At 62.9% G+C, this 64,691-nt stretch overlaps 3 protein-coding genes across 8 annotated transcripts in view; 1 reads left to right on the top strand and 2 right to left on the bottom strand.

The window, feature by feature from the left end:
* The first annotated feature begins 6,065 nt into the window (after positions 1 to 6,065).
* NIBAN2 (niban apoptosis regulator 2) lies at positions 6,066 to 31,573 on the top strand. Of its 3 annotated transcripts, XM_035341717.1 has the most exons (16): positions 6,068 to 6,259; positions 19,242 to 19,372; positions 22,453 to 22,581; positions 22,937 to 23,042; positions 23,615 to 23,782; positions 26,448 to 26,563; positions 26,649 to 26,753; positions 27,425 to 27,587; positions 28,004 to 28,191; positions 28,395 to 28,550; positions 28,800 to 28,916; positions 29,309 to 29,416; positions 29,527 to 29,638; positions 29,880 to 30,475; positions 30,533 to 30,568; positions 30,713 to 31,573. In XM_035341717.1, exons 1-16 carry the CDS (start codon positions 6,205 to 6,207, stop codon positions 30,854 to 30,856), a joined length of 2,430 nt encoding a protein of 809 aa, XP_035197608.1. In that variant the 5' UTR covers positions 6,068 to 6,204; the 3' UTR covers positions 30,857 to 31,573. The 3 variants fall into 3 exon arrangements, with proteins under 3 accessions (XP_035197606.1, XP_035197607.1, XP_035197608.1); XM_035341716.1 differs by having other exon boundaries at positions 6,067 to 6,259; positions 29,880 to 30,568; XM_035341715.1 differs by having other exon boundaries at positions 6,066 to 6,259; positions 29,880 to 31,573.
* A 1,085-nt stretch (positions 31,574 to 32,658) lies between these two features.
* SLC31A2 (solute carrier family 31 member 2) lies at positions 32,659 to 43,748 on the bottom strand. 4 transcript variants are annotated; one of them, XM_035341720.1, is made up of 4 exons: positions 43,675 to 43,748; positions 33,983 to 34,049; positions 33,374 to 33,548; positions 32,659 to 32,875 (listed from the first exon to the last, which is right to left on the bottom strand). In XM_035341720.1, the coding sequence occupies exons 1-4, from the start codon at positions 43,678 to 43,680 to the stop codon at positions 32,707 to 32,709; spliced, it is 417 nt and encodes a 138-aa protein (XP_035197611.1). In that variant the 5' UTR covers positions 43,681 to 43,748; the 3' UTR covers positions 32,659 to 32,706. The 4 variants fall into 4 exon arrangements, with proteins under 4 accessions (XP_035197611.1, XP_035197612.1, XP_035197609.1 ...); XM_035341721.1 differs by lacking the exon at positions 43,675 to 43,748 and adding an exon at positions 43,134 to 43,245; XM_035341718.1 differs by lacking the exon at positions 43,675 to 43,748 and adding an exon at positions 34,430 to 35,206 and having other exon boundaries at positions 33,983 to 34,051.
* A 1,139-nt stretch (positions 43,749 to 44,887) lies between these two features.
* Positions 44,888 to 64,691, bottom strand: part of LOC118175453 (collagen alpha-1(I) chain-like) — a 75,054-nt gene continuing 55,250 nt past the window's right edge. Inside the window, exons 17-69 of the mRNA XM_035341713.1 lie at positions 64,572 to 64,616; positions 64,381 to 64,434; positions 63,935 to 63,979; positions 63,783 to 63,836; positions 63,652 to 63,696; positions 63,321 to 63,374; positions 63,154 to 63,198; positions 62,923 to 62,976; positions 62,181 to 62,225; positions 61,589 to 61,642; positions 61,192 to 61,299; positions 60,006 to 60,059; positions 59,642 to 59,695; positions 59,215 to 59,259; positions 58,636 to 58,689; positions 57,840 to 57,884; positions 57,198 to 57,251; positions 56,433 to 56,486; positions 55,994 to 56,047; positions 55,659 to 55,712; positions 55,358 to 55,411; positions 55,124 to 55,168; positions 54,511 to 54,555; positions 54,212 to 54,319; positions 53,954 to 54,007; positions 53,685 to 53,738; positions 53,406 to 53,459; positions 53,105 to 53,212; positions 52,963 to 53,016; positions 52,655 to 52,762; positions 51,955 to 52,008; positions 51,776 to 51,829; positions 51,531 to 51,584; positions 51,096 to 51,149; positions 50,456 to 50,563; positions 50,246 to 50,299; positions 50,041 to 50,094; positions 49,762 to 49,815; positions 49,530 to 49,583; positions 49,368 to 49,421; positions 49,143 to 49,196; positions 48,607 to 48,660; positions 47,709 to 47,762; positions 47,573 to 47,626; positions 47,351 to 47,404; positions 47,250 to 47,267; positions 47,033 to 47,086; positions 46,835 to 46,897; positions 46,401 to 46,566; positions 45,918 to 46,024; positions 45,723 to 45,803; positions 45,304 to 45,492; positions 44,888 to 45,107 (exon numbers count right to left, since the gene is read on the bottom strand). Coding sequence (XP_035197604.1) covers positions 44,958 to 45,107; positions 45,304 to 45,492; positions 45,723 to 45,803; positions 45,918 to 46,024; positions 46,401 to 46,566; positions 46,835 to 46,897; positions 47,033 to 47,086; positions 47,250 to 47,267; positions 47,351 to 47,404; positions 47,573 to 47,626; positions 47,709 to 47,762; positions 48,607 to 48,660; positions 49,143 to 49,196; positions 49,368 to 49,421; positions 49,530 to 49,583; positions 49,762 to 49,815; positions 50,041 to 50,094; positions 50,246 to 50,299; positions 50,456 to 50,563; positions 51,096 to 51,149; positions 51,531 to 51,584; positions 51,776 to 51,829; positions 51,955 to 52,008; positions 52,655 to 52,762; positions 52,963 to 53,016; positions 53,105 to 53,212; positions 53,406 to 53,459; positions 53,685 to 53,738; positions 53,954 to 54,007; positions 54,212 to 54,319; positions 54,511 to 54,555; positions 55,124 to 55,168; positions 55,358 to 55,411; positions 55,659 to 55,712; positions 55,994 to 56,047; positions 56,433 to 56,486; positions 57,198 to 57,251; positions 57,840 to 57,884; positions 58,636 to 58,689; positions 59,215 to 59,259; positions 59,642 to 59,695; positions 60,006 to 60,059; positions 61,192 to 61,299; positions 61,589 to 61,642; positions 62,181 to 62,225; positions 62,923 to 62,976; positions 63,154 to 63,198; positions 63,321 to 63,374; positions 63,652 to 63,696; positions 63,783 to 63,836; positions 63,935 to 63,979; positions 64,381 to 64,434; positions 64,572 to 64,616 — 3,447 coding nt within the window. The 3' untranslated portion in view covers positions 44,888 to 44,957. The remainder of the gene's footprint in view (positions 45,108 to 45,303; positions 45,493 to 45,722; positions 45,804 to 45,917; positions 46,025 to 46,400; positions 46,567 to 46,834; positions 46,898 to 47,032; positions 47,087 to 47,249; positions 47,268 to 47,350; positions 47,405 to 47,572; positions 47,627 to 47,708; positions 47,763 to 48,606; positions 48,661 to 49,142; positions 49,197 to 49,367; positions 49,422 to 49,529; positions 49,584 to 49,761; positions 49,816 to 50,040; positions 50,095 to 50,245; positions 50,300 to 50,455; positions 50,564 to 51,095; positions 51,150 to 51,530; positions 51,585 to 51,775; positions 51,830 to 51,954; positions 52,009 to 52,654; positions 52,763 to 52,962; positions 53,017 to 53,104; positions 53,213 to 53,405; positions 53,460 to 53,684; positions 53,739 to 53,953; positions 54,008 to 54,211; positions 54,320 to 54,510; positions 54,556 to 55,123; positions 55,169 to 55,357; positions 55,412 to 55,658; positions 55,713 to 55,993; positions 56,048 to 56,432; positions 56,487 to 57,197; positions 57,252 to 57,839; positions 57,885 to 58,635; positions 58,690 to 59,214; positions 59,260 to 59,641; positions 59,696 to 60,005; positions 60,060 to 61,191; positions 61,300 to 61,588; positions 61,643 to 62,180; positions 62,226 to 62,922; positions 62,977 to 63,153; positions 63,199 to 63,320; positions 63,375 to 63,651; positions 63,697 to 63,782; positions 63,837 to 63,934; positions 63,980 to 64,380; positions 64,435 to 64,571; positions 64,617 to 64,691) is intronic.

Below are 64,691 nucleotides of genomic sequence, written 5' to 3'. Positions count from 1 at the left end.
CCCCCCCCCCCCGGGATGCAGGGGATGGGGACACTGGGGATGGGCACAGCCCCTGCTCCCAGTGGGGGGGAGGGGGGGGTGTAAATGGGGGGGCAATGCTGGGTGCTGCTGGGGGGGGGGGCATTTCCCCGGGGTGGGGGACGGGGGGAACCGGGGGGGCTGCGGAAGCCTTGTGCTGGCTCCCAGGGCCAGATTTGGGGGCTCCCCCCCTGCGTGGGCAGGGTGTAACGGGGTGTAAGGGGCAGGGGGTGGGGAGGGGGCACGGGGGGGTCCCGAGGGCCCCCCCCCACGGGTGCAGGTGCGTGGCCGGGTGTTTGCTGTGGGGTCCCACATCCAGCTTTGCCTCTATTTCCTCTTTATTTCCACTTTTTGATCGGGATGCCGTGGGATGGCCGCGCTGTGCCACGCCGGGCCCCCGGCACGTTTTGGTGCTTCGGAAGGAAAATGGGGGCTTGGGGAAATCCAAGGGGAGGGGGAGCTCGTCCCGGACCCCCCCCCAGACCAGTCACCCCGTGCGGACGTCTCCATCGATCCCCCGCTCCCAACGCCGCTCTCTTTGTTAAAAATAAGCCGGAGTTTGGTTTGTCAGAGCTCCTGGACTCGGTGCCAGCCACGAGCTATAAATACCAGGCTGCTATTTACGAGCGCGGTATTTATATTGCTTTCCCATCGCCCTGTCAATCTTCCCGGGCAGGCCGAGCATCATCAGGCTGAAGGCAAAATCACGGCACGTGTCCGAGCCGGCCCCATCCCTGCCCTTGGGGACACCCGGTGCCCCAGCAGCCGTCTGCTTTTCTTGCTTCCATCGCATCTGGCAGAAAAAAATGAAATAACCAAGCAGCGGCACTTGATCCGTTCAAAAAATCAGCAGGAGCCTCTGGATTTGGGGCTGGAGGCTGGACCACGGCACCCAAAACACCTCGGGGCAGCGAGTCCTGCCCTGCAGGAGCCATTTCAGCCCCGCCACCTCGGCTGAAACCCCAAAGCTTCCCCCACAAACGGCTGCTGCCTGCTCCGGAGGCCGTGAAAAGGGGAAGCTGTTTCCACCTCGCCGGCACTGGAGGCAGGCATCAATGGGTAAAGAGGAGCCGAAATGTTGGACGGCTTCCTACCGTACGGCTTCCCACCATACGGCTTCCCGTCCCACCTTACAGCCCGGGGAGCCACCTGCACCCAGCCAAACGACTTCCAGGGGCTGGAATGTGTCCCCAGGGAAGCTGGCTGCAGGGACAGAGAGGGCACAGTTTTGCCCATTGCTTCCCTCCCCAGCGGGGCCCCTTGGGGACAGAAGTGTGACCGCACGGTCACAGCTTCACCGCCCCTGGGTCTGCACCTCCTTTTCCAGCACGACTTTCTGGGAGCAGGCACCAGGGACGAGGTGGGGTTGGGTACCAGCGGGCAGGGTGCAGCTCTCAGCAATCCCACAGAGCCAGGAGAGCGCGTCTGGCTCTGGATCCTGCCCTCCCAGCCCTCCCCGGTGGGGGCAGAGGGGGCAGGTTATAGGGTGGGGGGGTTCCAGGGGCACTGCTGGGGACACCAAGTGGTGCCAGCCTCCAGGGCCTCGGTGCTCAGCCACCAGGCTGTCCCTGTGCACCCGCGTGTCCCCCAGCCCTCGGGACACCGAGCGAGGACAGCAGCGGGCAGGGTGCCCCGCTGTCCCCAGGGTGGCAGCGGGATGCTCTGGGTGCAAGCAGCACCCGGCCTTTGTGCCTGGGGCTTTGCTGCTGTCACCAGCTGGTCTCCATCGGGCTGGCAATATCGTGCATGTCTTCATCGGTGCCCAGGGCACGTCAGCCTCCAGCGTGGGCTCCCAGGGGAAGCCGACAGGGCCCCCATCCCCGCTGGGGTTCCTGCAGCAGCCTGCGGGCAGCTGGAGGGGCAGGGATGGTGCTTTCTGTGCCCCGTGCCCATGTCCCCATGCCCTGTGCCCATGTCCTGTGCCTGGTGTCCATGCCCCAATCCCCTCCCCATGCCCTGTCCCCACGTTCCTGGCGGTGCCCATTCCCATACTGCCCATGCCCCCTCCTCATCCCCATGCCCGTAGTTGCCCCCCTCCCTCCCCGGCTGCACCAGCCCTGCCCCAGCCTCCTGCCCGTGCTGGCCTGCCGGCCACCAGTTATCCCAGTGCCGACCAGCAGAGGGGACTGGTGATCCACAGCAGCCACCAGCCTCCAGCCCCGGCAGGGCTGCAGCAGCCCCGCGGGTCCCCCCAGCCCTGCAGGGGGCTCCCCCCGGGCTGCTCTCCCCCCCCCCCCGGGCTCCCCGCAGCAGGGTGGGCTGCCTGCCTGCCTGCTGCACCCCCTGGGGCATGTCTGGGGCTTTTTGTGGGGTCCAGGCTCGTGTCCAGCCAAAGCCATGCCTGGAGCTGGTCCTTGCCCCTCCAAAAAGGGGTCTCGGGGGGCTCCGTGGCCAAGCAGCAGCTGGAGGGGCCGGATCCTGCCCTGACCCAGCACGGTGTAATCGCGGCGTTATGTGGGAGCGCTGCTCGGCGCCATAAATCCCGCTGGAGTCGGAGGGACGGAGGGTGCCCAGCCCAGGGCACGCGGCCGGGCAGAGCTGCCCTCGGCCTTGTCACACGGAGGAGCTGCAGGGCCCCAATTAGGCAGCGGTTAATTGCACCAACGCCGCTTCCCGTGAAGGAGAGCAGCGAGCAGCCCGCGGAGCACGAGCTGGGGAGCAAAAGGAAGGGTAAGGCGATTGCTTCTTCTATCAGAGACAGGGAAATAAATCTTTACTGCGCTAACAGCCTTACCCTCCCGAGTGCAATGACTGCGAGGAATCTGCGAGGGCAGCGGGTGACCAGGAACAGCCTGCTCAGGGCGCTCTGCAGGGCCACAGACCGGGCTTCACACCACGAAAACCAAGAGGAGGACAGCAGGGGGCTGTCCCCAGCGGTACCGAGCCTGCGGTGAGCAGGTGAAGCTGAAAAACTCCGGGAGGGGCAGGTCTGGTTCGACCGCAGTCGGGAAAAAAACCTCACAAATCGTCGTTTGTATTTTTGAAATGCTCCCTCGCTGGCATACATCGAGGCCTTGGGATCGCCCAGGAGCACGTGCCGGGTCCCAGAGGTGGAGGATCAGCAGCGCTCTGCTGATCGCCGTGGATGTCGCACGTGCCTCGAGGGCTTTGCCAGCCCGGGGACTGTCCCCGGCAGCTGGCTGGCACCGGGAGCACATTTGTCCTCCCCGGCTGTATTGAGAGGGAAATCCTTCCTTTCGAAGCTAGTTCGTCCAACAGATAATTCAGGCAGCTCCAGACAGATAAGCATTATTTACATCCGCTCAGAGAGATGTAATTAGCTGCCGTGATTAGACTTTATCGTGGTGCCATTTTTAAAGATCCGTCTCTAACCGGAGGGAAGGGGGGGGCTGCACGGGGCAGCGCGGGGCCGGGCTTGCCGAACCGCTGTGAGCATCGCGTGTCGCTTGGCTCCCTCCGGCTGCTGGCACCCACCCGGAGCTCCCCGTGCACCCGGAGGGGGCCGGATTCAACCCCATGCTCTGGTGCTTACTGGGGTGTAATGGATGTCCGGGGGGGGTGGGAGGGGAGAGCAGTCAGGGCTGTGCTTTGCCTGGCCACCATGGGATGGGGCTCATTGCTTGGGTGCTCCCAGTGCCCCCAGTGCCCCCCTGCTGGGTGGCAGGAGGGGCAGGACACCTCTCCCCATCCCTTTCCTCAGCGGAGCCACAGGAGCAGAGGAAGCCCGGACCAGACGTGCGTGCCGGGACAATTTCCTCCGCAGACAGGAACGCGTCGAGAGGTGCTCCAAGTGATGGCACCGCGCAGCTTCGAGCCCGCAGATGCTTCCCGCGAGGACGAAGGGCTTCCAGTGTAAGCGCCCTCGCTCCCCGAGCCACCAGCCATCCCGGACCCCCAGGGTTTCGCAGCCGAGTGCCTGCCACCAGCCAGAGAGGGGCTGAGGCACCGCAGCCATGGCACAGCCACGACCCACGGGGCCAGGACGCCGGGCTGGTTTTCAGGAGGTTTGTCGAGACAGAAATGCCCTTTGTGTCTGCGCTGCGGCCTCCAGCCGCCGTTTGCACGCTATTTCTGCGTGCGACAAATATAGCCTTCCTGTCTGCAGATCAACAATATCAATGCTGGCTATTTTTTGCCTTTTAATTATTATTTTTCCGTTTAGGAAATACGTCAGCAAGCAGAGGAGACAGGTAGGGGCTCAGTGCGTAGTGCTCCGGTGCTTACAGGGTTTGATTTTTCTAAAGTAAATATTGTAAAACGTTTAGTTGGTCTATTCAGGACTCGGCGTGCACGGCTGAAATTATACTCCCCACATTTCTTCTTTATGGAGGAACGAGGCTTGGCTTCTGGTAGTGAAGTTACTGCCGTGGGTGGATGTTTAGGTGTTTACAGTTTGGGGGGATGCATTTCCCCCACCTGGGAACTACCCAGCCCTTCCCAGCTCCTGTAACTCCGATTTGCAAATGAATCCAGAGCCAGACTCCTCCGGGAGCAGCGCTAGGGAAAGCACGTGAAAGCCTCCAGTGGAAGGATTTTCTATTGGAAACGAGATTTCGCCGAAGCTCAATTTCCCAGGAGAATCCCTCAGCTTCAGCAACATTTTGGCTGGGGAAACGAGCCGAAAACGAGTGCGTTGGTGAGGGCGAAGTGCTTGTACAGGGCACTCCCAGAGAGCGAGCCTTTTGGGGCTGAAACGCCTTTCAAGGCCGAGGGTAAGAAACATGTGAAGGGGGAAAGGGCGGACGTCAAATAGCTCGGCTTTAGCTGTGGAGGCAGCGTGTCAGCACGGGGGGACGGAGCCCATGGCCCCCCGGGTGCCAGCAGCAGGCGGTGGGGACCGTCTGGGGCCGTGCTGGTGTCAGGGAGAGCCTTGGGCACCCTCCCGTCCTCCTCCCCAGCCTGCGGCCGGCCCCGAGGAGCTATTTCGGGCAGGGTAAACAGGATGGCTCAGACACACCGCCACCTCCTCTCCTCCCGCCCTCCTCCCTCCAGGAGAAGCCTCGCGGCCTAGCGATGCCGGCTGGCCATGGCCCACCTCGGCCTGCAGCCCCGCCGGCCTCCCCGCGGCGGGGAACGAACGGCCTGAGCTTTGCGGCCACGCCGCCTCGGCCTCCCCCGCCTCCTCCTCTTCCTCCCCCGTCACACCCCGGCCTGTCCTGGGGCCGGATCCTGCCCCAAGGAGCCCGCCGGGGCCGGGGCCGCTTCCGCCTGTTGCTCTCGGGAGGCAGCGCGGAGGAGCCGCGGCCCCAGCGGAGGAAGGAGGAGCTTTCCCAACGCTTCCTCCATCTGCTTCGCTCCCTCTGCTTCGCACACGGCCGCAGCCCAGCCCCAGAGCTCGCCCGCTCCCTGGGAACTCAGCGACCTCCATCCCCGGCGGTGTGCGTGCCGGGGAGGCTGTGCCGGGCCGGGAGGCTGGCTGCCGGTGCCGGTGGGCATCTGCTCGAGCCTCCCCTCCCGAACCACAGCGGCACTGCTGGTGCCGGCTCCCTCCTGTCTCCCCGCAGCACGCAGCCTCCCTGCCCCGTCCCCCGTGGCCGTGGAGCGCCGCCAGGCACCGCGTGCCTCCCCGTCCCTCCCGCCCGCCCGGCGAAGGAGGCCGGCGAGGCTGCGAAGCCCCTGGCCGCCCTCCGCCCCAGCGAGGCCCGGCCCGGCCCGGCACAGCCCGGCACGCCTCGGCGCTGGCGGCAGCTCAAGGCTGAGGTTTACGAGGAGCTGGGCGTGAGCGCGCAGGTAGCAAGGGAGGCGCGGGTGTTGCAATCGCCCTCTGAGGCAATGTCAGGAGCGGAGGCCGGTGCCAGGAGGGAGCCCGTTCGGCTGGCGCCAGGGGCCGCGGGAGCTGGCACGGCTCCTGCTGCGTGTGTGCGCTGGGGAGGCCACGCGGGGAGGAGAACCGGGCCGTGCGCCCCCAGCACCCTTCCCTGGGCTGATCTACATCAGCTCCGAGCGAGCAAATGAAGGCGGCTAATTAATGGTGTGCGCCCGAAGGGGGGGGGGAGGCTGGGGGCTGCGGGTGGGGCTGGGCGGCGGGGAGGGGAAGGGAAGGGAAAGGAGGGGAAGGGAAGGGAAGGGAGAGGAGGGGAGAGAAGGGGAGGGAGTGGCCGGGGGCGGCTCCGCAGCGCCGCGGCCGCCAGAGCCGGGGCTGCTGCCATGGGGCTCCGCAGCGCCTGAGCGCCCGCCGGGCCCCGCTCCGCACCGCGCCGCACGGCCCCGCACCGCCCCGGCGCCATGGGCGATGTGCTCTCCACTCACCTGGACGAGGGCCGCCGGCAGCACATCGCAGGTGAGCTCCCCCCAGAAGGTGACCCCCCCACCCCCCGACCTCCTCCCATCCTCAGTGCGGGGCTGAGATTCGCGGGGTGCCCCCCCCGCCATCCCACTCCATGTCCCGTCCCCCCCCAACCCCAACCAGGAACTTTTAACCAGCTTTATTTAAACTTTTTCACTTTGTTAATCCCTGCGCACCACGGAGCATTTCTCCCCCTCCACGTCCTGCCTGCCCCCCGGCTGGGCACAGCCTGCTTTTTGTTTCCTTGGGGGGTGGGGGGCAGGACCCCAAAGTGCCTGCCCGCACCCCAGTAGAAGGCTGGGCTGTGCGGGGTCTGAGCTGCCTCCGGGGACGGGGTCGGGGGCTGAGCCCAGGGGGGAGCAGCGATGCTGGCACGCCGGGCTGTCAGCACGGCCAACAAGGGTTTTGCTGGTGCTGGGCTCGCAGAGAAACTTTCCTCTCCCTGGCAGTGCTGGGGGGTCCCAGGAAGGGGGGGGAGGACAGGGAGAGCCCCGCTGGCAGGGACCGGGCGGGGTGACAATGTGGCCATTGAGAGCCCCGGCGGCCGTGCCGAGCGTGCGATGCCCGATGAGTGCCGCCCGGCGCGGGGCGGTGGCCTTTGTACAAGCGTGGGGCTGTCTGGGGCTGCCTGCGGGGACTCGTGTGACCCCCAGAAGTGGGGCCACCCACCCCTGACCCCCGGGGGTGCCGGGGGGTCGCTCTGCTCCAGCTGGGGCTGGCGTCTAGCACTTTGCAGCCTTAGCAGGACCTCCCAGCCCCTCGGTGCTCAGACAAGCAAAAAAAAACCTCTCCAACCCCCTCCCAAGCACCGGCACCGTGCACCCCACAAAGCCACCCCCAGCCGGGTGGCACAGAGGAGGGTGGCTTCATGCAGGACCCCGCGTGGCGGCACGGCTCGAGGCCCCGGGAGGCTTCAGGGCTGTCGCTCTGCCCCGCCGTGTCTCCGTATTTTTCTCCGTGCGCCTCTCTGGAGCGGGGGGACCCGAGGGCTCCCGGCGGAGCCCGTTCTGCCTGCCAGGCCCCGCGGCCGGCTCGCAGGAATGCTTACGTGGTATGCGGCTCAGCAGGACGCCAGCAGGTTTGCGAGCTTTGAAGCAGAGCTCGTAATGAGCTGTGGGTTTTCACGTTGCGAGGCTTGGCGCAGCCGGTCTGCGACGGGGGCTCGGGGCTTTGCGCTGCGCCGGGTCTCGCTCCGTGGCCCCGAAGCACGACCTGCGTTGCCAGAGCACATCCCCGCCGTCTCAACCCCAAAGAGCACGAGGAGGAGAAGCCAGGCTGGGTGCCCAGGCAGCAGGCTGACTGCTGGGCACGACCGGGGCGTTGGCGAGACGAGGGAGAGCGCCTGCGCCTGGGGGGGACCCAGCGCAGTGCGGGTGGGTTTCAGCCCACTCTGGGGAGGGTCTGGGGGCTGTAGGGGATTTTTCATGGATCCGTGCAATAGAGCTCGTGCTCGTACGTGTCCTACCCATGCCACAGCTCTGAAGTTTCAGGGTGAAAGGGGGGGAACCAGCACCTGCCCCGGGGCACCCCCAGGAGGGGCTGGGGTCCGCTGGTGTCACCGAGCACCCCTGTGCTTTAGGTCCAGGCTCCTGGCGGGGTGGGAAACCTCGGGAGCTGGGAGGGGCCGCAACCCGACAGGCAAGGCACGACTTGCTGTCAGGCATGCAAAGCAACTCGCCGGGGAAAACTCAGGGTTTTCCTGCTAGCTCGCCCTGCTCGCTGCTGCTGCTGCCGGCACCGGAGCCGGGAAGGGGGCTGCAGGCTCTGGGTTGGGGCAGCACGGGCGCGAGCCCTGCCTGCAGCAGGGACGGGGGCTCCCTGGACTCTTCCTTTGCTCTGCTCCTGCTGCAGCCCACCTGCGCCGGTGGGATCGTGCAGGCTGGGCGTGCAGCAAGCCCTGGAGCAGCGGGGAGGTGACAGCCTGCACCAGATCTGTCCTCCCCGCCGGGAGCAGAGGGCTGAGCATCCATGGGTGGGCTCAAGGCAGGAGGGAGGTGGCAGTCCCCTCTCCCTAGGGACCTGGGGTGTAAAAAGCCATGCTGAGAAGGTGGTGAGCCTGATGCCAATGTCTTGTGGAGGTCATGAGCTGGGTGAGTGCGACGTGCGTGTCGGCAGCTCAGGACAGGGCTTTCTGCCTCGGGATCAGGGGGTGCTGGTGGGGTTCCACTGATCTGCAGCTGGAGGAGCCATGCAGGGAGCCTGGGGATGCTGTCCTGGTGCCAGCAGGGCAAGCTGGGGCTGTGCTGACACCGGGGTGGATTTCGGGCAGCTCCTGCCTCTGTCTCCCTCAGGTCTCTGCAGCCCCACGCTGGGGAGCTGTGACGGTGGGGGAACCGGCAAGGGTTTCCTTCTGCTGCCTTCCCTTAGGACATAGTCCCGGCCTGAGTCACCCATGCTTGTTTGTCAACACCCTCTGGCTGCCTTCCTCCTCCTCTTCCTCCCCTCTGTGGGTGGGGACTTGTTCCCGTCCTGCTGCACGGGCTGGAGCCGGGACCGCGTCCCCTCTCCTTGCGCAAGGGCGCCCAGCGTGGGCACCGTCAGCACTGGGGACACGAAGGCGGTGGGGGGTGACAGAAAGAAAAAGGTTCACAGGTTGTAAAGCCCCCGAGGTCACCCAGCCCAACCTAGGCTCCCGCTGGGGCTCCTGGCAAGGAAGAGATGCCGCTGGTTGAGCCGCGGGGCTCTGCGTACTGGGCACCCTACGGATCTAACACGAGGTCCTTGTACCCAGCGGCACAGGATGGGTGCCCTGGGTGAAGCTCTCCTCTATACCCAAATAACTCATCCCCACCTTCTCCAGAGGGGTTCACATCGGAGAGAAAGGGGCTGAGCTGTGGCACCTCCCTGAGCTGGCGGGCAGGAGCTGGGTGCCTGCGTGGGGCTGGGGTCCCTGGTCCTGGCACCTCGCGGAGCCCCCGCGGAGGTGGGCGGCAGCACTGGGAGGGTCCTGGCGAGCTCACGCCTTGTTCTGGCAGCTCCGGGGAGTTGCCGGCTCATTAATTGCTAAATAAAGCAGCTGTTAATTTGGGGAGGGGCCAGATGGGACTTCCTGCAGACACCAGCCCACGCAGCTGGGGCAGAGGTGACACGGAGCCTCACCGGTGCTGCCGGACCTGCAGCTTTCCGCGAGGGCTGCCGGGCACCGGGAGCTGCCGATCCCCAGCCCCGAGGCGAGCAGCGTCCGTGCGTGCCAGGGACACGAGCAGGAGGAGCCTTCACTTCCTTAAGCACGACACTTGTCTCTTTGCACTGGTCTTGGACAACCTCCAGGGCTCCGGGTTTAGTCTCGGGGCTCAAGCCTTCGCCTCTCCCCAGGGTTGGAGCAACCGAAGCCAGCCGAGCTGGGTGAAGCCCTGGGGTGCCCCGGCTCTGGGTGCCGAGATGTGCTGCGGAGCCGGGGAGGTCGGGAGGTTTCTCGTAACGCGGTGCGTGTCTTCTTTCATCGCAGAATAAAAACCTCCCCTGGCATGTCGGGGCCGCGCGCCAGCAGGGAACGGCCGGTTCTGGCGTGCTGGGGCTCACCCGCAGCCGTCGTGTCGGGGCACGGGGCTGCTCGGAGCCAGCGTGTCGGGGCACGGGACAGCTCCGGCTGCGGGGGCCTCTGGGGCCGGCAGGTGGTGGGAGCCCTCCCGGCCTCGGGGACAGGAGGAGCTGAGCCTGGATTGCAGCCGAGAGCTCTCCTTGGGTCCTCGGATCGGGCCAAAATCCTCCCCCGGGTCCCAGCTCTGCAATCAGCCACCCCTGCTCCCATTGCAGTGTCCAAGCACAGCCAAGAGCTGGCGTTTCCCCGGCCGCTGCCTCCCTCCTGCCCCCAGATCCCTGCAGGGGTCCCAGCCGCAGCTCTGCCGCTGCCAGGCTGGCTCTGCAGAGGTGACACACGGTGACATGTCACCGAGACAGCCTGAGCCCCCTTCCCGTCCCCATCCCTCCTACAGGAGCCGCACGGGGGGCTCCTCGCTGCCCTCACCCCCTGGGTGAGGCTGGCGCCGCTGTGCCCCCGGCTCACCCCCAGCCTGGCTGTGCCCCACGGAGAGCCCGGTGCCGGGGGAGCCAAGGGGAGGAAAGGCCGGAGCAGGGCTGCTAATTGCGAGCAGATTTCCTGCGGAGCTGCTCAAGGACGGAGCGGGAGAGGAAGGAGCCAAACTCCACCTTTTCCCCCCTTTTCCAAGGGAGAGGGCAGTGGCGCTCAGCGCGGGTCCCTGCTGCGCTGGTGGGGCACCGTGCCCGTCCCCGTGCCCCAGCAGGACACTCAAAGCCCTCTGCTGGGGGTGCCCCAGCCCCTGAGCTGGGTGTCCCCGTGGAGGTGGCAGGGGACATGGGGCAGGACGTGCTGCCTGCGGCACGGGGACTCATCCTGGCTCCCCCTCCCTGCTGCCAGCGCTGCCCGGTGCCACGCGTGATGCCCATCGGGGGTGTCCCCAATTAAGGGACGTGCCCCAGAGCTGGGGTGACCTCGGTGTCACTGCGCGGGGTGGTGGCTGCCGGGCACCGCTCCGGGCAGGGGCAGCTTGGCCGCGGGAAGCACCCTGAGCCCTTCTGCTGCTGCCAGGGCTGGGCACCGCCTCCCTCGCTGCGGGACCAGGCGGGTGCCCCACTGCGGCCGTGCCCCGCGTGCAGGTGGAGGCGTGGAGGAGCCTGCGCGGGCAGGGAATAGGAAACTCTCCAGCCGCAGGGACAGAGCCCAGAACAGGCTGAGGGCTGTTTTGTTCAAATAACCTTTTTTTTTTTTTTTTTTTTTTTTTTTTCCTTCCCTTTGACGTACATAAAAGTCTTTGTTCGGTCTCCTCCCCCGGTGCTGGATTGGGTTTCCCGCTGGCACTGGGAGCGGGCCAGCTCCAGCTCCTCTCCCTGGGGCTGGGCAAGGGGGCAGGAGGGGGCCAGCTGCTCGTGTCCCCGGCTGGGCACTGCCACCTGCAGAAGGGACGCCAGGACGTTCCCAGACGAGAACCATCCACCTCCTGCCGTCCCCAGCGCACACCCGGAAGACGGGTGGGGACGCCCGCGTTTGGGCAGGTCCCTTTGCCCCGGGGACCCCAGGACCCTCCTGAGCCCACGGAGCTGTCGGGTGGCTCCCAGGTGCCGCCGGACCCTGCGTGGGTGCCCGGAGGGTGCTGCGAGCGGCGGGGTGTGCAGCTGGGGTGACTCAGCCCCGGCCGGGGTTGCGCCACGCTGGAGTGGCTCCGATCCCGAACGGCCGGTGCTGGTGGAGCAGCAGCGTGGAGAGGGGCGAGGTGGGGGCCTGCCCCAGCCCCTGGTGTCCCTGCCAGACACTGGTGGGATTGGGGACGCTGCAGGGACTGTGTGGGGACAGCCAGGCTGTCAGGGAGCGCGGATACCTCTGGCGGTGGGCTTTATCCTGGTCCTGGTGCCCAGCGGACAGCGGGATGTGGGGCCGGGACCTGTGCCCATGGCCTTGGGGCAGCAGGAGAGTGAAAAGGGGCGATGTGGGGGGGCTGCTGGGCACCCACCCACCTCCTTGCAGGCAGCGGGGGCTTGGATCCGTCAGGGTGGGAGCGAAGCTGTGGGGTGGGAGGGGGTCTCCTCTTGTCCCGGCACACGGGGGCTGCTCGGGGCAGGGCAGGCGCTTCACACGCCTTCGGTGCTGCAGCGCTGGGCTCAGCCCGGCCACCGCCGCCTTTCCCAAGACACGCAGGGGCCCTGGACAGGCCCGGGACGCTGTTTGTTATTCAAGTGCACATTCCTTACACGCAGCCCGAGCAGCCCAGTTCCTGGGCAGCAGCGGGAGGCAGGCAGCCGTGGGGCGGAAAAACACGGCTCCCTCCGAGAACACGGCTCCCACCAGGGCGCCGAGCCCTCCCCAGCGGGCTGGCTGCACCCTGACCTGCTGGGGAGGCTGCTCCAAGGGGCTCCCCGGCGTGGCTGGGGGGCACACATAGAGCAGGGGGCTTGGTTTGGCCCCTTCAGACCCCCGGTGCTTCGACCGTGCACAGGGCTGGGGGCACAGCAAGGAGGGGACGCGAAGCAGCCGGTGAAGGGGTGGTGCGAGCCCCTCTCTGCCCTAAATCCCACGGTGCCAGCCCGGCGTCCAGCAGGCTGCTCCTAGGCCCTCCTTAGCTCGCCGTTTCGGTCTCTCCCCCGTGGGTTTGCGGTGTGCTGGGGCTCGTCCCGCGGACACGCTCGGCCCAGGTTTGTTTGCTTTGAGCTGGGAGCGCCGCTGGGAAAGCACCCGGCTGGGCGCGGCGCTGCGAGGGACGGGGAGGGCGCAGCCTCCGCGGGGACAGCACCGGGCTGGGGGGACACCAAGGGACCGGGACTGCCGTGCCACGGCCCTGGAGACAGCGGGGAGAGCGGCAGCACCGCCAGCAGCCGGGACGGGGGCACCTGGAGGGGTGGGAAGGTGGCTCTGGGACAGCCGCGTCCCCACGGGCAGCGCGCTGTGCCCCGTTTTGGGGTGGCTGGGTTGGGACTTTGGCTCTTTGGGCACCACGGGCGCTGCTCCCCAGGGGGCTGAGCAGGAGCCAGCAGGGCCCTGAGCCCAGCTCCTTTCCTCTCCGAGGCTGTGCTGCCTCATCCCTTCCCGCTGCTCGGCCCCCGTCCTTCTCACCCTTCCCGAGAAGCGTGTGAGTCAGAGGGCGAGCAGGGCTGAGCTCAGCACCGGCGCTGCCAGCGAGGGAGCGCACGCGGGGGCCGGGTGCATCCCCGCGGCCCTGCCTCATCCTGTGCTGAGTCGCCTCGTGTGGTTTTTAGGGTACTCGTTACCCCCCAAAACACTCGGCGTGGTTTGAGAGCCCGTCCCAGCGGGGTTATCGGCGCGGGGCTCGTCCGAGCGCGGAGCCTTGCAGCCCGGTGATAGAGCGAACAAAGAGCTGGGGAGGGCAGCCCCCGCCCTCTGTTTGTTCCCCAGCTGGCTCCGGATAAACTTAATCTAAATCCTGATAATGCCCTCGAGCAGATAGAGGCTGGGGGGGGTGAGGGCTGGCCGGCTGCCCCAGGCCTGAGGGCACAGGGACGGAGGTGTCCCGTCACCTCTCACCCATCTGGGCTGGCGTCAGCCTCCCCTGGTCCAGGAGAAGGGAGATGCCAGCGCCCCGGCTCAGCCACCCCACTGTTCTGCCACGTGGGGAGCTGGTGCCTGAGCCCCCCCATTCCATCGAGCTGGGAACCCCCTCCCGCAGCGGGGATGCTGGTGCGGGGCTGAGTCAGGCCCCTGCGGAGCACTTTGTGTTCCCGGGGTGGAAGCAGGGAGCTGGATTCCCAAAACACAACGCAGCGGGATGGGGCTTAACCCTTCGGGGCTGGCTGCGCAGGGTCATTTAAGCAGACGAGACGCCCTCGCGTTGCTCCAGGGGGGCACCCCCGGCCCTGCTGCAGCCCCCAGCCCCACGGGACAGTCCTTGGGGTCAGCAGCGATGCTGCGGGGTGAGGGCACGCACATGGGGTCTGCTCATTGTCCCCTGCTCCTGGCGTGGCACCGAGGTCGGTGCCTCTGCCCCGGCTCAGCGCAGAGCCCCAGGCTCCTCTTGCGCCTTCCGTCCCTGGGGTGCCGTTGTCCTGAGGCCGCCCTGGCCGTGGCTGCGGTGCCCTTTCTTGCAGCCTTTGCTAACCGCTCGTTTCGGACACCATCCTGTCCCGTCCTGTGCCCAGCTGCGAGCCAGAGGGTGGTGCTGGTGGCACGGTGGGGGTGCTCGGTGCCCGGGGAGGGGGGCACCTCGTGCCCGTGGGCTGTGCACCCCCTGCCCTGCTCGGCAGCTGCAGGGGTTGCTCAGGGGATGCTGTTGGATGAGGTCTGGCTCAGCACCGTGTCCCCGGAGTGCTGTGCACCTCGTTCCTGTTGTGCCGTGCGCCCTGCCCTTGGTTGTGCTGCACACCCCATGCCCCCGGTGTGCGCCCCATACCCCTGCTGTGCACCCTTCTGGAGCCCCCTGAGCCCCAGACCTGCCCCCCCCTTGCCCTTCCAGCACCTCCCCGCGGTGTCCCCCGGTGGACCCCCAGCCGGGGGAGCCAGGGGGGCCCCCATTGTCCCGCAGGAAGGGTCGGGGCGGTGGGACAGGACGCGCGGGCAGGGCGGCGTGGGAAAGCCGTGGTGGGGACAGCCCCGGCCGCACCCGGGGGGCCGCTGGTGGGCGAGGGGGGGTCCGGCTGCTGCTTGGGCTTTGTTTGTGCGGCTGGAAGGCGGCTTCCGTCCATTCTTCGCCTCGGAGGTGTAAGTTGGCCGGGCTGGGGACGTCCCTGTCACCCGCTTGGGAGCCTGCGCTCCCCCGCCAGCACCCTTCCCCGCTCGTTAACCATTTACCGGCTAAATTAGCAATTAACTCCTGCCCCTGCAGCCTGGCTGCGCCATGGCCGGGCTGGCACGTGGTGATTGCGGGTCCCCCGCCACCGGGATGTCCCACAGGCCGCTGCCACCACCACGGGGGCTTCGCCGGGTTGGGGACACCACCAAGGGGACCGCAGGCGGTGGCACGGCCCCGCCGGGCTCTGTGCAGTGCTGGGGCTTTCCTCGGGCCGCTGCTGACTCAGGCCGTGTGTGGGGACGGAGCCAGGAGAGCTGTCGTCACCGTGCGGGGGACACGGCTCAGCTGGCCCGGGGCGCGGGCTCAATGAGCCTTTTTGTCTCTTTTTTTTTTTTTAATTTTTTTTTTTTTATATCATTTTTAACCCTGTGCCAGGTGGGGGGGGAATTCCTCCATGCCCCGTGCTCCCCGCTGCTGCTCCCGCTCCTCGTCGCAGCTGGGGGGGACGGGGGAGGCTGGGATCCCACGGGCACCCCCCCGGACCCCCCCAGATAACATCAGAGAGGGCGGCTGCGGTCCCTGCATGTGCCATGAGGGATGTGGGGCTCCGGGCTTGCAAAACGGGATGTGGGCTGCAGGGAGGTTTCGGGGCAGTGCTCCCGCCCGCGTTTGTCAGCCTGTGTGTGTGTGGGCAGGGGCACACCAGCAGCCGTGGCCACGTCACCTCGTCCCCCGTCACCTCGTCCCCTGCCGGCCAGGGCTGTCGGGGAGGAGCTGGGGGACCCCTTGGGGGCAGCCCCTTGTCCCCACCACCTGCAGCAGTGGCTGGGGACTGGATTTTTGGAGCCCCCCCTGCTCCCCTGCGCACCTCGGTGCGGCGAGGCGTTAAATCCCATCCCTCTTCCCGTTAGGATTTAACGCTTGGCTGCCCGCACAAGGTCCTGATGAGTCAGGGAGGGGGAAAAAAAACATCTCCAGTGAGGCTGAGCCGTGCCTTTGAAGGGTACGGGGGGGATGCTCCGGGGCTGACAACGGGATGGGGATGAGGGGTGGAAGCCTCTCCGGGCTGCTGGAGCTGGTGTCGCTGGTGGCTCCCCGTGCCAGCCGGCTGCAGGCTGTGGTCACCGATGCCAGCGGTGACCCAGCAGGATCCGACCTCCCGCTGCCAGACCTGCTGACTCGGTGGCTATTGAAGGCGTCACTCTCATTTTCACATGATTTCCAGGGGAAGGAGGCGTTGGGGCCCCGGACACCGCAGCCCTGCTCTCGCACAGCGGGCAGCGCTGTGTGCTGGGCACCGGCAGGAGCTGGTGAGGCTGGCGCAGGATCGGGCCCTTCCCTTTCCGTTGTGTGGTCTCCTTTTGGCTGGATGGAAAGGGGGCACCGGAGCTGGTGCTGGCCCCCAGGAGCTGGCAGCTTTCTTTGGGCCTGCCCTGCTGCAGGATCTGTCCGCACTCGCCTCCTCCCCGGCATCACAGCCAAAGGCTTGGGGACGTGGGGACGGAGATGTCCCCTGAGGGCCTGCAGGGGCTCTTTGGGTTCTCCAGAGGGCACCGGGCTGCTGCTTGTGGCTCCGTCGTGCTGCTGAAGCTTTGAGTGCCGGGCACCGGTGAGGGTGTCGGAGCCGGTGCCACTCTCCAGCGATGCCACCTCTGGGCTCGACCCAGGACCCACGGCTGATTTTTGTCCTTTTTTTTGCTCTGAAAGGTGCGGAGCTGGGCTGTGCCCAGTGACAGGACTGGTGGGGCGAGAGCTGACTTCTGCTTTGGGGTGTGCGTGCGTGGGGCTGCCGGCGGTGCTGGAGACGTGCCCGGCGCAGGCAGCTTCTGCTCTCCAGGTTCTCCCCGGGCCGCTCGCCGCCTTCCCGGCCGGGCTGGCACGGTGCTGGCACGGTGCTCAGCCTCCTGCCCAGGTGCCCAGGGGCTGGGGCTGGCCCCAGCTGCTGTGGCCAGGCCGTGAACCCTCTGACGGAGCGAGGCTGGAGCGGCACACACCTCTGGGAGTGCCGGTGGTGGCAGGAGCTGCCCGGGGGCTGCGGCCACCCCAGCCTCCTCCCGAGCCCAGTGCCCCTGCCCGGGGCTGGCGCCAGTCCCAGCGCACTGCCACGGCCGCACGACCGGTCCGAGGGCTGGGCAGGAGCCGCCTCTCCGGGCTGGTTTCACCGAGATGAGCCCAGGTAGGATGTGGGGAGCACATCCCTGTGCTCCTTGCTCCTCGAGGCGCTGCCAAGGGGCAGCAGTCTGCCTGCAGCAACCCCCCAGGAGCTGCTCCCCCCGGCACGGGCACCCTGCAGGGCCCCGGCACCCTGCCCAGCCTCGTGCCGCTGCCTTGTCCCGCTGCTGCCGCCCATCGCAGAGCCCTTTCGCGGACGCCAGCACGCTGCAGAGCTCCTTTATCTCGGCGTGCAAGGCGCCACGTGAATCTTAGTCATCAGGATGCCACTGCAGCGAAGGAGGGAAGGAGGGGAAACCCGCAGGCAGAGGAGCAGATGGAGCCTCTGCGGAGAGGTGCCAGTGAGTGGCTTGGCAGGAACCCGGGCTTGGGCACCCCTCGGGGACCGCAAGCCGCCCCCAGCCCCATGCCGAGCCCCTCGTGTGCGCCCTGCCTGCGGCTTTTTGGGCTGCCGGGCTGGGGGAGAGTCAGCGCTCTTGGCTACTTGACTGAGAACCTTTTGTTTCGGTATCTGCAAGTAATTGACTTTTGCTTTCCCATTTACTTAAGACATCCTAATTGGCCCCGTTGTTAATCAGAGAAGAATGAGTGACTAAGCCGTCTCGACTGCTGGGGGACCAGGGCTCTTTTTTTCCCATGGACTGAAAGGAAATGAAACCTCAAAATGTCCTTCTAAATCTCAGCTGTCAACAGCGCTGCCCAGAGCCCCAGCCAAAATAACACATTTTTGGAGGCGCGTGTTGCAACCCAAGTGCCTGGTGGACACAAGCGCGCGGAGTAACAGCGGGCTGGGCTGTGTCCAGGAGAAAATGCCAAAATCGGGGTGAGGAATTTCTCTGCTCGTACGAGCAGGCTCCTCGTTCTTATTCCTTACAAACTTCCTTAAACTAAAAGGATGCTTCAGCCCCAGCACCGTCGGTGGCGTCAGGGGAAGGAGCGCCCTGGGTGGCAGCCGAGCCCCAGACGTGCCGGCGTTCGCTGCCGTTGCGGTCCTGGCAGTGCCAGCACCTCCCGCGGGCTGCGCTGCTCCCCGTCCCCTCCTGTGCCGTGAGGATCTGCAGCGTGCCGGAGCCAGCTGCTGCTCCGTGCCGGCGCGGCTGGCGGCCGCTGCTGGATGAGGATCTTGGCTCCCGCCGCAGGCTCCGGGCTCTGCCAGGGTCTGTTTTGTCTGGGTTCGCGCACCCAGCGTCGTGCTGGCTCCCGCGCCGGGATGCAGGGGCTCCTGCTGCCATCACTTGAGCTCCGGAGCAGCTTCGGGCATTTCCCCATGGTACAACCGGGGCAAAGTTGAGTGAAATTCCAACCCGAGTCGCCGTGCGCCCAAGGGAGCTCTGGGGAAGTTGTTCTTTTGCTGGAAGTCTCTCCCCAAAGCGCTGGCGCTTTGCGGTGGGGTTTGCTGCGGAAGAGCCTCTGGAGGAGCCTGGAGATGGGCAGGGTGTTGTGGGGCAGGGTGCCCGTGCGGCAGGGTGCCCGTGGGGCAGGGTGCCCGTGGGGCAGGGCGTCATGCTGGCAGGAGGCTGCTGCTTCCACCGTGCCCCCCCGGAGCAGCGCGGGTGGCACGGGGCTGGCTTTCGGGTGCCGTGCCAGGGCCCCGGGTGACTCAGGCTGTGGGAGTCCCTCGGGCACCTCCAGATTCCTGCGCGCTGAGGTCAGGCAGGGCGGGGGCTGCGAGGGCAGGCGGCTTTGGGGGGGTGCAGGAGCCTGGGGGCACCCCCAGCTGTAGCTGCGTGCCTCAGGGCTTGCAAAGCCTGGCCCCTGCTGCTGGGGGTGGATTTGCAACGTCCTCTCCCATGCATGAAGTGGTGGTGGGGTGCAAAGGGGCACCTCGCGCTCACCTTGCTCGGCAGGGGGCTGTGGTGGGGGTCCCCACCTCTCGGGGGGGTAACACGGTTTGGGTTGTCTTGTCCCCTGCGGCACGCACGGCCCCGAGCATCTCCACCTGCAGAGCCTGCAGCTGCCCAGTGCCTCCGTGTGATGTCCCTTACGGGGGCACCGCAGGGTCCTGGGCGTTTTAGCAAGGTCCCGCCCTGAGCTTGGGGTCCAGGGGGGGGTTGCCCCCCATTCCCAGGCAGGCGATGTGGGGGCGCAGGCGCAGCCCTTCCTGCGGGGCTGCAGCGGGGCCGCACAATGCGCAGGAAGCGCCGCGGTGCCGGAACCAGCTTAATGTCAGGAATTTCCTGCCTGGGAGAGGAATCCGTGGCATTAACATTAAGGGCCAAAAAAAGACTGAGCTAACCCCGAGTGCGTCCCTGGGCTGGACGGGGAGGGCAGAAGGCAGCGGGCTTGGTGGTGGCCTCGTGCTGAACCCTGCTCCCGTGGGCACGAGGGCACCGCGGCGGCGCTTGCCGGGTGTGAAGGTGCGAACGTGCCCAAACGTGCCATGTGGGACGCGCAGGGACCCAGCAGAGCTGAGCCTGGGGTCACTTTGTGGGGCTGCCCCACTTGGGGGCAGAGGTGCTGCAGCCCCCATCAGGACCCGGTGCCGGGGACGGGTCCCCGGGGCACAGCCAGCGCGGGTCGGGGCGGCGGGAGGAGGATGGGGTGGGGAGCATGGGGTGCCCGATGCCGGCCCCAGCCTAACTCTTGCCTCCTCTGCTCTCTCCTTGCAGAGAAGACCGGGAAGGTGCTGGGGGAGTTTGCCCGCTGCTACAAGGAGCAGTACGGCGTAGCGCTCTTCAACAGCGTCCGCTATGAGATCGAAGGCAACGGGGGGCCGCAGGCACAGCTGCTGCACCGCAAGGTAAGAGCCCGGCCTCGCTCCCCGGGCAGGGACGAAGGCACAGCCTCATCTTCCTCCCCCTGCTTCGGGCAGCCCCATAGGGACGGGGGCACCACGGAGCTGGGAGAGGAACCAGGACAAGGCGATGGACGGGGTCTCCAGCCCACAGGGCTCTCCGGGGAGGTTTTCTTCTCAAATCCGTGCACTGAGCAAACCCAGTGACAGGGCGAGGCTGGCTTTGGGCTGCAGCCCGGCGTGGACGTGTTTGAGGCAGGCAGGCAGGCTGGAGGTGCTCCTGGCTGCCGAGGAGCTCCTGGGAACTGCTCGTGCCCAATAAATCCCCGAGCGAGGCTGCTGGGTGCAGGGCACGGCCGGCTGTGCTGGGCTGCCCTTCCCTTCCTGCTGGGGGCAGGCGATGCTGCGGTGCTGGGGAAGGGGAGGAGATGCTCCCTGAAATGCATCCATCGCCCTGTGCTGCTATGAGGAGCTGGTTTGGAGGCGTGGGGATGCCTGGAGAGCTTTGGGGTTTGCTTTTGCTGGGTTTCTTGAAACCACCGCTGGGGTTTTTGCTGCAGAGCCTGGGGCTGGGGCAGTGCTGTGGGGTCCCCGGCTTCCCTGCACGGTGCTGTCCTGGCCCCCGCGGCTCTCCCTCCCCTGGTGTTACCACGGCTGGCGAGGAGAAGACCTGGCTGCCGTCAGTGAGGCCACCGGGTGTTTCCCAGAGCCCCTTGAAAAAAAAAAAAAAAAAAAAAAAAAAAAGATTTGAAAAGGAGAAATTGGCTGAAATCTGCTGGGGGTTCCCAGATCCCTGCAGGCCCGGGATGCCCAGCACATACCGCGGGGCTGTGGTCACCCACGCGCCTCTCCCGGCTGGAAGCAGTGGTCCCAAGGCACCCAAAGCCCCTGGGAGCGGGTGGGTGTAGGCAGGTGGCATCGAGCATCCCGGCTCCTGCGCCCCTACAGCCGGGGGCAGCGGGTTCCCTGCTCCCCTGGCGGTGGGGGCTCAGCCCCCCCGTCCTGAGCAGGGCAAATTCGTGGCTGCGGGTTGAAAACAAGCGGGGCTGGGGCTGCAGATGTGGCCGGCCCTCTGCCTTGCTCAACGCCTCTTGGAGCAACCTGGGGGTTGCATCAAGGAGCTCGCGGCCGGTGGCTGTCCAACGCGTGCCGACCCACGGGAGCGCGCATCCACCGCCTGTTTTCGGGAGGGGAGCACCCCACCCCGGGCACGGGGACAAGTCCCCAGGGCCCTCCCCAGGGGCCGCCGGTCCCTGCAGCAGGACGTGACAGCTCCTGGGCTGTCCTGACCCGTGCGGGTGGTGCTGTGCGGGTGTTGCAACAGCGGGCACGGGGCGTGCCGGGCGCAGGGAAGGCGTGGAGGTGAGTGTTCCCGAGTGGGGACAGGGAGCCCGGCGCCCGCAGGGAGGAGCCGCTCGGGTTCATCGCGGTTCGGCTGCTGCTTTCCCAGGGTGGTGCCTCCCGAAGGCTGCTCGCCCTCTGCACCGAGCCCAGGAACGATCGAGACCCAGCAGCGAGTGGAGAGGTCGGGGACACGGTGTGGCCCCGCAGCACTGGGGTGTAAATAGGGTGGTCCTCCTGCAAGAAGCCCCGTGGCTGCTCCTCTGCCTGCAAAGCCCATAGCCAGAAGGGATTTATGGGGCTGGGAACACGGCTGGGGGTCCCACGAGTGTCCCCAGGGTGAGCTGGGTGGGAGCTGTGGGGTCCCTGTGGGAGCTGGAGGCACCCTAGGGCTCAGGGCCGGGTCTGGGGTCACCAAGGAGCAGGGAGCTGTGCCCTCCAGCTTGGCTCGGCGCTGCCCTAACTTGCTGAAAAGAATGTGGATGTCAGGATGCAGGGTGGTGTCCTCTGTGTCCTTGGATAGAAGTCTTCTAGCTGTTTTGAAAAAAATATTTATTTTTCTTACGTTTTTTGGCCACCTCAGTGCCTAGCAGCACCTCCCGCAGCCATACCAGGAGCTGGTGGCCCGGAGGGGGACATCTGGGCCACGGTGCCAAGCGCAGCTCGGTCCCCTGAAGCGCTGGCACGGAGCAGCAGTGACCAGAGCAGGGACCAAATATTTCTGCCGTCGGTGCCCCCAGCAGCCCGTGCCACCCCCGGCAGCCCAGGCCCCACGTTCACCTCCCGTCTGCTGGCAGGCCGTGGGGACGTGACCAGCCGCTGGGAAGCTGTCCCCGAGCATCCTCCTTCGCCCTCCCCCGGCACGCTCAGCGCCACCTCCCTGCCCCTCCTAGCAATTCGGCACATACCTGCGTGCCCCAAATACTTGCCGGGGGTGTGCAGGGCCGGCTCGGTGAGGCCGGATGGGCAGGATGGTGCTCAGGGCCCCAGGCTGCTGGTGGCCACCAGCTGGTTGATATGGGACAGTTGTTGTTTGCTGATGGGGGCTCCTGGAGCTGGCGTCCCCTCGGCTCTGCTGTCCCTTCGCTGTCCCCATCCCTGCCAGGTTTGGGGTAGGGCTGTCACCACCAGCTGCCGTCCCCCCCGCAGGGTTTGCTCCCTGCCCTCTCCTCCCCTGTCCCCGTATTCCTTCGGGAACTGCTCTGGGCAGGGGGAGGCAGCGTGTGCCCGCCCGATGTCTGGCACCGGGGTCCTGCTCCTGCTGGTCCCTCCCGGTGGCCACCACGCTGGGTGCTGGGTGGCCACCACGGAGAGGCAGCTGCGGAGCGCTCCCGCCGCCAGGAGAGCTCTTGGCTCTTGTTTATATTCCTGGGGTCATAAAAATTCCTGGGACGAATTCTTGGCCGGCTCAGCGCGCCTGTCTTCGGTGTCGGGGCAGCCTGTGTGCGCTGCCAGGCGCTGGGCAGGCTGCGGGGGGGTCCCCGGCAGGGGGATGTGGGGTGTCCCCCCCCGCCCCGTCCCCTGCCTCTCGTGGAGCCTGGGGATTTGCAGCATCACCTGCAGCTGGGCTGTACGTGTCCCCTCCTGCCTCAGGTGGGTGAAATCACAACAATTTAGGTTGGGGAGGACTTCTGGGGGCCCCTGTGCTGAGCGGGCACTCAGCCGGGCACTGGGATATGACAGGGGGGTGCTCCGGGGAGCCCCTGTCCCTGCCACCCGGGTCACCGCGGGTCTCCCCCTGGCAGGTCCCGCTGGAGGACCACGTCATCTACTCGGGCAACCTCTTTCAGTACATCGAGGAGAACAAGAAGTGGAGGAACCGCTTCTGCGTGGTGCCGCACAACTACGGCTTGGTGCTCTACGAGAACAAACTGGTGAGGACGCCCCGGCTTCGGCATCGCCTCCTGGTGGGGGGCAGCAAGCTCAGGGTGCTCAAAGCCTCTGATGTTCCCCCCTCTGCTCCCGTCCTGCCCTCCCCATGGACAATACTCGGGGCTGAATTCCTTGTGAGGGCTCAGACATCCCCGAAATCATCCGTGATCCTTCCCGGTGCCCCTTGGTGTTTCAAAGCCCTCCCGTGAACACGCAGATTTTCTTCCCCCTCCACCCCGATGGAGGAGGACGGGGACCCTCTCGCCCACCTCCCACGGGTTCAGCTCTGAATGGAGCCGTGGTGCCGTGGTGTTCCCCCCCGTGTCCTCCCCACGCTCACCAGCTCTTTCTGCTCAGGCTTACGAGCGGGAGCTGCCGCCCCGCGTGCTGATCAACAGCGCTGGCTACAAGGTCCTCACCTCCGTGGAGCAGTACCTGGAGCTGGTGAGCAGCAGCCTGCCTGGTGAGTGGGGGCTGCGGGGCGACGGGGGCTGCTCGGGGGCCCCAAGGTCCCTGCGCTGCTGAGAACCCCATGGGGATGCCTGGGGAGGGGGGGGGGTGGGGGTTGGGGGGGCTGCAGGGAGGGAGAACGGCCCCCCCGGTGGGGTGTGGGGTGAAGTGTCTGCTCTGTGCTGCTCCCCCTTGGGGAGGCAGAGGGATTGTGGCAGAGGCTCTGGAGGAGCCCAGGGGTCTCGCGTGCCCCTCCTGCACCTCCAGAAGCTCTGGGGAGTCCCACATCCCAACTGCCAGCCAAGGCACCCGTCTGCGCAGGCACTGCGGTGCAGAGCCCCGTCCCCCGGGGCTGTGCTTGGCCTTGGCGATTTGAGGAAGAGCCTTGACAGCTCCCCGGCAGGAAACGCGCTCTGGGTTTGCCGGTGTTTGCTTTCATAAGACCACGAAGCCCTGCAGACCCCCGCCCAGCAGCTGCCTCCGTCAGGATGCTCTGCCCCTCATAAATCCCTTGGGGTGCAGAGGGGCAAGGGACCGGGGGACAGCCGCCCCCTGCCCCTTCAGAGCATCCTTCCCCCCCCGCAGGCGTGACGCCCAAGTCGGGGAACGCCCCCATCGTGAAGTGCCCCACGGATTTCCCCCTGATCCTCTGGCACCCCTACGCCCGGCACTACTACTTCTGCGTGATGACGGGCAAGGAGCAGGAGAAGTGGGGGGCGGTTTTCCAGGACTGCGTGCGGCACTGCAACAACGGTGAGCGGGGGGCTGGCCGGGGGGCGCCCGCCTCCAGAGGGGGGGCTGGGGGCCCCGCAGCGCTCCCTTTTTGGCCCTAAGGGGGTGGCTTGGGGTGAAGAAGGGGAATTGGCTGGGAGCTGGGGGGTGTCTCAGCCCCACTGAGGGTGGGAGCGGGGGGCTCCGGCCACCCGGCACGTCCCCATGTCCCCAAGGAGCACAACGCCTGTGCCAGCGTTTGCGAGAGCCAGCTGGGGAGACGCCGGTGTGGGGAGCCCTAATGACTATTTTCCACCTCGGGACAGAAAATATTTGGCAATTAAAGTCATTAAAACTGCAGGCCACCGTCCTGCGCTCCTTCCTCCCACTCTCCGCCGGCACCAGCTTTCGGGCAGGGTCTGCGGACGGCCGGGGCAGGCAGGGCCGGGCGCCCACACCGCCGATACCCTGGCAGGGAAAGACGATTTTCCTGCTGAGCCGTGCCTGGGACGAGCCCAGGGCTGCGCGGTGCGAGCGGCGTCCTGGGGAAGGAGGTGCTGGCCCTGCAGCTTGCTCCGTGCCGCCAGCAAGGAGCCACCTGCCCGGCCGCTGACGCACCGTTCCCTCCCGGGAGGTGCTCACAGCCCCGATACTTCAGGGGCAGGGCGATGGGGTGGGTGCAGAGCCTGAATTTCAGGCGGGCTTTCAACCCCCCGTGGTAGCTGAAATCCGAGTGCTTTGCTCTTTCCCTTCCTTTCGGCGCTCCTTGCTCCAGAACACGTCCGTGCGCCCTCCGTGAGCCGGGGATGTCCGGGCTCGGGGGCTGATTTATTTATTTTCAGCTTTTATTTATTTTGAGCTTTCCCCTTTCCCCCTTCCCCGCGGCCACCCAGGCTCTGAGAGGGTGAAGGCAGAGCCGTGAGCCCCGGGGGAGCTGCCGGGGCCGTCCCTGCGGCTGTGCTGCTGAACCCTCTCCTCCTCCTGAGCTGGACACGAAACAAGGCACTGACACGGGCACGGGCCCAGGAAGGGATCTGCTCGGGTGGATTTCTTGATTCTTGCAGGCTGTTGTTCTTTGTGAGACATTTCTTCCCTCCCCAGCTCCAGATTTCTGCCCGCTGCTCTCGCAAGGTTTCGGATACTGTTTCAAATCCAATGAAAGATCTTTTGTTGCCGTTGAGCAACTTTTTCCCAAATTAGAGGCTCCGTGTCTGCCTCCGCTTGTGATTAGTGTGGGAAGTTGCACCTCCCTTTACAAGTCTCTGGGTTTTTGTAACACCAGCTCTTCCCTAAGGACGGGGACGAGCGATGTCACCCCTCGGGAGGGGGTGTCCAGAGCCGTGCCCCACAGCCTGAGCACCCTTGGGACCCCCCCCCCCCGGCTGGCCTGGCTGCAGCATCGTCCCCAGTGCCCAGCACCCGACACGTCACCGTGGGCGCCTTGCCAGGAGATGGCCCAGGCCAGGCGTTAGCATCCCATCCCATCCCATCCCATCCCATCCCATCCCATCCCGGACACCAGTGCGGTGCTGGATGAGCCCAGCCGCCCCTTGGCGCTCAGCAAGGGCCAGACTCCAGCTTTCACTGCGGGTCTGATTTTTCCCCATGTCTTGAGCTGTCCCTAAGGAAAAGCCGCTTAGGCTGGGAGTTAAAAGCGATCATCTTAAAAAAATCCCTGCGTGTTGGAAGACACCAACAGCCCGGGGCTGCCCTTGCTGGGACGAAGCCACCTGTGGCTGAGGCTCCCCGGGACCTCTGCCCCGTTGTGCTGGGCGCTCCGGGGCTGTGGCGGGTCCCTCCTGCCTGTCACCAAGCCCAGGTCACTCTCCTGGGGGGTCCTGCAAGGCGAGGGTGCAGGGCCAGCACCGAGGACCTCTGCTCTTGCTGCTCTCTCCTTTAGCATGGAGTTTAGCGGGGTGGGGGCTTTGTGGGGGCGTCCCGGGGCTGTTCCCTTTTCCTGCAGGCACCCCGTGCTGCGGCACAGCGCCAGCGCTCCTGGAGCTGGGCAGGGTGTGTGTGGGGCAGGTGGCTCCGGGCCGTCCTCCCATCCGCTCCCTGGGGTCTCTGGACGTGGCAGCAGGGGACAGGGGGGTGACATCCGTGCCCCCCTCGTGTGGCAGCCCCACGCCGGGGTGAATCAGGGCGCGGACATCCCGGGGGCAGCAGAACCAGCTGGAGCACGCCGCTGCTGCTGCTGCTGCGCCTCCCCGCCGGGCGCTGCCGTGACTCATCCCCGCCACCCAGCGCCTTCCTCTTCCTCCCCAGCTGCTCCGCATCCCACAGGACCCCCCTGCCTCCAGCACAGCCTGGGTAGCCTGGGGCCCCATCCTCCCAGGGGGTTTGTAGGGCCCCCAGCTCCCCGTGCACCACTTGCAGAACTCCCCCCCCCCCATCGTGCTGTGCCCCTGCTCCTGCCATGCTTCAGGGCTTGCTGAGCCCCCATGGTGCATAAAAGCCCCTGGTTTTGCCGAACCTTTTTCTCCTGGGTGTTTTCCTGCCCTTTTCCTTCCCAGTCTGTGTGAGCCCCCCCACCCCCTGGTGTGGCTGGGGCGCCGTCAGGGCATCCCCCAGCCCCACCGACAGCCCTGGGCTCTGTGCAATGGCCCTGGGGATGTGTGGGACCCCTGCAATGTCGGGCTGGGGGTGCTGCCAGCGGTCCCCCTGGTCCCCACGCCGCCCTGCTCACTCACCTGCTCCCCCCACCCAGGGATCTCCGAGGACTCCAAGGTGGAGGCCCCAGCCTTCACCGACGCCGTCCGCATGTACCGCCAGTCCAAGGAGCAGTACGGCACCTGGGACATGCTCTGCGGCAACCAAAGCCAGGTGAGGGCCGGCCCTCGGGCCGGGGGGGCTCTGTGGGGCCGGGGTAGGGGCCGGGCAGGGTCCCCAACGCCTCCTCCCTTCGCAGGTGCTGAGTAACCTGGTGATGGAGGAGCTGCTCCCGGAGCTGCGGAGCGCCATCGGCCCGCGGCTCAAGGGCAAGGCTCAGGAGCGCCAGCGGACCTGGATCCAGGTACGGGTGGTGGCCGTGGGGACACCGGGGCCAAACCTACACCCCCCTACAACCCCCTGCCCCCACACTGGGGCACTGCGTCAGTCCCTGTCCCACCGGGCTGGGCTCCTGGTGGTTTTCCTGCTGGCGGCACCCCCCCAGCACCCCTCCGTGCCATCGCACGCAGCCGTGCCCGTCCCTCCCTGCTTCCCAGAGCGAGGGAAGCAAACGGGAGGAAGCCCGGCCCCCGAGCAAAGCCCAGCCCAGCTATATTTAGCGAGCCATTTTTAGGGCAGCGCAGGCTAAATCCAGCCCAGGACCTTGCCAAAGGCTGAGCACATTTCAGAGCTGCCCGTCACAGCCTTGTGGCCAGCGGGGTTTCCACCCAGCACGTAACGTGCTGCCGAGGCAGCCTACGCAGGCACAAACACTGCTTTTTCTGTAGGTCTGGTCTCCACGGCACAGCCCTGGGTGAATGTGCACAACTGGGAAGGGCAAGGGAGGGAGGGGAAGGACAGCCCTGCCGCCTGCCAGCCCCGAAATCACAGTGCCTGGCTGCAAGGGGAGCTCCAGCAGCCACCTGGGGCTCGTGGGGTCGAGTCCCGCCCGGTGTCCCCCTGCTCAGGGACCTCCCGTGGCTGGGTACACGCCAGGGGCTTCATTTCACCCCGCTAACCCTTGTCCCTCTTCAGATCTCGGATGCCGTGTACAGGATGGTCTACGAGCAGACCAAGGCCCAGTACGACGCCATGGTGGCCAAGTGCGAAGTGGAGCGGCCCCAGATGGAGAGCACCATCCGCACCGACATGGACCAGATCATCACCTCCAAGGAGCACCTGTCCAGCAAGATCCGAGGTGAGCCCCGGGGCACAGGGGGGCTGTGCACGCGTAGGTGCACGCGTGGAGGTGTGGAGGTGCACACGTGGAGACGTGTACATGAGACCAGCTCCCAGTGGGGCGTTTTGCCAAGGCTTTGGGCGGGTGCCAAGTGTGCACACACACGGACCTGCACTCCTCAGGGAGCTGGGGGATGCAGGAGGTGGGGGGCAAGGTGGGCATCAAGCCCCAGGCAAGGCAATGAGGCAGAAACGGGTTCAACACAGACCCCGAGGGGCCACTTTCAAGAGCTCTTTGCCTTGTCCTGTGGGCCTGGGAGACTTTTCCTGGAGCGGTTTGGGGATAGGGGCATAGCTCCTGGGGGCTTAGGGACTGACTTGCAGAGCAGGGAGGGCAGAGGAAGCTCACCATGCTCACCCCTGCTCTCTGCCCAGCCTTCGTCCTCCCCAAGGCGGAGATCTGTGTCCGCAACCACGTGCAGCCCTACATCTCCTCCATCCTGGAGGCCCTGATGACCCCCACGAGCCAGGGCTTTGCCGAGGTGCGGGAGGTGTTCTTCAAGGAGGTGACGGACATGAACATGAACATCGTCAACGAGGGCGGCCTGGAGAAGCTGGTGGAGGTGAGCGCTGGTGGCGGGTCAGCGGGACGGGGCTCGGGGTGGCAGGGCCGGCCCTGGGGACAGACCCTGTGGGGACGGAGCTGGGGCACCCTGGGCTGGGATGATGCCCGGGGACGATGCCTGTGGGGTGGTGCGGGCTGCTGGGCACGGCGTGGGGTGGCGTGTGCCAGCCCCGGCCCTGCTGAGCGTGGCCGTGTCCCCAGTACATGGAGAAGCTCTCCCACCTGGCCTTCCACCCGGTGAAGATGCAGTCGTGTTACGAGAAGATGGACCAGCTGAAACTGGAGGGCCTCCAGCAGCGGTTCGACGTCTCCAGCACCTCTGTCTTCAAGCAGAGGGCCCAGATCCACATGAGACAGGTACAGTGGGGACCAGTGGGGGGACAAATCCCAAATCCTGTGTCCCCCACGCTGAGCAGCTGGGACACGGGGAGAAAGCCACCCCAGTCCTCAGGGTGGAGCCCATGGATACCAGGCAGGGTTGCTGGGAGCCTTGCCAGTGTATAGGCTCATCCTGGTGTCCCAGTGCCCCCAGAAGAGCTCCCCGCACACCCCCTGCTTGCCCCCCCGGGTTCCCCGCTGGCGCTGACCCCGTGGTTCTTGGCGCAGCAAATGGATGACGCCGTGTACACCTTCGAGACGCTGCTGCACCAGGAGCTGGGGAAGCTGCAGGGCAAGGACGACCTCTGCAAGTCCATCCAGCGCATCCTCGAGCGCGTGCTCAAGGTGAGGGCTGGGGGCTGCTCCTGCACCTCAGGGGCTTCGGGGGGGCCCTGGTGGCCTTCACCCGAGGGTGAGGAGCCTGGGGAAGCGGAGAGCGGTGATGTGTAACAGGAGTCTTCTGGGGAAATACTTCTTCCTATTGAGACTTTCACGCATTTTGCTGAGTTTTGGGGCGAGTGGGAAAGCCGGTGGAGGACCCAGAGCCAGGGCTCGGAGTGGCCCAAACACTTCTGCAGAAAGTGGGGGTGGAGCACAGGGTCAGGCACCCTGGGGACTGCTTGGGTGGGAGGGACAGAGGAACCCGTTCAGCCCCGTGGAAATGGGGCCAAAACGCAGGGGTTGTGCCCGCACCAGCTCATGGGCGCTGACCCCAGCTGCTCTCGCCTGCCCCGCAGAAATACGACTACGACAGCAGCACCGTGCGGAAAAAGTTCTTCAGGGAGGCCCTGCTGCAGATCACCATCCCCTTCCTGCTGAAGAAGCTGGCGCCGACCTGCAAGGGGGTAAGAGGAGGGGAGCAGCGCCCTGTGGAGGGGCTGCGGCATCCCTCACGTGTCCCTCGGGACCGGGACCTCCCCGTCCCGCGCCCTGCTGACTGGCCTCTACCCCGCAGGAGCTAGCCAAGTTCCAGGAGCTCATCTTCGAGGACTTTGCCAGCTTCATCCTGGTGGAGAACACATACGAGGAGGTGGTGCTGCAGTCGGTGATGAAAGACATCATGCAAGGTTAGGAGGGGAGCCCAGAGCGGCTCGGCTCTGCCCCGCGGGGGATCCTGCAGCCCGGGGTGGGGCGCTGGGTGCTGGGTGGGAGACCCCAGAGTGCGCGAGGCCAGTAGGGTGCTGGGTGTCCTGCAAGGAAGGGGTGACCCCACACAGGGTGCTGAGTGTCCCATGAGGAAGGGGTGGCCCCATGCAGGGTGCCGGGGGCTGGTGCCAGCCCATCTGACGCTTCTCTCGGTGCCTCCAGCTGTGAAGGAGGCGGCGGTGCAGCGGAAGCACAACCTGTACCGTGACAGCATGGTGATGCACAACAGCGATCCCAACCTGCACCTCCTGGGCGAGGGCATCCCCATCGACTGGGCTGAGGAGCACGGCGGGCAGCCCGAGGCCGAGCCGGCCGCCGACAAGCGCCGCAGGGCCAAGCAGGTGGTGTCGGTGATCCAGGACGACGAGGGGGCCCTGCCCTACGAGGCGGGTGCCGAGGCGCTGCTGCCCCCCAGCTCCCCAGAGCCGCAGGAGCTGGAGCCCACGGTGCCACCAGGGTCCCCAGGCGGGGTGGTGGAGATCAGGGAGATGCCGGCGGAGGAGAGCGTGGAGGAAGCTGCCGGCGGCCAGGCTGAGGAGCGGCTGACGAACGGTACCCACGCCACGCGGCAGAGAGGGGCCACCGAGGAGGTGGTGGCAGCGGGGTCTGCACCGGGAGACGGCCCCCCGCGGGGTCCGGCCAGCGATGGCGATGGGGTGCGCCGTGACGCACCGGTGTCACCCGCATCTGGGGCTGGGGAGCCATCGGGAGATAAGGTGCACCACCCCACAGCACCATCACCTGCACCTAGAGCTGAGGTCCCATCAAGAGATAAGGTGCACCACCCCCCAGCATCCCCTACATCTGGAGCTGCAATCCCATCAGGAGATAAGGAGCACCACCCCACAGCACCATCACCCGCACCTAGAGCCGAGGCCCCGTCAGGAGATGAAGCGTGCCACCCCACAGCACCACCACCTGCACCCAGAGCCGAGGCCCCGTCAGGAGATGAGGTGCAGCACCCCACAGCATCACCTGCGCCCGGAGCCGCGGTCCCGTCACCGCCCGCCGGGACGGATTGCCACCAGCCCAGTGACAAGGAGACGGGCGAGGAGGTGGCCCCCCCGGTGGCTTGCAGCCCCCCGCAGCCCGTGGGCACGACGGAGAGCGTTGTCGAGGGGGTGCAGACTGAGTTCTAGCCCCGTGCCTGCCGTGGACTGGTCCTGGGGCTGCCGGGGCTGGAGCGGCGCTGCGGGAGAGGGAGGGGATGGGAACACCGAGGGCACCCGACGGGGGGAGTCCTGCTGCTGCGCGGCTGGCCGCCACCCGGGGGGGATGGCTGGGGCCGGGCTCAGCACAGGGCACCCGCTGCACTCTGCTCTGTCCTTCTTCTGCCTTATTTCCTTCTTTTCTACTGGAGAGATGCTTTATCTGCCTCCCCTCCGGCCGAGCTCACGTGCCTGGGGTTGTCTGGGGGGGGTTGGAGCCCTGCTGCCTGTGGGATGTTCCCAGCTGCTGACCCCTGGCAGTGGGGACCGTCCCCTGCCCGCATCCGTGGGGTTTTCCTGGGAGCCTCCCCAGGGGGAGCATCCCCCAGGTGGCCTCGTGCCGCCACCAGCACCAAGGGGAGTGAGGGCTGCAGGGGCGGGTGGGCAAAAATGGGACGGTGAGGGCTGGGGGTGCCGCAGCTCTGCGCAGCGGTGAAGGGCGAGATGAGGCCAGGAGCACGGGGATGTGTGGGGCAGGAGGAGTATGGCGTGGGGGTGCTGGCACAACAGCTGCTGGCCCTTTGGGGGCGAGGTGTGGGGCTGCCTGCGGCCCCCAGGCTGCTCCGCACCCACCCCGGGGCTGCCGTCACCCCATGCCCAGGCTCGGCTTAGGGAAAGCTTTTTGGAGGGGAGGTGGCAGCGGGGGGACTTCGGCCTTGGGTTCTGGCACCCGCAGCAGCGGGGGGAGAAGATCTGGGGCTTCGGCAGAGGTTGGCAGCGGGCTGCTGGGGGCAGCGCTGTAGAAGGGCTTCCCCCTGCGCCGGGACCCCTGCAGGGTCGGTCACAGCCCCGGGGGACGCACCAAAAGCACTGGAGAGGCGGCTGGGGGCACTGGGCGAGACTCAGGAGCTGGCAGCGTGTGTGTGTGTGTGTGCACACGTGTGAGCACGGGGACCGACCGGGCCCTCGCCCCGACCTCCGCCTGCATTTCAGGTGCCGCTGTTCCTGCCTCTGAAGGGGGTGCCCAGCCCAAGCCACTTGGGGAGCCCCCCCCCCAACCAAAGTGCCTTGCCTTGGGAACTTAAAACCTGTCTCTTCCAAGATATTTTATTAAGAATGTTATACAAATGTTTAAGATATGCTTATAATAATTAATAAAAGAACTAAAGCTTTATTTAAAGCCAGAGGAGGCTGTCCTTACTCCCTGACCTCTCGGCCCCAGCACGCTGCTGTGTGCAGGGGGGGGCTGTGACGGGGCTGAGGTGCAGCCCCCCCGAACCCGCTGTGAGCCAGGAGTGCCAGGGCCCCGCACGGCCTCCGGCAGCCCCACACCAAGCCGGGGGCTGAACGACCCCAGTGTTTTTATTGCCACGGGCAGCAGGAGGCAGCAGCTCCCCACCCTAAAGTGCTAACCAGCAGGCACAGGGGTGAGGTGGGGGGCGGCCTGGCCCCCCCCCCAGCACCCAGCTCCTTCTGCAGGCACCCCCAAGGCACGGTGTGAGGGGTTTGGGGCAGGGCAGGACACAGGATCAGAGCTGGAGGGGAGCCCAGGGGCCTGCCCAGCTCACCCACGGAGCATCCCGGTGCCAAAACCGCCCCCCCTCCCCCCAACCCAGCAGAGGGGGGGCCCAGCACCCCCACCCCCGGCAGTCAGCTCCCCGAATCCAATGGCCAAAAGCTCCCTGAGAGCCGGGGGACAGCCCCCAGTGCCACCCCCGGTGGTGCTGCGTCCTGCACAGCATGGGGACAGGGACGCAGCCAGCAGACGTGGCAGTGGCTGTGTGACAGCGGTGACACCCCAGTGGGGGGTGTCCCGTGGGGGGGGGGGGGGATCCCCATGCCTAGTCCACCCTGAGCAGCGGGTACACCACGAAGTAGCCAACGGTGGAGCCCACGAGCACGCCGAGGAAGACCCAGGCGTTGTAGGACATGACGGCCAGCATCAGCGCGTAGCCCAGCACCACCTGCACCACGTGCAGCAGCGACTGGGCCACATGGAACTGGAACCACCTGCGGTGGGAGAAGCAAAAGCCCCGTCAGCAAGGGGATAAAGTGGGTGTCAGCCCCCCCCCCCAGGGCACCGGCAGCAGCCTGCGGGGGGTTTGTAAGGCGCGGGGAGGGAGCTGGGCACGGGGTTGGGATCAGCAAGAGGCTGGCGAGCAGCCTCAGGCATGGCTGGGATTAAAGGGAAGGTGAAAAACCCAGGTTTGGGCTCAAAAGGCTCGTGATGGGAAGGAAACGCCCTGGCCAGCCTCGGCTGGGGCTGCACCAGCTGAGCAGTGCCTGTCCCCATCCCAAAAGGACCCCGGGGGCTGCGGGCACTGAATGCAGCCGAAAGCACCGGGGGCAGTCCCCGGTACCCCAAGGGGCTGGGACACCCCGGGGCTGGCTCCTGCGGCCACATCTTTCCTGGAAGCCCCTTTGCAGCCTTCCTTCTCCGCTGTCCCCACCTCCCAGCCACCCCCCAAGCACCACACAGGGCCCAATCCTGCCCGGGCCAGGCCGTACCTGCCCTGCGTGGCCCTGTGGTCACCGTCCCCCTCGTCGAGCTCCAGCAGCGCCTCGTGGCTGAGGCTGGGGGGCACGGCCAGCAGCGCCCGCTGCAGCACCCTGGCCTTGCCCATCTTGACCACCTCGTAGAGCACCGACAGCAGCGCGACCACCAGCACCGAGAGCGCCAGCCCTGCCAGAAGCAGACCCCGACGAGTCAGCAGCTGGTTTTTTCTCTCTCTCTTTTTTTTTTTTTTTTTCCGAAAAGAGCAGCTTGCTCTCAGCTGAACAAATATTTTTCAATGGGAAAAAAATAAAAAAGCTTGCCAGCCACTCGGCAGGAGGAGGCTTTGTTCATCGGTCACTTTGCAGGACTGGACCTGTGGGTCTGGGTAACAGCCGGGGCCACCCCAAAGCCCCGCAGAGTGCCCGCTGCAGCGAACATCCCCGTGTTAAGTGCTGGGTGTGGGGGGGCCGTGCCCTTCTCCAGCTCCCAGCCCACCAGCAGGTATCACTGCTAGCATTATATACCAGAAATGCAAAAATCCCCGGTGGTTTTTGTGCCCCCTTTTCCCCGGCTGGAGAGCACGGCCAGCAGCAGACGGCCGGCCGGGGCTGGCAGCCTACCTGTGGGGGTGTGCACGCTCCAGAAGTCAAACAGCAGCACCACCCTGTCCGAGAAGAAGAAGGTCATCTGGAAGAGAGGCCGAGGACAGGGGTTAGGAACCGGCTGGGGGTGATGGAGCTGCCTGCACCGCGGCAGACACAGCCCCGTGGCTTCTGCAGGGCCGCGCGCTGAGCACCCCACAGCCCTCCCAGGGCTGACACCGGCCCCTTCCTGCCCACGGCCCTTCCCCGACTCAAAGCAAGAGGTGTGTGTGTCTCCCCTTTCTTCTTGCAGGAGGCTTGTTTTTGAGCTGCAGACTTCAAAGGGCAAACCTGGTGGCCCTGCCCCTCCTGCGCCCGGCACAGCCCCCGGTGCCAGGCAGGCACGCGGTGCAGTTTCTGTCCGGTTCCCAAAATGGAAAGAGGAACTCAAATCCCAGCCACGCAGAGCGGGCTCGACACGTACTGCTGCCTTCTTGCAGAGCAGCTTTTTCCCCGCAGCCCCTGTCTGGGCTGGCGAGAGAAGTCCTGAGCTAACCCTTGTGGTGGAGAGCCGGCGGCCCAAAGCTCCAGCAACCCGCACGAGCTGCCGGGGCTTGAGGAGTGGGAGGCAGACAGCGGCTGTGGGTGCCGTCTGGAGCCTAAAGCGAAACTGGCTGGTGGCTGCAGCCCAGCCCAGGAACCCTTCGCTTTCCTGCACCTCCCACGGGATTTTCTTGCCTGCTCCAGCCAAAGCCGGCATCACCCTCAGGCTGCTGTGGCTCTGGCTGCCGGGGACTGCCCAGGACCCACCCAGGACCCACCCAGGACCACCACTGCTTTGTGGGGAGGGCTCGAAGCAGGCAGTGAAGCCGCCCGGTGCTGGCATTCCCAGCCCTGAAGAGCCTGTAATTGGTGACAACCTGAACAAGAGCTTCATCGCGCCGAAACAGGAGGAGAAAGCCTTGGCCCGCGGCTCTTCCCCAGAGAAACCGCCGGGAGCTGAGGGCACGGCTGCCAATTCCTGGCCCTTTGCCACAAAAACCTGTGCTGGGTTTTCCTCCTGCCCTTGGTGGATCTCCCGAGGTCCCAGCAGCTGGGACCCCTGGCCCAGGTCTGTCCCCCCCATGCCTCCCTGTGCCCATGGCAAGCGGTGCCCACGCTGCTCTCAGGCTCCAATTACACGCTCTGGCCACTCGTTACCAAAGCACATTAGGACGTATAATTGGCTTACGCTTTTAAGCCTCCTTTGGCAATGGATTTACGATAATTGTAATATACAATAGGTGTTTGTTCATTGTCTTTGCTCTGTTTGAAGAGTGGGGGTAGTGAAGGTTTCCTGCTGAGATAAGAAACTGTGAAGCGCCTGGCTGGACATTATGAAATTCCTTACTTGATGTAACAAAAGAGTACATAAAGAATTTGCTTGAAACCGGCAAGGAGGAGGGAGCCCCCCCCCCTTCCTCCCTTCTTTCCATCTTTTGCTTAAAGTCACTGTTGCAAGGCTCATGTAACCACTTCTTGCATCCTGCCTTCCTGCTTCATGCTGGGCCGACACGACCACATCAGGAAAAAGAAGTTGAGTCACAATGGAGGAAGACCACGGCCTTCATCCTTACGACCACCAGAGGGCCTGAGACGACCCCCTAGCAACAGCATGCGCAGCCGCAGAACACACCGGGATGTGCCGCGTGTACCGGAACCACCCGGCGATAAAAGGCAGATTCTGGGGGGGGTGAGGCCGTTGGCGGAGCGAGACTCCCCGGCCGCCCAGCGCTGTTTTGCTTGTTGGCTGCTTGCTTAATAAAATCATTTGCATTATTGGACATGACTCTCTCTCTCAATTAGTTGAGAGCTAATTTATAACAAATTTGGTGCCGTGACTCGGATTTGACTGAGAAGCTCTCCGGAGGGGGCGCCCCGCCGATTTCGGCGGCCTCTGTTGAGAGTGATTTTCACTCAAACTCTTCACTGACAAACCCTAAAATTAGCAACAAGCAAATAAAGCCGGCAACTCCAAGTAATCTTTGTGCACGAAGACCGAACGAAGACTCAGGATTGAGTAAGTATAGGCCGGTGTTCCGTTCGGTTGGGGTTGGGTTTCCCGGAGCACGACGTGTGAGACGTCCCGTGGGAGACGTCCCGTGGGACGAGGCGAGTGCGGACCCCTCGGTGGTGCGGTTCCCACATCCCGCGAGGGACTGGGCCACGAAAAGGGGGAAGCGGTGTGTGTGTGTGGAGGTGCTCCGGAAGATGGGACAGAAGAAAAGTAAGCCTTCTGGTCCCATGGGTGAGGGGAGTTTTAGTGGGGGTTTACCTCCCATTCCCCCGGATAGCCCATTAGGATTAATGATTAAAAATTGGAGTGATTCCCCTTCTAGGCGGGGAAGGAGTAAAGTTAAAATGATCCATTACTGTACTGAAGTATGGGGCAACAAATTAATACGAGGGGACCATGTTTACTGGCCCCCGTTCGGGTCCTTTGAAGACTGGGTATGTCAGGCCCTGAACATCTACCTCAACCCGGAATGGGATATGTAGCCATCCCCATTAATTCTGGGGACGTATGGGATTTCAAAAAGGAAATGGGGAATTTATTAGAAGATCCTCTGGGAGTGGCAGAGCGGGTGGACCAGTTTCTAGGTCCTAATATATATACCTGGGAAGAACTACAGCCTATCCTGGGAATTCTGTTTACATCGGAAGAAAGGGGAATGATTAGGCGGGCTGGGATGCGAATTTGGGATCAGCAACACCAGCAAGGTCCGGCTGCAGATGTTAAATGGCCGATGCAGTCACCTAATTGGAATAACCAGGACCCGATCCATCGCGGTCATATACAAGATTTAAGGACTATCATTATTCAGGGAATTAGGGAATCAGTTCCGAGGGGGCAGAATATCAACAAGGCCTTTAACGAACAACAGAAGAAAGATGAAACTCCAACGGAGTGGCTAGAGAGGCTGCGAAAAAGTTTGCAGCTATACAGTGGTTTAGATCCGGGAACTCCCGTGGGAGAAGCCCTATAAAAGACTCAGTTTGTGGCCAAATCCTGGACAGATACCAGAAAAAAACTGGAGAAAATAGAGGAATGGCAAGACAAGGGGTTAGACGAACTCCTGAGAGAAGCACAAAAGGTATATGTTAGGAGAGAAGATGAGAAGGAGAAGAAACAAGTGCGGATGATGGTAGCAGCGGTGTGGGAAGGCCAAAGGGGAATGGAGCAAAGAAGGGGGCGGAGGATGGTCCGAAAGAAACGGGGAAACAGGCGGTCAGGGACAAAAGAGTGTGACTTGTTTTTACTGTAACAAAAGGGGTCACATGAAGAGGGAGTGTCGGCAGAGAATAGAGGATGAGAAAATGTTTAAGGAGGACTAGGGGTGTCAGGGGCTCTATTTGCTGGGGACCCAAGGAAGAACAGAGCCCTTGATAAAACTAAAAGTGGGTCCTCAGCGTGAGGAAATGGAGTTCCTCGTGGATACAGGGGCTGAAAGATCAACAGTCCAAAACCTGCCCTTGGGATGCAAGATCTCGAGTGAAAAGGTACAGGTAATAGGAGCAAAAGGAGAGCCCTTCGGAGTCCCCATTATCAAAGAAGCACTAATTGAAACAGACTCTAAAATAAGGCTGGGACCCTGCTTCTAGTACCCGAGGCAGAGTACAACTTATTGGGCAGGGGTTTGATAATAGAATTAGGTATAAGTTTAGAGGTAGTGAACAAAGAACTGAAGATCAAGCTCTGTCCCCTGAGAATCGAGGACGAGCAGGATATAGACCCTGAAATACCCAAACATACCAAACAAACCAAAGAGCGGCACAATATATACAGACTCGAAATACGCATTTGGAGTAGTGCATACATTTGGTAAAGTATGGGAAGAACGGGGACTCATCAACTCCCAGGGGAAAGGTTTAATACATCAGGAAGTGATAACCCAAATTCTACAGGCTATAAGAGGACCAAAGGAAATTGCTGTTGTGCATATTAAGGGACACCAGCAGGGGTTGAGCCCCCAAATTAGAGGGAACAACCTGGCAGACCAGGAGGCAAAAAAGGCTGCATTGATGAATGTAAGAGTTGTAGCAGCAAGGAAGGACTGCCCAGATTGTGGGAAAGACTTGAAGGATCTCCCCTGCTATGACTGTTGGGAAGACTTTGGAATAGACGCTGTTCAGTGTTGCTGCCTTGATGAGGAAGAAACCCCGGGAAATAGGAGGAAGTATACGCACTGCTATTTACATGGGCCTATTTACACCTTGTTCTGTTTCACAACACAAGAAAAGGATAAAATGTCTCAGATGGGAATAAAAGAGACAGACAAGGGTAAATGGATGCTGCCTGACGGTCGAGAAATGCTGCCAAAATCTGCAGCTCTGCGGATGCTACGGAGGTTCCATGAAAATACTCACTGGGGAACTCAAGCCTTGGTAGATCAGTTTGCCACCAAATATATGTGTATTGGGGTATACAATGTAGCAAAACGTATCGTGAATGATTGCATTACCTGTAGAAAAGTGAATGCCCAACATGTAAGGAAGAAAATGTTAGGGGGAAGGGAATTGGCTCATAGACCATTTGCTAAAATTCAATTAGATTTTACAGAACTCCCAAAAACGGGAAGATATAGTAGATCATCTTACTCATTTTGTTGAAGCTTTTCCTACAGTGAGAGCCACGGCTCAGACAGTAGTAAAGATTTTGCTTGAGAATATAGTCCCTAGGTATGGAATTATAGAAACAACTGATTCAGATCGAGGTTCCCATTTCATCTCCAAGGTATCACGTGAAACTATGAAGGCACTGGGAACGAACCGGGGATACCATACTCCGTGGCACCCTCAAAGCTCAGGAAAGGTAGAGTGAATGAATGGTGAAATTAAAAAACAGCTAACAAAACTTATGCTAGAAACTAAGGCTTCTTGGATAAAATGCTTGCCGCTTGCTTTATTAAACATACGGACGCAACCCCGGACTGATATAGGGGTTTCGCCTTTTGAGATGCTTTATGGTATGCCTTATGATTTAGAAATGCCTTCCGACCACCCTCAGCTACAAGACAATCAGTTAAAACCCTATTTAATACAACTGATGAATCGACGAAAGGAGCTACAGGCAAGGGGTCTAGTGGTACAACGTCCCCCATTAGACATAGCAATACATAACATACAGCCAGGCCTAATAAAATCATGGAGGGAAACTTCGTTAACACCTCATTGGGAGGGTCCCTATGTCGTCTTACTTACCACAGAAACAGCAGTTCGAACTGCGGAGAGGGGATGGACTCATGCCAGCCGCGTGAAGGGACCAATTCCGCAAGACAAGTGGGAGGCGGTTCCGGGCCCTGACGAGTTAAAGCTGACACTCAAACGGACTCGATAAGTATCATCTTGTTTAGGTACAAAAGAAAAAGGAAGGAGACCCAACCAGGCTTAACGGCTCTCTGGTTTCCCTGAAGAACACTACTGCTGCCGAGAAGATCTAGTAACTTGTAGTTGAACTGACAAGTGAGGCAGAAGAGTGTAAACGGTGGGAAGAGTAGAGAAGCCGAAGTCTCTGGAAGCATGGGAGTCAACTATCTCCTACAATACGTAAGGGTTGGCATTGTTCTCCTGACCAGCTGTGGCGCTGAACACCACCCCCATCAACCTTTTACATGGGCTTTGATGAGGTGGGAGGATCAACATGTTATACAACAAATAACTACAGCAGGCTCACCTTCCTTTAATGTAACTAACTGTGAATTATTCGAAACGATAATAGGATACGGAGGAAATACGCTACACCACGGGTGTAGCCCCCAGAGACAATATTCCTGGGGGGCTACAAACGTGAAGGCTACTTATTGGTGTCCTAGCTCAAATCGGGGAAAAAGCTACTGTAACTCTCCAGGACACTATTACTGCGCATACTGGGGCTGCGAAAACCATAGCCACTCCGAAATGGTGGGCCACCCCTCCCAATGAATATCTCAGAGTTACTTGGATACCAGGAGGATGCCGTGAGCCTACTTAGAGTTATGATGGTAGCGTGAACAATGCCGGAACTTGTAAATCTTTAAATGTTACAATTCTACAGCCTCAGTATTCTGGATGGGCAATGGGAAGAACCTGGGGAGTAAGGTTCTGGGAACCTGGAACAGATAGGGGGGTACTCATATCGATTAAAAAGGAGGAAGCTAGGACCTCCCAGTCGGTGGGACCAAATAAGGTACTGTCAAAGGAAGCCTCGGGGGTTCAACCTACAAAAGCCCCTGGGACATCAGCTCCTAACAGTTCAGTAGTGGTTCCCACGGAGGCAGAAGAGACTGGGGATAATACGTTATCTGAAAATAATATGTGGAAGGTTATAAATGCTAGTTAACCTCACCCGTTCAAACGAGAGCGACCCTCCACAATGCAGCTGGGGAAAAGACATAGGAGTAACATTGACGCAAGTGACTGGAAGTGGTAGTTGTGTGGGCACAGTTCCCAGAGGAAAGAGTAATTTATGTAATATCACAGAAAGTGGGGGCCAGCCAGCCCAATGGTTAATTCCAGCTAATAATACTAGGCGGGTTTGCCTATCAATGGGAGTTACCCCTTGCCTGTCGTTAAAGCTCTTTAATGCATCTCATGATTTCTGTGTACAGGTACTAATTATACCAAGGATTCTATACCACTCTGAAGAATATGTATATGCTCAACACACAGTAGCAGATTACCATCTGGAAAAGAGAGAGCCATTTGCGGCCGTAACTTTGGCCACGTTAATGATTTTAGGAGCAACAGGAGCCGGCACCGGAGTGGCTTCGCTGGTTAAACAAAGCCGGGAGTTCACTTCTCTACGCATTGCCGTTGATGAGGACCTGGCCCGAATTGAACAATCTATTTCGGCTCTGGAAAAATCGGTCAGGTCACTCTCGGAGGTAGTATTACAAAACCGTAGAGGATTGGACTTGGTCTTTTTGCAACAGGGAGGGCTATGTGCAGCCTTAAGAGAGGAATGCTGTGTGTATGCTGATCATACTGGGGTGGTAAGGGACACAATGATGAAACTCCGAGAGGGTCTAGAGAAAAGAAAGAGAGAAAATGAGGCTCGACAAAATTGGTATGAATCTTGGTTTAATTATTCACCTTGGTTTACTACTTTGTTGTCGACTATAGCGGGGCCTCTATTATTAATAATAGCGTTATTAATAATATTATAATAATATATAGCATAATTAATAATCTGTTATTAATAATAGCGTTGACTTTTGGGCCGTGTATCTTTAATAAGGTAATTGCAGTTGTAAAAAGCCACCTAGAAGCAGCACACTTAATGCTTATTCGCACTAAATATGAACCATTAAATCAGGATGAGAATATAGAAGCGCTGGTGCTTAGTCACCAGGCGTTGCAGAGATTCAATGAACAAAATAAGTAACCAAAAGAAAAAGGAAGGATTGTAATATGTTATAGATGTTTGTTCATTGTCTTTGCTCTGTTTGAAGAGTGGGGGTAGTAGTGAAGGTTTCCTGCTGAGATAAGAATCTGTGAAGCGCCTGGCTGGACATTATGAAATTCCTTACTTAATGTAACAAAAGAGTACATAAAGAATTCGCTTGAAACAGGCAAGGAGGACCACCAGAGGGCCTGAGACGACCCCCTAGCAACAGCATGCGCAGCCGCAGAACACACCGGGATGTGCCGCGTGTACCGGAACCACCCGGCGATAAAAGGCAGATTCTGGGGGGGGTGAGGCCGTTGGCGGAGCGAGACTCCCTGGCCGCCCAGCGCTGTTTTGCTTGTTGGCTGCTTGCTTAATAAAATCATTTGCATTATTGGACATGACTCTCTCTCTCAATTAGTTGAGAGCTAATTTATAACAATAATTAGCCTTTAAATCACAGAATCACAGAATCACAGAATAGTCTAGGTTGGAAGAGACCTCCAAGATCACCGAGTCCAACCTCCTACCTAACACTAACAAATCTTCCACTAAACCATATCCCGAAGCTCTACATCTAAACATCTTTTCAAGACCTCCAGGGATGGGGACTCAACCACTTCCCTGGGCAGCCTATTCCAGTGACTAACAACCCATTCAGTAAAGAAGTTCTTCCTAACATCCAACCTAAACCTCCCCTGGCGCAACTTTAGCCCATTCCCCCTCATCCTGTCACCAGGCACGTGGGAGAACAGGCCAACCCCCACCTCGCTACAGCCTCCCTTGAGGTACCTGTAGAGAGCAATAAGGTCACCCCTGAGCCTCCTTTTCTCCAGGCTGAACAAGCCCAGCTCCCTCAGCCGCTCCTTGTAAGACTTGTTCTCCAGACCCCTCACCAGCTTCGTAGCCCTTCTCTGGACTCGCTTGAGCACCTCCATGTCCTTCTTGTAATGAGGGGCCCAAAACTATGAAACTATTCATAGAAATGAATAGAGGAGAAATGAAACTATTTCTCCTTTGCATGCTTCAGCCCTAAGTCTGCAGGGCTGGGCATGGCAGAGGTCATGTTACTTTGGAGACGCTGGTGACTTGCAGAAGGTCCCCGTGCTGCTCCTGGTCCCAGGGCGCCCAGCCTGGGCAGCTTCTGCCCCGTGTCCTCGGGTACCCAGTGTGTCCGGGAGGCCAAAGCAATGCTCCTGGGGCCAAGAGTGCCCTGCTCCCCTCCTCCATAAAAAGAGGGGGGAACCTTCTGCCTCTGCACCTCACCTGGCTTCACGCACCCCAGCAGGGCTGCTGGGCACCACCCCATGCTGCAGCAGCTCCGGTGCACGGCACATCCCTGTCGGGGCTTCATCCCTGGGGTTCCTCTTTTGAAAAACTCAATGCCGCCGGCGTGGCGCGGGGCTGGCTGCCCGCTGCCTCCCGACCTGCTGCTCCGGTCCGACCGGGGCACCCGGCCCCGCACGCTGGGCTGAGCCTGCCTGGGTGCATCCATGGAGCCGGGGCTGCAGGCTGTGCCCGGGCGGGCTGCGGTGCCAGGCTGCCCATGCCACAACCCCGTGTGGGCAATGCACCAGCCTGGGACGATGGCGGACTCAAGGGGGCCGTGCGGCTGCTGTCCCCATTGCCTCCGAGCTTCAAGCGAGCGGTGACAACACTTGTACGGGGACTTGAGCTCCCGAGGGACGTCTCTGCTGTCGGTCTGTGCCTGTGCCATGGGTGAAGGGAGACCCTCCGGGTGGGGACACCATGCATTGGGGTGCGAGGGGCAGGCATGCAGCGCACCCCACGGCCGGCTCCCCGGGGCCGCTGCTGCTCGCAGTCCCCGTCCCAATCTGGCCAAGTCACAGGCACAACACGGGACAAAAACAGGAACCGCGGCGCAGCTCTTGTGGGAAGACGCGCGGTGCCGAGGGCAGTGAATCAGCCTTCACGCGGCCCCTGGGAACGTGCGGGGGGGGGGCACGAGATCGAAAAGCTGAGGTTTAAAGGGGGAGGCTCTGCCGGCTGCTCCGGGGGGACCCCGGCCCCAAAAGAAGGGGGTCTCCAGAGAAAAAAGGGGGGTTTCCAGGGAAGAAGGGGCTGCTGCCGGCCGGGGAACAGCGTGCCCCGGGCTGGGGTGGCGGGCCCGGGGGGTGCCCGCACTCACCCGCACACCAGCGGTACAGGGGGCTGGGCGCTGCCCCCACCCATGGGTGCCAAGCGCGGCCCCTCGGCACAACCGGGCTGGCCCCCGGGGCACTGCGCGCTCGGCTCTGCACGGCTGGGCACGGTTGGACACGGCACGGCTCGGCACGGCACGGCGCCACCCCGGCGGCAGCCTCACCTGCATGGCGGCGGCGCAGAGCGGAGCCTGTCCCGTCCCGGTGCAGCCTGTCCCGGTTCAGCCCGTCCCGTCCCGTCCCGTCCCGTCCCGGCTCAGCCCGGCGCGGCTGCGTGACGCGCGGCGCGGAGCGCCCCGGGAATTGTAGTGCCGTGCCCGGCCGTGCCGTGTCCAACCGTATCCAACCGTGCCGAGCCGTGTCCAGCCGTGTCCAACCGTGCCGAGCCACGTCCAACCGTATCCAACCGTGCTGTGCCGTGCCCAGCCGTGCCGAGCCGAGCCGTGCAGCCGAGTGTACTTTTCCGTACGGGCAGAGCTGGCACTGGAGTTTTCAGGCTGCATTTACAGCTTGAAATGATGATAATACTAAGATCCCCCCCCCCCGCCTCAGCCGTTCCCCTCAGCAGCAAACACCCGGTTTGGGGCAGCACGCCCAGCGCGCGAGGCGAGGGCTGGGGGGTGCGTGCAGTTCTCCTCCAAACCCACTGCTGCTGAGCAAACCGCCCGACCTGCCTTGAAGGGGAGAAACCGGACTTGGTTCACAACCGATTTTTCTCCCTTCGTTTATTGTGAGGCTGGCCAGAAGCTGGCTGGGGTTTTCCAGGCAGTGTGGGCGCACCCAGAACCCTGTCACAGCCCAGCTCCGATCCAGCCTCCTTCGGGGCTGCCCAGGGCTAAGGTGCCAGCGTGCCCCCCTCTCCTTTCCTACCCCTGCCGTGCACAGATTTCCTCTCTTTTTGCTGCAAGGTTTGACCTCCCCCTGCCCTGACACCCCCGTGCACTCCTGTGCCCAGCTCTGGGTGGCCAAATCGTGGCAGGAAGGGATACGGGGCTGGGGCCAGCAGAAGGGAGGCGCCAGGCCAGGGCCGGATGGGGACCACGGGGCTGGTGCCGAGTGTGCCCATGGCTGTGTGAGCTGCAGCCCCAGAACAGAGCTGGGGGGCGAGGAGACGAGGCTCCAAGCGTTTACATCTCTTTCCCCAGCAAAGAGAAGCCCGTTGCTCTCCCCTTGTCCCACACCAGCACTGTTTTTGCCTTCTGTTTCTTTCCAGGCTGTCACGAGTACACGATTCTCATACATATAATATATAATATATATAATTTATAGAGCAATGACTTTTGTAAACAATGTTTTTCTAGTCCAGAAGGAAGTGTAGTCCATGGCACACTGCAGCTACAGAGCCGGGGGGCAGGTGGGGGCCCCGTACCCCCACCTCCGCACGCATCCCCCGCGGCCGGGTTGGGGATGGGGAGGAGGGGCTGGGGCCGCGTGGGTGTCCCTGGTCTCAGCTGAAGCAAACTGGTCCCACTGTGAATCCGAACTGGTGCGAGGCGTCGCCGTTGTGAAACACGGCCAGGTCCCGCAGGGGCAGCAGGGAGAGCTCCTCGGTGGTGAACTGGAAGATGGTGTCGGTGATGGAGGACTCGTTGTCCAGCTGAAAGGAGGGCAGGCGGTGCTGAGACCACGTCCCCCTGCCACATCCCACCCCGTTCCCCAAGCCCGGGGCAGCTTCCCGGGGATGCTCTCCCACCCCAGCCCACCGAGCCCAGCCAGGAGCTCTGCTGGGAGCCCCAGGCGTGCAATGCACACGGAGTCTGGTGCTTCTTCCCGGGTCGAGCCCCCCGGCTCACCAGGCAGCCCTGCAGGGTGGCTGCGTAGCTCTGCTCCCGGGAGTCCGCCAGGAAGAGGATTTCCTTCTCAGGCTGGGGCTGGCCCTGCTCTGGGGCTGGGCTGCAGGAGTAGGAGACCTTCTGTGCGGCCAGGCGGCTGTGCAGCCGGAGGAAGCGCAGCTGCACCACGCTGGCCCCCGCGTACTCCAGCTGCAGAGGCAACGAGAGAGAGAGGTGGTGGGGGCTGCCTGCAGGGTCCGTGCCCCCCACCCTGCCCTAAAGACAGGGCAGGATGCAGCCCAGAAAAAGCACAGCTCTGGATTTCCTTGCAGAGGGAGGAGGTGATGGTTGTTGCCACACACAGGTCCCTGTGCCCGAGCATCCAGGAGCTGGGAGGACCCCCAGGGAAGGGCTTTGTGTCCCCCCGGCCGGACACTCACCAGGAAGCCCCCAGGCAGGGCGCTGAACCACTCAAAAGTGTCCTTGGAGGTGTAGCTGCTCAGCCAGGCCTTGATGGGGACCTGTGGGGATCGGGGACCACATCCCGGTGTCCCGGCAGGGGTTGGTGGCACCGCCAGGTTGAAGACCCGGCTGTGCCAGCCCACGCAGGCTGAGGGTGACCCGTGGGGCCGTACCTGGTTGTGGACGGGGGATATGCAGGTCTCGCCCCCCGCCGTGAAGTTGCAGAAGGCCAGCAGGGCGTCCCGGGGGCTGCCCTGGTTGGGGTCGATGTAGTAGTGCCCTGTGGGGATGCAGAGCGGGGCTGGGGGCACAGGGAGGACAGCACACGGCTGCCACCCCTTCCCCAGCTACAAACCCTCAAGCTGGGGACGTGCCGTGTTCTTTCCAGTCCTTGCACCCACCTGCACCCTGCTGTGCATGCACACAATGCCCACAAGCACCCCGACACGCACAGAGCCCCCCCAAACCCTGGTGTTGGAGCTGGTGCAGGAGAACATCCTGCACGGGGGAGCTGAGGATGCCCATAAACCCTGCTGAGCTCAGCCCCAAATCCCCCTGACGGCATTTATAGAGGGATTCCTGCCCCCTGTGCTGTCCCCTGGCCCCGGACAGCCCTTTAGGCCAGGGCCAGGGGACAACGCAGGGGGGCCCTGTACCGTCGGGCAAGCTGGGGTGGGCCAGCAGCAGCTCCTTGCAGGTGGCCGCCGGGTTGTCCTTGGTGCCATCGGGGTGCTCCACCAGCACTTTCAGCTCGTGGCTCAGGGCCTCCAGCAGAGCCCGCGCCACGGTGCGGTTCAGGCGGTCGGAGGGGTGAAGGAGGTGCTGGAAATAACGGGGACAGGGCCCAGCCCCTGGTGGCCCCCCTCGCACTTTGGCCAGGAGCACGGCCAAGTGCCTGGGGGGGGGGGGGGGGGGGGGGGGGGGGCCAACCCCGATGTGGGGGGGGTGTGGGAGGGATTAACCCATCCTGCTCTGCTCTTTGTGCAGAGGGCAGCGCTGGGACATGAGACAGCGTCGCTGTCCCTTTGTCCCCAGCAGGCAGCAGCCACCAGAGGCAGGACTGGGAGCCCCACACAGCAGCACCACTCACCCGCAGCTCCTCCTTGGACAGCGTCAGCGCGGGGCCACTGGGGCCGGGGGGGCCGGCGAGACCCTGGGTGACAATGACACGGGTGACATGGCAAGCCCCTGCCACCCTCACAGCTCCTCCGACTGCACCAGCATGGCCCGTCCCCATGGCACCAGCCACCACTTTGGGTCCCCAAGGGATGTTGGTGGCTTTGCTTACCGGCGGTCCTGGCTTGCCCCTGGGTCCCGGCTGGCCTGGGGAACCCTTCAGCCCCTGCCCAAAGAGGAGGAGGAGGAGGAAGGAAAGGCACGGTGGTGAGATGCTGCCTCGCATCCCCAAAGTGCGCACGGGGCTGTCCCACACCCCCAGGACGAGGACAGGAGGGGACAGTGCCCTGCAGCAGGGCTCACCCCGCTCCCGCTGCCCCCGCACTCACTTTTTGTCCCGACAAGCCCTGGAAGAGAAAAGCAAGGGGGTGCCTCAGAGGGAGGCTGCCGGCCCTGCAGACCCCCGTGTGCTGGGGGATGAAGGACTTACCGGCTTCCCGGGGAGCCCAGGGAGCCCCCGTGGGCCAGGGGGGCCAGCATCACCCTGCAGAGGGACACGGGGACGTCACACCTGGCCCCAACGGGGCATCTCCCAGCCCTGAATCCTTCTTACCAGCCCCTTCCCCACTTTGCTCACGTATTTTGCACAAAAGAAGGAAGAATTCATCCCAAACACAAACACCTGCCCCGTCCCCACCCACCCCGCAGATACCTGCACTCCCTTGGGTCCCGGCCTCCCAGGGACGCCGTGGGGTCCTTGCTTGCCCTAGGAGACGTGGAGGGGTGTGACACGGGGGGGTGACACGGGGGTGACACGGGGGGGAGAGAAGCACAAGCCCTCCACGCACCTTGAAGCCATCGTCCCCTTGCGGCCCCAGGTCGCCCCTGCTGCCCTTCTCGCCCTAGGAGAGTCAGGGAGAGAGCTGGTGGCCAGGAGGAGGGTGGAAGTGGCCAGGGACAGCACCAGGGGGGGACCCTGACCCAGAGACCCCCCTCTGTTTATTCCCATGTCCCTGTTTGATGGGGTGGGCACAGGGGGTGCTGCTTGTTGCCTGGGCCGTGGCGGGAGGTGTCTGCCCGGCCACATCTCCCCAGGGCACACGGCTCCTGGCCTCCAGCAAGCCAGGCAGGTGGCTGGGGATGGGAAAGTCCCAGGTCCAGCCACCTGCAAAATTTCCGGAAAAAAATTACCCTTTCTATCTGTTAGCTCGTATCGCCTGGGGAGGAGCAAGCGCGACGGAGCGTTTTCATCCTCTGCTCAGCCGCAAAGGCGAGCCCGGGAGTATTTTATCAAGTAAAATATTGTTCTAGGAAAGCTCAAGGAAATGCTTGGAAAAAGTCGATACAGGGAAAAACTCAAGGAAAATGAAGAAAATTCTGTCCTGTGGGAAGAACCCTCCCCCCCCCACCCCGGAGCGCACCCCGGCAGCTCCGGCAGCCCCCGCCTGCAGCCCCAGCGCCCGGCCTTGGCCCTCAGCTCCTGGCACTGCTCGTTCAGCTTGGGATCAATTTAAAGCTTCATTTATCGCTGCCTTTCCCTCCCCGCCGGCTGCGAGCAGCTCCCCGCCCCCAGGGCCTGCTTGTCGCTCTTATTTACGGCCTGGAGGCTGATGGATGCGGCGTGAGGACGCGGGGCCTGCGCCAAGGACAACGCAGTCCTGGGCTCCAAGGAGCGGGGAGGAGGTGGAGGCACCCTGCTGAGCGCCAGCCTGGGCCCGGGGCTCCCACCCCGCACATGTCACCTACCTTGGGTCCCTTCGGTCCCGGGTCTCCTCTGCTGCCCTTGAGCCCAGGGATGCCCTAGGAGAGATGAAGCGACGCCGCTGGCCCAGCACAGCCCACTGCCATGACGGGGCCTCGGGAGCCACAAGGAAGAATTTGGGGTGTTTTTAGGGACCTCGAGGCATCCCTCAGCTTTCATTCTCCCTTTTGGCAATCCCTCCTCGCCTTCAGCGACCCCTGCTATAGACACGGGCCAGGTCCCCCGGCTGGCTGCAGAACATCCTGCCTTTGTTTTCCTTCTGGTGCCATTTCCAAAGCCGAGGTTTACTGTTATCATTGCTATTTAACTGGAGAAAAAGCAACTCCCAACAATCAGAAAATGAACTTGGCCATTTTTTTGGCTAACGCTAAGCTGGGAGGAGAAGGCAGGATGAGAGCTGTGCAGCACCTGGAAGCCCCGCTCTTCTTCAGGTCCCTGCTCTGGTTGTGGGGGGCACCCACAGGGTGCAAATGGGGAGCAGGGGGCACCCCAAACCTCGCCGTTTGGTCCCAGTACTCACATACGGTCCCTGTGGGCCCTGGGGCCCCGCCAGCCCCTCGTCACCTGGGTGGCCCTGCAATGCAGAAGCGAGAGACCCTCTGCTGGGGCAGGACGGGACTGGGAGGAACTGGTGGGGGACAGAGGCCTGGCAGCGTGCCGTGGTGCCCCTCTATCAGCCCGTCCTTTGGGTACAGCCAAAGGATTCCAGAGCCAAAGGCACCCAAAGCACCCCTGGCCACCCTACCTTGGGTCCGCGGGGGCCCCTCGGGGGCCGGTGGCCTGCCTTGCCTCGCTTGCCCTGGGGACAGGAGACTGAAGACTCAGAGCACAGTAAATGCACCGACCCCACCGCCTGCGTCCCCCTCCCCATCAGCCCAGCTCTCGGCGAGGACGAGCACGCCCTTACCCTCCTGCCAGCTTCTCCAGGGACCCCTTCTTGCCCCTCACGCCCCACATCACCCTGGGGAGAGAAGAGAGGAGCTGGGAGATGTTTTGGTCACCAGCATCAGGACATCTGAGCCTGGGGTGATGGGCAAGGGATGCCCTCCTGGTGCTGGTTTCTCCCTGGGGACCATGGCTTGGACCCCCCCTCCATGCCTCCCCCTTGGTGCCCCCGTGCTGGATGCTGCCGCCAGTACCTTCGCTCCTTTGTGACCTTTCTGCCCTTGGGGACCGGCTTGTCCTGGAGAGCCCTAAAACCCCAAAGGAGAAAGAAACCCCTCTGGAAAGGTGCTGGGACGTCCCCCACTGCTCTCAGCCACACCGTGCACAGGAGCAGGGTTTGAGCTGAAGCCTCTTTGGGGCAGCGTTTTGGCAGGAGCAGGAGCAGCCGTGTGGGGATTTGCCACATCTCCAGGAAATCCCAGCTCAGCTGCCCGCACTGCAGGACCACCAGCACAGCCGCCCCAGCCCCTCACCGTGCGCCCTGGTTTTCCCGGTGTGCCCAGCTCCCCTTTTGCACCCATCAGACCCTAAGAAGGAAAAATTAAATAAGTCAACCCAGCTCCAAAAGACAGCATTCGGGACCTAAGCCCCAGCTCCCCAGGCAGCCCGGTGAGGTCCAGGCTGCAGGAGAAGCTGGACAAGGGGAAGGGAGCGCGGAGCAGCAGGGCAGCCACCCACCTCGGCACCGCTCGACCCCGGGGCTCCTGCACTGCCTGGTGGCCCTGGAGCACCCTGGGTTCATTGGGAGACAAAGCAGGGACCAGCATCAGCTCCGGGCATCGGGGGCAGGCAGCAGGGGCAGGGCTTGTGTTGCTCCCCGAGGGACCCCGGTGCCACCCCTGCCTTTCCACCCCGTGCCTCAGTTTCCCCCCAAAGCCCACACCTCACCTGCCGGCCCGGCTTCCCCAGCGCGCCCACCGCTCCTCTGGCTCCTCGGTGCCCGGCATAGCCCTTGAACCCGGGGCCGCCCGGCTGCCCGCGGGCACCCACTGAGCCCTGTGGGACACACGTGCTGAGGGCACGGCCGTACCCGGGCAGCCCAGTGCTCGAGGACGGGGCTGCGGGCAAGGTGCAGCACAGTGCAGCACCCTCAGCACGTGGCAGTGCTGCACGCCGCAGGACCACGGCCGTAACCACGTTGTTTGCTTCCCGGCCAGCCCTTAGCCCGCAGGGTTGCTCTGTGAAAGCTGGAGGAAAGGAAGCCAAACGAACCAGACCTGCTTCGGGCAGGCTCCGGGAACCGGGGATTAAATGCGCGGTGGCCACAGCACATGTTAATGATTTATTTAATAGCCCTATTAAAATGCCTTTAATGAGCTGTGGTTCTGGAGGAACCAAGGAAACGACAACTCATTCCCAGGCGACTGCAGAGCCACCCAGGGCAGAGGAGCAGGGTCTCTGTGTGCCCCCAGGATCCTGCCCCCAGCAGCAAGCAGCCCGAGGTGCCCGGGGCTGCCCGCAGGTGCCGTTACTCCCGTTCCATGCTGCACCTTTGGGGGGTTTGGCACGGAGGCAGGCTGGTACTCACCATGGGGCCAGGCTGGCCGCGGTCTCCCTTTGCTCCATCATCTCCTGCGGGTCCCTGTGGTGATGTTGGGGGGTCAGAACAAACCCAGCCCCACCACGTGCTTCGTGCTCAGGCTCTTCGCAGGCATTTGGAGCATCCCCACCCACCCGCGGTGCTCAGCCACCAAGGGCATGACAGTGCCTGGTGGCACCTGGGTGCCACGGGGACGTCGATGTGCTGAGATGGCAGGGGTGGGCCTTGCACAAGGCATCAGCACCCCTAAATGCCAGGCTGGTTTTTGGGGTGGGGGCACAGTGCCCCTGCTGGGACTCAGAGCCTCATTTCTGAGCAGTTATGGGGCAACAACTCCTTTGGCTTCCGTTTGTACTAGAAATTGTGAAGCCCTGGTGAAGCCTCGCAGAGCTCCCAGCTCCACAAGCCCGGGGACACCACTACCTCCAAGCCGGCGGCACCGCTGGGTCCATCCCTGCCTCGGGGTCCTGGGTCTCCCTGGGGAAGAAAGGGAAACGCTCCCAGCTCTGTTCCTGGCAAGCTTCTGGCCTTGCAGATCTTGGCTCGAGATGCCAGGCTGCCCCGGCCCCGGGTCTGACCCAGGTCCCCAGAGCATCCCCCACCAGCCAAGGAAAGCAGTGCTTGGGCAGAGCCCAGAACGAGAAGGGCTGGAGCACTGCCCTCCCTACCTTCGCTCCCTCGAGACCGTCGAGCCCTGGAGGACCTCGCAGACCTGTGCTGCCCTGTTTGGGGTAGAAGAAAAACACGGGGCTGACAAGCTTCAGCCCTGCCCGATGCTCCCGGTCACACGTGTGCCCCCCATGTCTGCAGTCCACCCGAAGTGGGACAGGGACACGAGGTGACTTACAGACCGCCCTCGGGCTCCTGCAGGTCCTGCAGCGCCGGTGACACCGACCTGGCCCTGGGACAGAGAGGGGAACGCGCTCAGAAGCCAGAGCTGGGCCAAAGGCAGCATGACGCAGGCACACGGCTGCTTCCTTCAGGCCAGCAGCCCCACGGGGACAAGAAGCTGTCCCAGAGGTAATGGTGCTTCCTCCCTCCCTGGCACTACAGGCACACGGGGAGAACAAGACCCACAGACACCTCTGGCTGGAGGAAAAGAGGCGCGAGGCCGGACCCGTCCTCCCAACACTCTGGGTAGCTCGGGCTCCTCCTGGCTCCGGGGTCCCAAAAGCTTTCAGAGACTGAAACCCACCTCTGAGAAAGTCGTGCAAAGGCAAAATGCACGAAGGGGCACTGATCTCACGGGGTCAGATGAAACTCTGCACACCAAGCTGCATTTTTCTGCCCAAAGGCTCACACGCAGGGAGCTGCTCCTCCCCGGGCCCGGCACGCATCCTTTTGTGCCAACAGGACCCAGTTTGCGTGTCATACCCATGAGACACAAAGGTCCCTAATTAAGGAGATTTGCCAATTCTTAGCATTTTCTGTAGCTCCTGGAGCCCAAGGTCTCCTGCTGGGGGCAAGCCCTGTTCCTGAGCACCCCACACCCAACCGGGGAAGCGCTGGAGCCCCATGGTACTGGAGCACTCCCTCGCTGTACTTGCCAGCAAACCTTCCTGGCCCTTCTCTCCTCTGGGGCCTTTGTCTCCAATTTCCCCCGTGGCAGCTCCTGGTCCTGGCACTCCAGGAAGGCCCCGAGGGCCAGCATCACCCTGCTCCGACATGGAAACAGCAGCATCACCGCGAGGAGGAGGAAGGAGAAGCAAGTAAGTGAGCGTCCCCACCAGGACACGTCCCCCAGGCACCCAGCAGGTCCCGGGGACACCGCCTTCAGCACGTGTCCCACTGGGACAAACTGGGAGGTGGAGGCAGAGTGTGCTGCGGGTGGCAGCACAGAAGATTTGCTCCCCACCTTGTGTCCCCACGCTCCTGGCTCGCCCGGCTCTCCTGTGTCCCCGACATCGCCCTGCCCGGGGGTGAAGCACCATCAGCACCCGAAGCAGCGGCCGTGCCCCAGCCCTGTCCCGGGGCAGCCGCAGCCCCCCAGCACGCACCTCCTTCCCCTGCTCCCCGGGCCCCCCTGGTGGTCCTGCTGGCCCCTCGTCCCCTCGCTCCCCACGGCCACCTCTGATGCCCGGAGCTCCGTGGGGTCCTGCATCTCCCTGGAACGGATGAAGACCACCAGGATTATTCTCAGCCACCATCTCCAGCTGGCGCTGGCCCTGCCCATCACTTCTCACCACGCATCCCCTTCCTCTCCCCAGTTTTCCTTGCACCAGGTGCCAAAGCTTCAAGAGGGCCCTGGTTCCCCCTCACAAACCCAGGCAAGAGCACGCCGGGGCCATGGGAACTGACCTGCTGCCCCTTGGGCCCCGGCTGCCCCTCAGCTCCTGGTGGTCCCGGTGGTCCCTGCGGAGGAAGCACACAGCCAGTCCCTGGCACATCTCATCCCCACCGAGCTCCGGGGCTGGGGATGTTCTCCTGGGCAGGCTGCTGCCTCCACTCCCCCCCACTTTCCTTCACCCCACGTTGCACAAAGCCCTGGCCCCATTAGCACGGACGCAGCCTCACCCTCGGGCTCCAGCTCAGGGTCACCAGGAGGAGGGCAGGGTGTGGGGTGTCCCTGCCACCTACCTGCTCGCCATCCAGCCCACTGACACCAGCGTCCCCTGGATCTCCCAGGCCACCCTGCCAGGGGACAGAGGGACATGAGGACAGGCAGCCATGGTGTGCTCACAAGGCTTGTCTCCTACTGTGCATCGATCCTCATCCCGCTGAGACGAGCACATTTGGCTGCAGCCCAGGAGAGGGAGCACCCCTTGTGCCAGCAGAGCCAGCCCAGATGGGTAGCTCCAGAACAACAGGGCTGGCAGGGGGAAGCAGACCTCCTCCTCCTTCCATACCTGCTCTCCTCTCATCCCTGAAGGCCCCTCGGGTCCTCTTGGACCTTCCCGACCCTGCAAATGAAGAAGCCACGTCAGTGACGAGGCATGGCCTTAACCCAGGAGGTCCCTGCAGCTCCTGAGCTTGGATGCTGGGGGCTGAGGATGCAGCAGCCCACGTCCTCACTTGCTCTCCAAGCCCCTTGTACCAGCCTCCCTCCTCATCCTGCTGGAAAAAGGCAAGGCTGCAGCAGGAGCTAGGCCGTACCCCACACTTACCGGGTACCCAGGGGGGCCAGCAGCCCCCGGCGTGCCGGCTGCCCCTGCTTCCCCAGCCAAACCAGGCTTCCCGGGGACACCGTCCAGCCCCCGCATGCCGGGGGCTCCCTGCAAGGCCAGAAGGATGTCAGGGCACCCCGAGGTGTAGCCCAAGGGCAGCCCCTCTCCCCTCAGGAGGATGACGAGCTGGGTGAGACCCCCCAAGCCTGATGGCACCCCAGGTCGCTGCGGGTGCAGGAGGGCACGGCCGCAGCCCCAGCCCATGGAGCAGCTCTGCAAGCTGCAGCTCTCCCACTCACCGGCAGCCCTGGAAGCCCCCGAGGACCCGGCTGTCCCGCTCTTCCCTGCAACACAAGGGCTGTGAGCAGCAAGGGAACACGAGCAGGCTGCAGCAGAGCCACAAACCCGCCTGGGTCACCCCAGAGGTGCAGCAGGACAAAACCCTGCAGGCAGCGAGCAGGACCGGGGTCCTGCATCTCCCCTCTGAGAGCAGACGGGTCTGGGATCCGCGTCCCTAACGCTATAGGCAGCGCGTGGAGCGTATGGCACATGGCACTGCGGAGCACTACGTGGCATATATCGCAGGGCACATGTCGCAGGGTATTGCGTGACACGTCGCAGGGTATTGCAGGGTATTCCATGGTCTGTGTTGAAGGGTGCTCCACGGCATATGCTGCAGGGCATTGTAGGGCATATGTTACAGGGTATTACAGGGTATTATTACAGGGCGTATGTCGCAGGGTGTGCAATGGTACGCATTGCAGGGCACTGCAGGGTATCGCATGGCGTATGGTATTCCATGGTGTATGTTGTAGCATGTTCCATGGCATATGTTGCAGGGCATCGTGTGGCCACAGGGGCCAGCAAGCCCGGAGCAGCCCCGCTCCCCCCCGCCCCGGGATCCAGCCCTACCTGGGAGCCGGGAGCACCTCGTGGCCCAGGGGGGCCTGGCAGGGCCTGGGGGAGAACAGAGATGTCAGAACCCTGTGCCCAGCCCCGCAGCTCCCCTCTCCCCATGTAGCCCCTTGATGCCGGTGGCAAGGATTTCCCACGCTCCGTGTCCAGCCCAGCAGAGCTGATCTGCTTGGTGCTGCCTCAGGGGGAGGGGGGATTTGGAGCCACCCAGAGGTAGCAAACAGCCCTCACCTTGGGACCAGCTTTTCCAGGAAATCCTGGTGGGCCTCGGGCTCCTGTTTCTCCCTGTTAGGAAGGAAAAGAAAAACAAAACACACCAAAACGCCAAACCCTAACCCTTCCTTTCTGCCATGTGTTTCAATGCAGTAACTCCCCCAGGGACAAAAGACAGCAGCCTGCCATCTTATAAAGAGGCGCAGGAGCTGAAGGGCTGGGAGAGCTGCGGGTTCGCCCTGCGTGGGGCTGGATCCTGCCACCCTCCTCCTGCCCAGCACCAGCCATCGGGGCTGGTGTTGCCATTTCCCAGCCCTACCTTGTCTCCCCTTCGCCCCGGCCTCCCGCGGTCACCGGCTGGTCCTGGGTAGCCCTGGGGAGAGGATGGCGTTAGGAGGCAGCTGGGGCCGTGCTGCACCCACGGGGTTTGGGTGGAGGTGATGGTGGTGCTGCGCTCATCCCAAAACATTCCGATGCCACCTTGCATGGAAAGATCTGGCGGCCACAGAGCTTCCCCTCTCCCAGCAGCACCAAGCCTTGCTCTTTACGCCCACCCTTGGACCCCACGCTTTTCCCGGGGGTCTGGGGAGAGAAACCATGCTCCAGTGAGCCCCCCACGCTGAGCACGGCCAGGCGCGCAGCCGCAGCACTTACATACATGCCAACAGGTCCCTGCGGCCCCTCCGTGCCAGGCTTCCCGGGCAGACCCTGCCAGGAGAGACAGGAGCATTCACCACCCTGCTCACGTGCTGGCAGTGCTTGGGGTCTGGGCTGGGCAGACCCCACGGGGGGAGCAGATTGTCCACCGAGGAATGCATCCAAGGGATGCGCGTTGCGCTTTTTGTCCCACTTCCCGGCAGTCAACCTGCTCTGAGCAACACGTGTGTCCCTCTGCGTGTCCCTGGTGGGGACTTGGGTCTGAACTTTATGCCCACCTGTGGTGGGAGCAGCTCAGATCCCCCAGCACCATGTTCCCATCCTGGGTGTCCACCCCCAGACCTCAGCAATCACCCAAATCCTCCCATATCATCTGAGAGTCGCTCGGGGATGTTCATCACCCCTGGGTGCCCCAACCACCCCCATGGGCACTCACCTTTGGGCCCAGGGAACCCGGCTCTCCATCAGGTCCAGATTTTCCTTGCAGGCCCTTAATATTCAAGGGAAATGTTCAGGGAGGAAGGAGTTGCAATGAGACAAGCCCCACCGAGGCACCGCTGGTGCTCTTGTGCTCTGCAGTGTCGGGGACAAACCCTGCCTGCCCTGGCAGCTCCTGCCCACCAGCACCGCCAGGCTGGCAGCGTGGCAGGACAGTCACCATACAGGGTGACTAAAACAGAGGGATTTTGCTCTTGGGATGCCCACCAAAACCAGGTGAGAGCGGCCTCCCAGGGGGCTCATCCAGCTGCAGGAGCTGCTCCAGCTCCTGGCACAGTGCTGGTGGCCACCCCGGCCACATGGGCAAAGGCATGGGGTTCTCTGTGACCCTGCACCTCCAACTCCCACCCAGGGAGGTGGGGATGGAGTAAGTGCTTTGGTCCCCTCGGGTCACCCAGGACCATGCTGCCCGGGTGAGGAGGGGTTCCATGGGCTGCCCCTCCCCACAAAGACCACCTCTGGTGGGGGGAAGCTGCAGGGCCCCCCAGACATTCTGAATCCCTGGGGAAATTATTCTGGTCATCCGTATTTGCAGCTGTTTCTGCTGCTGAGGACTTTTTTAATGTTTTTTCGTACAAAAAGATCCAGGCCCCACAGATAATCTGATCCCTTGCTGGTTCCCCGGCAGCAGCACCAGCCCTCCCTGGACACCCTGGTAGCAGAATAGGAAAAGGGAGGGGGGGTCCATGCAGGTTTTCCTTACCATATGTCCAGGAGGTCCCACGTGCCCTCTGCCCCCCTGCATGCCGACAAAGCCCTGGAGGGAAGAGCAGAAGATGAGCTCTAGGGATAGGGAGAGATGCACAGGGGCAGCAGGCAAGGGGCTGGGAGGAGAGCAAAGGCAGAAACACCCAGGGTGGAGAGGATCGAGGATCCCTTCTGGAGCACGTGGGCACAAACCAGCCCCAAGCAGCACACAGCACCCACACAGCAGTGCCCAGCCTTTGGCTTTCTGCTTCAAAGCAGCGCTCCGGCTGCTTGCTGCTCAATTGCATCGGCTTCTGTGTGCACACACAGTACCCGTGCAGACGTCTAGACTGTGCTGTGCAATGACAACAGCAAAGTCAGAGGCACTTCTCTGTCACCCAGAGCAGAACATTTCCCCTTCTTTTCAGAGTAAAAATAAACAAGTATTAGAATTCATGCAGAAGGAACTACTTGCCACCAGTGATAAGAAACATCACTTTTGCAATAGCTATTTCTTAAATGCACCCCTTGTTCCCTCTTCCTCACTTTTTGAGGGCACGTTCCCCCCAAGGGCTGAGAGATGGGCAGTGAGCTGCTGAGGGAGAGCAGAGGGGAGGACAGACGGACAGAAACAAGGCAGACACGCAGCTCTACTCACCTGGGGTCCCATCCTGCCCGGGCTGCCCACAGCCCCTGGGGGACCCTGCAGGACAAGGCAGGTGATGATGAGGATGGGGAGGCAGAGGCAGACACCCCATCCCATCCCATCCCATCCGCTATGTGCAGAGTTGCAAAGCCCCCACGAGTACAATCCTGACCCAGCTCATTCCCACAAACACAACAAGGGCTTTCTCCATCTCCTCAAGCCCCACGGTGTTTGGTGCCTGGTACCAACAGCCCCATGGTGTTGTACGGGGACTGCACTAGGGACAGCCTGGCTCTGCGTGGCTGGACAAGGTGTGACACGGTGCCAAGCCCAATGCACGCTCTCAGAGCTCCACTGTGAAGAGTTGGCCTTTGTCTAGGTGGCCCTGGGTATGGAGGGGTTTGGAAGAGTCCCCCCTGCATGGCTGCACTCCACCCCGCCAAAGGCACCACGACATGCAGCCTTCACCTGCAGCCCCAGCCCTCATACACTGCGCCAGCCTCGCAGATAACCAGCAATAGGACTAGAAGGAATGGCCTCAAGTTGTGCCAGGGGATGTTTAGGTTAGAAATTATGAGACACTTCTTCTCAGAAAGAGCAGTCAGGTGTTGGGACGGGTTGCCCAGGGAGGTGCTGGAGTCACCGTCCCTGGGGGTGTTCAAGGAAAGGTTGGACGTGGTGCTTGGTGGCATGGTTTAGTGGGTGACATTGGTGGTAGGGGAATGGTTGGACCAGATGATCTTGAAGGTCTTTTCCAACCCTAATGATTCTGTGATATAATGCATAGTATGTAGTACAGAATGGGAACCTGTGTACCAGGCTTTCCTTCTGCGCCTTCTGCTCCTGGCATGCCTCGCGAGCCCTGCAAAGAGAATCTCATCTCAAAGCAAAGCCCAGCAACAGACGCAATAGCTTCCCATCAGCCATACCCTCCCACAGCAGCCCAAATCATGCAAAAATAGCAACAAATACACAGTGACATCGTCCCCAGGGTCTGTAGGAGCCTCGGGGCTTTCCTGAGCTGTCAACGGTTCTTCAGCATTGAACCGCCCTTGACACGCTTCTTGTCCACAGCTCTGTGCACGTGCCTTGTAAAGCTCGGGGATGAAATCAGAGTGTGCAGAAGGGCAGCCCCAAAAGCAAGATGGGCGAGGGGTCAAGAAGAGACCCAAATTCCTGAATTTCTAAGCCCAGGACAAGAGGGAAATGGCAGTGTCTGGCGGGTGATGTGCCACAACCCGGTGTGCAACGTGCCGGGGCCCAAGGCGCTCACCTCCAGCACTTCCAGCCCCAGCCCCAAGCAGAGCTGAGCCTCTGCCCGGGTCCCCTACCCACTGCCCCCCTTCCAGCCCCACGCACGGCACTGGACGTTGTGCTGGCTCCTTACGGGCAATCCTGGGACTCCAACCAGCCCGCGCTGGCCCACGCGGCCCTGGAAAAAAGTGAGAGCTAAGAAAAGCATCGTTCTGGCAGCATTAACGCACCAGATGGAGAGGACTTCCTGCAGCAAAGCTGGTGCTGGGAAATATTACTGTGAGAGGCTGAGTGTGAGGTGCTTCTAAATGCAGAGAACTGGGCAGAGCTCAGCACGGTTTGGTTAGGTTGTGCTCCCTGGTGCCTCCCTCTTTGAATGGGGGCACAGAGGAGGATGGGGAAGGAGCTCTACACCTCATCCCAGCCATCCTTCCACCCCGGGCAGTTGTCATGGCACTGTCCTGTGCCACCCAGCAAGGGGTCTCCAGGGCTGTTTCAGTCCCCCCCCCACCTGAAGATGCTCCCAGATTTGGCTACAGGTACTGCAGCCTGTTCGTTACCCTGGCTCCCCGTGGTCCTGGGGTTCCCTTTGGGCCATCAGGTCCTCGGCTTCCCTAAAATTCACACAGAGGGAAATGCAGGCATTTTAGGTTACCCTGAGGGTCCCCACCATCCCTTCACCCCAGCGAGCACCGAGGGGACTCATTCTGCCCTGCTGCCAAGGCGGCAGGTAGCAGATATAGGGATGTCATCCAGGGGGAACAGGAGGCCAGGAACTCCCCAGGCTTGGCCACAGCCTGATCCCCGTGGCAGTGACACTCCCCCCTGGGTGCTGGCACCCACACTGTGGTGACAGGGCATGGCATCCCCATCCACGTCCCTCTGTGTGGGGCTGAGGGCAGCCCCATGGCTGCTGGTGCTGACCTTTGGTCCTTCGCTGCTGTTCAGCCCCGCCGGGCCGATCTGGCCTTCTTCCCCCTGCGGGGAGAGGAGAGGGGGCGGCTGGACCTGCGCCTTGTCCTGGCAAAGGCAGCACCCGAACCCCTGGGGAGGCCACAGACCCCCAAAAGCAAGGGGACAGTAGGCATGGAGGCCGGAGGGGACAATAAATAAAAGGTGCTAAGACCCATGGCACCAGTCCGGGTCATTGTGTGCTCTGTGCTGTCAGCTCCCCCTGCCCCAGGGGTATAAAGTCAGATGGAGGAAAAAGCAAAATACTGTCCAGAGGAGCACAGCTGAATGTTTTTGTTTCCTGCTGATCGAGGTAGGGGCAATTTTAAGCACTGCTGTGCCAAGGCTCCTGCCTGCTCAGATGCAGCCCTGGTGCCCAGCTGCGGCCTGGCTGCTGGGCCCGACATGACAGGAGCCATGGCCGGGGCAGCGCAGCCTAGCGAGGCTGGGACGGCAGCGAGACAAACGGTGCCACCATGCCGTGTCCTGGGGAGCTGGGAGAGTTCACTTCTCGTCCTGAAGAGAAAACATGAGGGCAGATCCAGGCGGGCATCCCACAAGCCCTCCCAGGAAGGAGGGCGCCATGCGCAGCATGATGCTGCCCTCAGAGGGGGAGGCAGGTGGGAAAGCCACTGGAGGTGTGGGGCCAGCTCCAGGGAGCAATATCGGTCTGCAGCTGGGTTCAACCATCCTGACGGCTCACTGGGAGTGTGCACTGTGGGAAAAGGCACCTGGAAAACCATGCCTTTTTTTTTTTTTTTTCTGTGGTTTTAGAGCATTGTTGTTCTGGCTTTCGGGAGTTCAGGAGGGCAGGGGCTGGGCAGTGCCACAGGCGCAAAGCTAGGCAGCGGGCTGAGGGATCGCTGCCCTCTGAAGGTGGGGTCTGCAGGGAAGCACTGCAGTGCTGCGGGATCCTGAGTCCCTGGAGCAAGTGCAGGCCGAGCAGCACAGCAGGCGGTGTCATTAGAGGGCTCCCGTGCTCTGTACCAGCTGCTGGGAGGGTGGGGAGGGCAGGAGGATGGAGACCCAGGGCCTTCATCCCATGGGAGGAGGATGAGGAGGCAGCGGTGGCTGGTAGTGCTGCCCCCACTCCCTGCAGCCCTCTGGGCTGCCTCCTACCAGGCCACCTGCCCCTTACCCCCACAGCACCCTGCCTTACCTCGGGTCCCCGGGGTCCTGCCACCCCGCGGGGGCCGGGGAAGCCCTGCAAACCCATCTGGCCCCGCGGTCCTGGGGGTCCCGCTGCTCCCTGTGCTCCTTGAGGACCCTTGGGAGACAAGGTGGCAGCACGTCACGGCCAGCCTGCAGCCCCTGCCTGGTGACCACCCCACAACCCCCTCCGAGAGCATCCAGAAGGCCCAGAACAGGGCAATGTGATGTTTTAGACACCAAACCAAGGCAGGATTTTAGACACCAAACCAAGGAAAGGTGGCAAGGGGCGGCTGAGGAGCAGCTGCGTGGTGTGAGCATGCAGAGCTCAGTCTGGCTGATTTTCACAGCTCCAGAAGGCAAAGGGGCATGAAGCAGCTCCAAGCCCCAGCCTGGGAACTGCGTACCTTGTCTCCTTTGGCTCCCAGGTCTCCCTTGGCTCCAGCGGGACCTCGGCAGCCCTGTAAGAGCAGCAGAGGCAGAGGGCACCCTCAGACCTGTTACACTCTTCACTGCAACCAAAGCGTGCTGTGATCTGATTTTGGCATCTAAGAAAGACAGTTTGGGTGGGTTTGGAGCTGGGCTTTGCTCCTGATGGGCCTTTTGGAGCTGCAGCGGGGACGTGCTGGATGTGCTCCCCAGCACACGGTGCCAGCCCTGCAGGAGCTTGCTGTGACAGCCCAGTGGCACCGTCCCAGTGTCAGCCCCCCAACACCTTGTCCTTGTTAGCATGTTATTTCACACATGCTGAAGTGCTCCCACTTTCCTTGTCACATCCCCAAAACATGTCTTAGGACACACCGTTGTGTCTAAAAGCTCCTATTACAGTGATTCATGGAAGCCTAAGTGCAGCTCAACCTTCCCCAGAAAACCGCATTTGCTACCTATTCCAATGTCAGGTCTGAGCACAGATAAATAACACGAAGCTGGTGCTTTGTGCTGCTCTAATGTGGCTGTCCCGCTCCCCGAGTCATGCATGGTGTGGGTGCCATCACTCACCCGCTCTCCTTGGGTGCCTTTTGAACCTGGCAGGCCAATAAACCCCTTGAGAGAGAGACACAAAACTCAAGTTAAAGAATCCCAAACCACCCACCACAAAGCAAGCTGTGCGCTCATGGGGACACCACTTCGGTTTCCCAGAGCTGCTGCTGGTGTCCCAGTGGGACTGGATCCCCAGCAGGGACCAGACTGGTGCGGAGCCTGGGGATGCACAAACCCTCTTGAGGCTACAGCCACCTACACGACAAGCCTCCCAAATGTCAGACCCCAAAATGCACCATCCACATCGGGCAGCAGGAAGCCCATGCCATCCTGGGCCCCACCAACCTTCAGAAACAGCAGCTCAGCACCCGAACTGCTGGGGGGGAGCGCACCTAACCCCTCACCAAGAGAGGAGCGTGCTGGCAGAACGGGGGCACCACTGCTGGAAGGTCAGGGGGAATGTTCTGGTGAGCAGCATCTGGGCTCCTTCTTGGAGCTGTGGTGTTTGGGGATGAGCATGAACACACACGAACCCACCCATGGTGGGACGTGAGGGTCCCTCCTCTGCTGCCTGGGGATTCTGGCCAAGGAGTGGGTCAGGGTGAGGCCGTTCCCCTTGGGGGTGCAGCAGCACTGGAGCACCTCGAGCACAGCTGGGGATCGGGGCTGCCAGCATCACCTCACAGTGCTTTGGGGTGCCACAAGGTGTAGGGAAAGATGGGGACACCCCACACCCAGCCACCTGCTCCTGTGGACTTACCCCAGGTCCCTCCTGTCCCAGCTGTCCCCTCAGCCCGGGGATCCCTTCTGCACCCTGCAACGGGAACATCAGCATCAGCCAGGCCTCCCCCAGTCAGGGGGGTCTGCTGCATGCACAGCCCCTCCGAAAGCAGCACAGCACCCATGGGAGGGGGCTGCCCCCAGGGGAAGCTCTCGAGCCCAGGTTTCATCCCCACCAGAGGCCAAAGCAAGCTGGGTGAGAAGCTCTTACGGTGTCTCCTTTGGGACCAGAGGACCCCTCCATCCCAGTGGGACCCTGCAGAAGAGCACACCGGGAGGAGGCTCAGCAGCTCCTTTCCCCTTGGCATGCACGTGAACAGGGTCCTGCCCCTCGGAAAGGCAGCGCTGAGCCAGGACAACGCCCGCAGCATCATTTACCTGGGTGCCCCCCAGGCCAGGGGGGCCACGACGCCCCTGCAGGCCCTGCGGTCCCTGAAGTGCAGCGGGGAGGATAAAAAGCTACAATTAGGATAAAATCCATGCATGGCTGGTGCAAAGCCTGCAGTCCTCAGCCATGACCCGTTGCGAGAGGCACAGAAGGGATTTTTGCCCCCATCCCAGCCTCTGTGGAGGTTTTGGGGTGGGCTGAGGTCCCAGCCCTGCTGGAGGGGATGTCCTGAACAGGGTGACCCCTGGACCACCCAACCTCTCCCCCCAGAACCCCATAAGCTCTCCCAAGGCATCCCACTGCCACGAGGCTTGCTCGTACCTTAGGGCCCTGGGGGCCAGGCAAGCCAGGAGGACCCATCTCTCCCTGGGGAGAGAGCAAGGAAGGGACGGGGTGAGCACAGCAGCTGTAAAACCCCAAATAACAGAGCAGGGTGCCCAGGGCAGACTCACCTGGGAGCCGTTGACTCCTTGGCACCCGACGGAGCCCGGCTGGCCCGGCTCCCCCTGCAAGGCGAGCGATGCTCAGCCCTGGGGCTGAGGCACCGAGTGGGGGCCGGGGATAGAGCCCCCGCTGCAGTGGGGACCACAAAGCTGTGACTTACCGTGGGGCCGGCAGGGCCAGCGGCACCCGCTGGGCCACCTTCTCCCTGGAGCAGGAGGGAAACGATGCCTTTTTTGTTTGTTTTGATTCTCTCCATTTAGATTTCACATCCCAAACTCCCCCTTCTTCTTCCCTTCAAGCATCAGACACTTGAGGACCCTTCTAGGTGACCTTTGCTTCCCCTCTCCCTTCCATGAACCACTTTAGTTTTCTTTTTAACCCCTCTTCAAGCCCTTCCCGGGGTGCTTCCCAAGGAATTGGCAGCAGCTCTGCCATCAGCATGGAAAAACACATGTGCTGCCGGGCCGGGATTCACCTCAGCTGCAGGCATCCACCCAAACCCAACCACAGCACAGCGAGCTCTGCAAGGGCTCGGTTCTCTTTATCAGGGCTGCCCAGTGCCTCTTTTGGGGGATCTGGACGCCCAGAGAAAGCCAAAACCCTCACCTCCAGCCCGGCAGGACCCTGGAAGCCCATCGCGCCCTTCAGACCCGACATCCCCTAGGACAGAAGGCAGAGCAGGGTGTTAGCGAGGTGCCCGCCCCGAGGGGACGGCTGCTGCTGTCGCATCCCTGGCACCCCTGTTGCACCCTGGCACAGCACAGATTGAGATGCCCCGTGCTTCTGCACCAACTCACCGGAGCCCCTGCAGGGCCCGGCGGGCCGCTTTCTCCTCTCACCCCCTGGAAAAGCCAAGAGACGTGCAGGGCAGCGTGACCCAGCGGCAGGAGCAGGACGGGGAAGAAGTCCCTGCCCAG

Source organism: Oxyura jamaicensis, chromosome 17 (assembly GCF_011077185.1).
Source record: "Oxyura jamaicensis isolate SHBP4307 breed ruddy duck chromosome 17, BPBGC_Ojam_1.0, whole genome shotgun sequence".
Lineage (NCBI taxonomy): Eukaryota > Metazoa > Chordata > Aves > Anseriformes > Anatidae > Oxyura > Oxyura jamaicensis.
The sequence above is the reverse complement of the archived record's forward strand: the minus strand, read 5'-3'. Positions and strand labels throughout refer to the sequence as shown.

What these genes read in the sequence shown, in the direction of transcription:
- NIBAN2 (XM_035341715.1), top strand. Translation starts at nt 6,205, where the DNA reads ATGGGCGATGTGCTCTCCACTCACCTGGACGAGGGCCGCCGGCAGCAC. An exon ending in CCGCCGGCAGCACATCGCAG is followed by an intron (nt 6,260 to 19,241) that starts GTGAGCTCCCCC and finishes CTCTCCTTGCAG; the next exon opens with AGAAGACCGGGAAGGTGCTG. An exon ending in TGGCGCCGACCTGCAAGGGG is followed by an intron (nt 29,417 to 29,526) that starts GTAAGAGGAGGG and finishes TCTACCCCGCAG; the next exon opens with GAGCTAGCCAAGTTCCAGGA.
- SLC31A2 (XM_035341718.1), bottom strand. Translation starts at nt 35,069, where the DNA reads ATGGGGGGGACAGACCTGGGCCAGGGGTCCCAGCTGCTGGGACCTCGG. An exon ending in GAGCGTGCACACCCCCACAG is followed by an intron (nt 33,549 to 33,982) that starts GTAGGCTGCCAG and finishes TGCTTCTGGCAG; the next exon opens with GGCTGGCGCTCTCGGTGCTG. An exon ending in CACAGGGCCACGCAGGGCAG is followed by an intron (nt 32,876 to 33,373) that starts GTACGGCCTGGC and finishes CTCCCACCGCAG; the next exon opens with GTGGTTCCAGTTCCATGTGG.